Here is a 72089-nt window from a genome sequence, read left to right on the forward strand (position 1 = left end):
TGGGGGGGGGGGGGTGCTAATTCCCTGCAGCTCTGATCGATTACCCTGCTCGCTCTCCAGTACAAGCTGAAGATCATCCAGCTGCTGCTCCAGATTCCTGACATGGTCTTCAAGGAGCAGCAGCTGGATGCACTTCATGCAGATGTAGTTCTCTGGGTCTCCCAAGGCTCCAACATTTGGCTTGAAGAAGACACAACAGCCAGTTACTACACTAAGTGCAGCAGGAGGGAAAAAAGGAATGTAACAGAAGCTTACCCAGAGCCAACACCTGACACTCCTACACTCATCACCGGCCTACTCCCAACAATGGCCACCCCCTTGTCCCTTTTAGCCCTCCATGTAAGAAAGAAAATCCAATTTTAAAGCACTTACCTTTAATATTCATGTGCCCTCTGCCGTTGGTTCCCTTTTAACACTGGTAAATGTCCTATTAACAACACAATATTTCCATGTATAGTAAATAAGCCAAAATCAGAAATGGGGTGACTGAGATATCTTATTTTACAAGCCATAAAACTACAAGATGTAATATTTGATAAAAAGAGAACCAATGACATAACTGTAGAACCACATGAGTGTGGTAAGGCTGAAGGTACGTATCTCCCATTAATAATGAAATCTGGACTGTTACTTCTGCTTCCCAAAATCTAGTCACACCTTCTACAATCTTGACCTAGAAATTCAATGTAGATGTTCTCCACTGTATAGACAGAATGTGATCCCTGTACATGCTTCTTCAAGCAAGAATTTATAAACTGAGTCAAGCAGTCCTGCTGAAGGGTCTTGGCCCGAAATGTCGACTGTTTACTCTTTTCCATTGATGCTGCCCGGCCTGCTGAGTTCCTCCTGCATTTTATGTGTGTTACTTTTAAAATGAGGATATGCTCTCAATTAGTTTCAGTTTAAAAAAGTCAGATTGTGTGTTTTGAAGCTCACAAAACTGTGTCAAAGGAACCAAAAGAATTAAAAATATACATCAGAATCAGAATCAGGTTTATTATCACTGGCATGTGATGTGAAATTTGTTCACTTAGCAGCAAAAGTTCAATGAAATACATAATCTAGCAAGAGAAAGAGAAAAAGTAAAATAAAATAAAACATAATAATAAATAAACAAGTAAATCAATTATGTATATTGAATAGTCCAGTAATTGCATCCACCTCCCCCTACCAACACCACCACCATTCTCTCATTCATGGTTTCCTCATTCACTTTATCTCCTTACCTGCCCATCACCTTCCTCTGGTGCTCCTCCCCTTCCCTTTCTTCCATGGTCTCCTATCCTCTCCGATCAGATTCCCCCTTCTCCAACCCTTCACTAATCAGCTTCCCAGCTCTGTACTTCATCCCCTCACTCTCTCCCGGTTTCACCTGTCACCTACTACTTTATACTTCTTCCTTTCTTCCCCACCACCCCCCCCACCTTCTTGCTCTGACTTCTCATCTTCTTTTCCAGTCCTGATGAAAGGTCTCAGCCCGAAACATCAAGTGTTTATCTTTTCCATAGATGCTGCCTGGTCTGCTGAGTTCCTCCAACTCAATTCCTCCACAACAGTGCGTGTTGCAAAGACATACATATGTCTGAAACAATTAAATATAATTTTATTAGGAAGTAAAATTTCAACTAAGTCACTCTTTCAGGGGAACACACAAGTGATCCTGCTGAGTCCTTACGGTGTGAATATGGAGAGGAAATGTCCTCTTCTCAGACAATCTAGAACTTAAAGTAACAGGTCTTCAGTTCGAAGTAGAGATGAGGCAAAGGTTTTTCTCTCAGAGGGGTGTGAATCTGTGAAATTCTTTTCAGACAGATGCCTGAAATGGGAATGGCAGGGAATTCAGGGATATGGACCATGAGGTTCGTTTAGATTAGCATAATGGTCAGCGCAGACGCTGTGCGCAGAAAGCCTTTCTCCTGTGCTGTATGATCTAACCTCTGCAATGGTGAGACCGGTGAATTGGCACAGATGGAATTGGCTATGTTTATGCTGAGCAATCTTCTTATGGTGGCTAATGAATGTGTGGACTGCCTGTTTGATTTGATTTAATGAAGTTGCTCCACAGCAAAACAAAGCCATCGTTCATCATGTTACCATAGACAGAACTGGGCACTGCTGAAGTCATCGTCTTTAATAGTGACAATCACCTTCACGATTGTAGCAGAACTTCTCTGAATGTCTTTGTGCAGCAGTTGTGGTGGAGTAGTTCCTCTTATCATTGCTTGCTTACCAAGAAACCTTGTCTCATTATTTCATTAAACAGCCTCATTTTTCGATTTGATAGTGACAGCTGTCACTTACACCTTGACAGGTTAAAGAATCAGCAGAAATAGAAAACACTTTGGAGTCTGGTATTGCTATTCACTAATACTATTTATTAGTAAATACACAATACAGTAATATAAATTCAGATATATCAAACAGGTTAACAAAGATTATATGTATATAAGTGTGGAAATATAGAAACCAAGCTTCTTCAAGCGTAGGGGTAAATGGATACAGTCTTACGGTGATGAATAAAGTCCAGTTTAGTTCGTGGTATTCAGTTGAGTAGTGATGGAGAGAGAGAGAGATATTTGTAATCCAGGGTAAATGTCAAGAGAAGGCAATTACATTGATATTCCACAGATTCCACGACAGCAATACAAGATAGTAGCAGGTTTTATCTCCAAAGTTGTTCCACTCCACATACGAAATATCACCGACAGTGATCTTCAACGAATATCCTTTCAACACAAGTGGTACCACACCTGAATTCAGCTACGAGACATCTCAAAGTGGTGGCCACAGGATACTCCAACAGAATCCACGTATGGATTATCTCCAACAGTAGCTTATCACTGAGGTACTGTCTTCAAGTGGTAAAGCTTGCAACCCAGGTAAGGATTATCACACACAGGTAGTTTCCACAAGGTTACCCCAAACACACAACTGTGATAGCCACTTATCCAGTTCCACGACATACGAAATAACTCCAATGGTGATTTGCCACAGGGGTGTCTTTCTTCAGTGAATTACCACACCCCGACAAGGGTAAATACACATGTGGTATTCACAAAGGTACTCCCATCACTAGAGACCCATTTCTGTGGATTAACTACGTGACAATCACACTTTCATAGTCGAATGGAACTCAAACTCACCCTCACGGGCTACTTAGGAGAGAGTCCAAACAGTGACCTCTTTGTCACTAGGTTTCTTCTGTTTCAAACCTATCTCTCCTCTCTTCTTTTCCTGCGAACTTGTTCTAGTTGCAGAACACTTGTGAGAGTCATTTATCAGTACTCAGGATCGATCTCAACTCACCCCTTTTGGGCTACTGAAAGTTTAAACCAGGACCTCACTCACTGGTGTCTTTCATTGACCGAATCCATCTTGACTCTAACTGTGTGTGTCTGCGTGTCCTTGTATATTCAAAACAAGCTGCAGGGAAACCATAACATCGATTGTCCATCAAATAACTCCACCTCTCTCTCTTTCCATGGCAACCCAAAGGCTGCCAGCAGTTGCCAGTGTCCTTGTAACAGTGTAAACACGCTGCAGAGAAACCATAATGTCATCTCCAAGCAGGCTTCGTCCCTCTCTCTCTCTCTCTGTAATAACTCAAACAGTGTCCAAAAGTCAATTGCATTCCTCCCAACATTATGAAGTGACAGTCCACAGAAAATATAACCCTAGGGGTACATAACATAGCACCTTAGGGACTGAATGAGGCAGCAGTAGAGATTATGGAGGCATTAGTAATGATCTTTCAAAATCATTGGACATGATGCTAGAGGACTCGAAAATTGCAAATATCACTCCAGTCTTTAAGAAAGGGGGAAAGCAACAGAAAGGAAATTATAGACCAGTTAGTTTAACCTCAGTGGTTGGGAAGATGTTGGAGTCAATTATTACGGATAAGGTTATGGAGTAATTGGAAACACGGGACAAGATAGGACAAAGTCAGCATGATTTACTTAAAGGAAAACCTTGCCTGACAAATCTGTTGGAATTTTTTAAGGAGATTACCCATAGGATAGCTAAAGGTGATGCAGTGTATGTTGTATATTTGGACTTTCAGAAGGCCTTCGACAAGGTGCCACACATGAGTCTACTTACCAAGTTAAGAACCCATGGTATTACAGGAAAGTTACTGGCATGGTTAGAGCATTGGATGATTGGTAGGAGGCAATGAGTGGGAATAAAAGGATCCTTTACTGGTTGGCTGCCAGTGACTAGCGGTGTTCCACAGGGGTCGGTGTTGGGACCACTTCTTTTTATGTTGTATATCAATGATCCAGATGATGCAATAGATGGCTTTGTTGCCAAGTTTGCAGATGATACCATTGGTGGAGGGGCAGGTAGTGTTGAGGAAACAGGTAGGATGCAGAGGAACAGATTAGGACAATGGGCAAGGAAGTGGCAAATGAAATACAATGTTGGAAAGTGCATGGTCATGCACTTTGGTAGTAGAAATAACTGTGCAGACTATTTTCTAAACAGGGAGAAAATCCAAATATCTGAGATGCAAAGGGACTTAGGAGTCCTTGTGCAGAACACCCTAAAGGTTAACTTGCAGGTACTCTCAGTAGTAAGGAAGAAAAACGCAAATGCAATGTTAGTATTCATTTCAAGAGATCTAGAATATAAGAACGGGGATGTGATACTGAGGCTTTATAAGGAACTGCTGAGGTCTCATCTTGAGTACTGTGAACAGTTTTGGGCTCCTCATCTAAAAAAAGATGTGTTGGCATTGGAGAGGGTCCAGAGGAGGTTCACAAGGATGATTTCAGGAATGAAAGGGTTATCATCGGAGGAATGTTTGATAGCTCTGTGTCTGTACTCACTGGAATTTAAAAGAATGAAGGGGGATCTCATTGAAGCTTTTCAAATGTTGAAAGGACTAGACAGAGTAGATGTGAAAAGAATGTTTCCCATGGTGGGGAAGTCTAGGACAAGAGGGCACAGCCTCAGGATAAAGGAATGTCCATCTAAAACGGAGGTGTGGAGAAATTTCTTTATTCAGAGCGTGGTGAACTTGTGGAATTTATTACCACAGGCAACAGTGGAGGCCAGGTCATTGGGTGTATTTAATGCAGAGCTTGACAGGTTCTTGATTGGACACAGCATCAAAGGTTACAGGGCAAAGGTCGGGGAGTAGGGCGGAGGAAAGGAAGAAAGGATCAGCCATGATTGAATGGCAGAGCAGACTCGATGGGCCAGATGGCCTAATTCTGCTCCTATCTCTTATGGTCTTATGGTCATCTTGGATATCTTATTGTGCCTCCTTCAACCTTCCTGAATGGTGTGTTTGTCATTGTTGTTCAACGCTGAAATAACGTGCTTCATTGCCAGCTGTAGCTGGTAAACTTTGAACGTAGTGGTGAAAGCTAGTAAAAAATGCTGCCCAGATGTTATCAACCATGTCCATAAGATAATACAACTATAAGGCAGAGGAGCAGAATTGGGCTATTCAGCCTATTGAGTCTACTCCGCCATTCCATCATGGCTGATTTATTAGCCTTCACAATCCATTCTCTTGCCTTCTCCCTGTAACATTTGACACCCTGACTAATCAAGAACCTATCAACCACTTTAAATATACCCAATGACTTGGCTTCCACAGCTGTCTGTGGCAATGAATTCCACAGTTCCACGACCCTCTAGTTGAAGAAATTCCTCCAAATCTCTGTTCTAAATGGACGTCCCTCTAAATGGACTGTGCCCTCTGGTCCTGGACTTCCCCACTACAGTAAGCATCCTTTCCACATCCACTCTATCCAGGTTTTTCAATATTCAGTAGGTTTAAATGAGATCCCTCCTCATTTTTCTAAACTCCAGCAACTCTAGAGCCATTAAACGCTCCTCATACATTAACTGTTTCATTCCCAGTATCATTCTCACGAATCTCCTATGGACTTTCTTCAAAGCTATCACACCTTTTCTAAGATAAGGATCCCAAGACTGCTCACAATACTCCATGTGGTCTGACCAATGCCTTACAAAGCCACAGTGTTACTTTCTTACTTTTATTCCAGTCCTTTCAAAATGAATGCTAATATTGCATTTGCCTTCCTTACCACCAAATCAACCTATAAGTTAACCTTCAGGGAATCCTGCATGAGGACTACCCTTTGTACCCCTGGTTTCCAAATTTTCTCCCTGCTTAAAAAATAGTCTATAGCTTTATTCCTTCTGCTAAAGTGCATGAACATATACTCCTATCTGCCACTTTTTTGCCCATTTTCCCAGTCCGTCTAGGTCCTTCTGCAGACTCCCTGCTTCCTCAACACTACCTGTTCCACCATCTATCTTTGATTCGTCCACAAATTTGGTCACAAAATCATCAATTCTGTCATCCAAATCATTGACATAAAGCGTTAAAAGAAGCAGTCCCAACACCAACCCCTGTGGAATACCACCAGCAGCCAAGGAGATGCCCCCTTTATTCCCACTCTTTGCCTCCTGCCAGTCAGCCAATCTTCTATCCATGCCGGTATCCTTCCTGTAATCTTTGACATTTGTTAAGGAGCCTCATGTGCAGCACCTTGTCAAAAGCCTTCAGAAAATCCAAGTAAATAACATCCACTGACTCTCCTTTGTATATCCTGATTGTTAGTTCCTCAAAGAATTCAACAGATTTGTCAGGCAAAACGTCCCCTTAAGGAAATCTTGCTGATTTTGCCCTGCTTTATCATGTGCTTCTATGAAACTTCATCCTTAATAACGGACACCAATATCATTTCAAACACTGAAGTCAGGCTATCTGGCCTATAATTTCCTCTCTTCTGCCTCCATACCCTTTTAAAGAGTGGAGATGGTGCCAGCAAACAATGTTACCTCCGGTGACATCTTCCAGATAACCCACAAACCTGTTTCTTTACACTTCTTGTGGCGGTTTGCGTGAGGGGGTTATGATGTTCTTGTGACTGTGTGTGTGGGGGGTGGGTTATGATGTTCTTGTTGCCGTTTACGTGAGGGGGTTATGATTTTCTTGTGACTGTGTGTGTGGGGGGGGGTTATGATGTTCTTGTTGCCATCTGCACAATTTATTTTTTCTGTGTGGGGTGGGGCTGATTTTTTCTTTGAACGTCTTTCATGGTTTTCTTCGTTTCATGGCTAATTAATTTTGCTGACAACACTACATTGATTGGCCTAATCTCAAATAATATTGAGGCAGCCAACAGAGAAGAAGTCATCACCCTGACACAGTGGTGTCAGGAAATAACCTCTCCATCAACGTCGCAAGAACAAAGGAGCTGGTTGTGGATTACAGGAGGAATGGAGACAGGCTAACCCCTATTGACATCAATGGATCTGGGGTTGAGCTTTAAGCTCCTCAGCATAAATATTACCACGAACCTCATGTGGTCTGTACGTACTGGTTGTGTGGTGAAACAGACACAACAGTGCTATTCATGCTGACGCAACTGTATTTCTATGTTGTACTGACTATGCTGTTGTACATTATATTTATTATAAATTTCTATAGATTGTACATTGCACATTTAGACGGAGACTAATGTAAAGATTTTTACCCCTCATGTATATGAAGGATGTAATTAATAAAGTCAATTCAACCTGCAGAAGATGAATGTCAGAGTTGTACACTGCGTACTTTGATCATAAATGTATTTTGAACCTTGAAACTCGTGACATTTGCAATTTTCTAGTCCTCTGCAACCATGCCAGGATCCAGTGATTCTTCAAAGATCATTACTCATGCTGCCTCAATCTCTTCCAGCGACCTCCATCACAACCCAGGGGTGTAGTCCATCTGGTCCAGGTAATTTTTCTACTTCAATACCTTTCATCTTCCCAGCATCTTCTCCTTAGAAATAGGAATGACACTTATTTCTGCCCCTGACTCTCTCGAGTTTCTGGCATACTCTTAAGGTCTTCCACAGTGAAGACTGACACAAAATGTTTATTAAGTTTGTCCCCATTCCTACCTCTCCAGCATTATTTTCCTATGGCCCTATATATACTCTCGCCTCTCTTTAACTCTTTATATATCCAAAAATTCTTTTGGTATCCTCTCTTATATTATTGGTTAATGTAGCTTTATATTTCATCTTTCCTCTCCTTATGGGATTTTTAGTTTCCTTTTGTTGGTTTCTAAAAGCTTCCCAATCCTATAATTTCCCTCTAATTTTTGCTATATTATACATTGTCTCTTTTGCTTTTATGCTGTCTTTGACTTCCCTTGGTTGCATCATCCTCCCTTAAGAACACATCTTCATCTTTGGGATGCATCTAGCTTGCACCTTCCAGATTGCTCCCATAAACTCCAGCCACTGCTGATCTGCTGTTATCCTTGCAGACTTTATCTTCTCCCTTTCAAATTGCCCAGTAAATTCTATCATATTATGGTCACTGTCTCTTTAGAGTTCCTTTACCAGAAGCTCCCTGATGAAATCTGATTGCACAATACGCAATCCAGAATTGCCTTTCCCGGAGTGGACTCAACCACAAGCTGGTCTGAAAAGGTATCTTGTCGGCATTCTACAAGTTCCCTCTCTTAGATCCAGAACGAACCTAATTTTCCCAATCTAACTGCATATTGAAATCCCCCATGACTATTGCAACGTCGCCCTTTTTGCCTTTCCTGTGTCTCATTGTAATTCATAGCCCACATCCTGGCTACTGTTCGGACCCTGTTTATAACTCCCATCGAGGTAATTTTACCCTTGCAGTTTCTTAGCTCTACCCACAAGGATTCTATTTATTCTGATCCTATGTCTCCTCTTTCTAAGGGTTTGATTTCATTTTTTATCAATAGAGCCATCCCACCCCCTGTGCCTACCTGTCTGTCCATTTGATACATCCTTGGATGTTTTAAGCTCCCAGCTATGATCTTCTTTCAGCAACAACTCAATGATGCCAATAACGTCATACCTGCCAATCGTTGGCTGTGCTGTAAAATCCACTTTATTCCATAACACCTTGCATTGAAATATAACATCGTCAGTTTTCAATTTCTCCCCCATGTTACATTTCAGTTAATCTCACTGACTGCAATTTTGCCCTGTCAGCTGCCTGTCCTTCCTCACAGTCTCACTACACACTGCATCAACTTGTATACCAACTGCCCCATCCTCAGCCCTATCACTCTGGCTCCCATCCCCTGTCAGATTAATTTAAACACTTCCCAACAACTTTAACAAACTTACCCGCAAGGATATTTGTCCCGCTCAGGTTCAGGTGTAATCCATCCTTTTTATACAGTTCAGTTCATACCTTCTCCAGAAGAGATCCCAATGATCCAGAAATCTGACAACGAAGGCTAATGGGTGCTCAGCGCCGTCTACCAGCCTCTCACTCACTGCAGCCAGAGGAAGATGCCTGCATGTGACGGTCTCTCTCTGTCCATTGTGTCGGAGACTGGTGCCGGAGTTCTGGGTCTTGGGCACAGTTTAATCGATGTGGATTGTGGAGTGGACGCTGTAGTTCATGTTATGATGTGTTTCTTGTTCACGGTCACTCCTTTTTTTGTTGCTATTTTGAGTGACTTTTAATCGGGGTAGTCTGCAGGTATGAATGCGCTGAGCTAAATTGAATATGCCTGGACTCATTTATTTTTGTGTCTTATATCCTGTGCTTTTCACTGTTTTTTTTTGTGGCCGGTTGTGTGGTTTGTTTTTGTTTTGCATGTGATGGGGGGGGGGGGTTGCTATTTTCTTTCGATGGTTTCCATGGTTTTCCTTGTTCCATAGCTGTCTGTGGGGAAGATAAATCTCAGGGTTGTATACAGCACATATACTTTGATGATATATGTACTTTGAACCTGCACCAATTCCTCGGTCATGTATGCATCCTATTCTTACCCTCACTAGCACGTGGCACAGGCAGGCATTCTAGAGGTTAGACACTGGAGGTCTGCTTTCCAGTTTTCTTCCTAACAAACCATATTCCCTCTTAGGGCCTCCTCCCTTTTCTTACCTATGTCATTGGTATCAATCAGTACCACAACTTCCAGCTGTTCACACTCCACCTTTAGAATCTCCTTGGTGTTAACAGGATATTTCTTCTGAAAGATTTTATCAAATGCCATTGTTCGTAACATTAATTTACATCTCTCTGTCTAGGACTTCAACTAATCTCTTAATATTATAGTCATAGAGTCATTGAGCACTGCAGCACAGAAACAGGCCCTTCAGCCCATTTAGTCTGTGCTTCCCTGCTATTCTGCCTAGTCATTTAGACCTGCATATAGCCCATAGCCCATGTACAATACTTATCGAAATGTCTCTTAAATGTTACAATTGAACTCACACCTACCATTTCCGCTGGCAGCTCATTCCACATTCACACCACCCTCTGAATAAACAAATTCCATCTCTATATATTGGTAAAAAAAACTTTCCTGAACACGTTTAGATTGCTGTTAGCACAACTCTACTGTAGCTCAGGGTGTCAGAGTTTGGAATTTAACTCTGACGTCCTCTGTAAGGAATCTATGCTTGCATGCAGTGCATGGGTTTTCTCTGGGTGCTCCGGTTTCCTCCCACAGTCCAAAGACATACTGGTTAGTAGGTTAATTGTCCAGTCATTATGCTAGGTTTAAATTGGGGGCTGCTGAGCGGTGTGGCTGAAATAGCTGGAAGGGCTGATTCTGCACTGGATCTCTGAATAAATGAATAAATGACTTCTATCTCATCAAATCCTTTTATAGTCCTTTCATTGACTGGGAGTCCCAGTCAATATGTGGATGGTTAAAATCATCTACTATCATAGCCTTATTTTTCTTGCAACTAAATACCATCTCTACATATTTTCCAATAATAAATCCCATTAACTATGAGGAGGTCTATAATATAACCACATTAACATGGTCATTCCTTTCTGATTCCTCATTTCTACACATATAATCTCAGTAGAGGAGCCCTACACTCTGTCCTGTCTGTATACTGCTGTGCCATTTTCCCTGATGAGTAATGATATCCCTCCCCCATTACTGCCTCCCCCTCTAGCATGTCTAGATCAAAGGAACCCCGGAACACTGAGCCGCCAGTCCTGTCCCTGCTGCAACCAAGTCTCATTAATGGCTACAATATCATAATACTACATGCTGAACCATGTCCTGAGCTCATCTGCCTTAACTGCAATACTCTTGCATTGAACGTTAGTCCCACCATGCTCAACGTCTCAGTTCCTGTCTTTGTACGTAGGCTTAACATCATCTTTCCCTGGCACACCTGGTTCCCATCCTCCTGCTGAACAGCACTAGCAAACTCTTCTACAAAGATATTGATCTCCCCTCCTGTTCAGGTGCAAACTGTCCTTCAGTACAGGTCCCACTTTCCCTGGAAGAGGGCTCAATGATCCAAGTATCTGAAGCCCTCCCTCCCAGAGCACCTCCTTAGCCACGTATTAAACTGTAATATATTCCTATTTCTTGCCTCACTAGCACATGGAATGGGTAGCAATCCTGAGATTACTACTACCCTGGAGGTCCTGTTATTTAACTGAGCTCCTAACTTGCTGAACTCACTTTACCCTTCCTGCGTATGTCATTGGTTCAGACGTGGGCCACTACCTCTGGCGGCTCCCCCTCCCCCTTAGGAATGCCATGGATTCGATCTGGGATGTCCCTGACTCTGGCACCTGGGAAGCAACAAAGCATTCAGGAAACTCTTTATCATCCACAAAACCTCCTGTCTGTTCTCCTAACCATTGAATCTCCTATCAATACTGCTCTCCTTTTCAACCCGTTTCTCTTCTCAGTCAAAGTCAGTCTCAGTACCAGAAACTTTATCACTGTGGCTTTCCTCTCCTGGAACATTCCCCCCCCCCACCCCCGCCAAAAAGTATCCAAAACAACATACAGGACTGCAAACATCTAACGCACATATACAGTACGTATATACGTATATAGCAAGGGTGCCTGAGACTTTTGCACAGTGCTGTAGTAATATATGTACTGCAAAAGTTCACTGTACTGCTGCTGCAAAAAGAGACAAATCTCTTGACATATGTGAGTGATAATAAATCTGATTCTGATATGGGTCTCTATCATGGACTGAGAGTGGAAAAGGCAAGGGAGAGAGGAGGGAGTGGGAATCACCAGAGGGACATTCTACAATGATCAATAAACCAACTGTCTGGAATCAAATTACCTCGCCTGGCATTTCAGGGCTAGGTGTGTCTGCACCAGCCTCCCACCCTATTCCTCTCTGCCACCTGCCCAAGACCCCCCACCTACCGCAGCGCTCCACCTTTGCCATTCCCAACATCCTTTTGCTCCCCCCGGATTTGCAGACTCAATCTCTGCTCAACATTGACAAACACAGTATTGTACAAAAGTCTTAGGCACTCTAGCTATATACAGTATATGTGCTTAAGACTTTTGCACAGTACTGTATTAGGTATCTCCTGTACATTTGAATCTTTTGACCGTGTCTGCATGCTCTTATCTAGTGAGTTGCTGCCACATGTTTGCATTAACAAGTGGATATAGAGGTGTACTTAATAAAATGGCCACTGAGAGAACTTACTATCGAGGGGAACTGCCATAGGGGTACCCTGTACTTGCTACCTATCTCTTCTCCCCCTGCTGCCAGTCAGTCAATCAGTGTGTCCCTGTCAGTCAATCACTTCATCTCTCGAATGAGCTGAGGACAACACAGCTCCAGCTCGGTTTCCTTATGCAGTCTGTAAGAAGCTGACGCTGGATGAACTTCTCGCAAGTGTAGCTGTCAGAGATCCTGGAGGTCTCTCTGTCTTCCCACATCCCACACGAGGAGCACACCACTGTCCGGATTGTCATTCCTACCGTTCTAACAGGAAGGAAGGAGGGAAGGAAGAAGAGAAGGAGGAAGAAAGGAAAGAAACAAGGAAGGAAGGACAAGCGAATATACTTGTGGAAGGTCATGTCTAACCAGCCTTATAGAGTATTTTTGAGAAGGTTATAATGAAGGTTGATGTAAGAAAAATGGTGGACATTGTCAACATGTACGTTAGCAAGCTCTTTGACAAAGTCCTGCATGGAAGGCTGCTCCAAAAGACTCAGTCGCTCGGCATTCAGAATGAAGTAGTAAATTGGCTTAGCACAAAATGCCAGTGAGTGGTAATAGATGGTTGTCTCCGGAGGCCTGTGACTAGTGGTGTGCTATAGGGATTGGTGCTGGGACTGTTGTTGCTTATAATCTAGATTAATGATTTGGATGATAACATGGTAGCTGCTTCATCAAGTTTGCAAATGACACCAAGTGTGAGGGTATAATGGACAGCGAGGAAGGCTAACGAAATTTGCAGTTGGAGAAATGGCAGATGGAATTTAATACAGACAAATATGAGGACAAAGTAGGGTAGGACTTGCATATTAAATAGTAAAGCATGAGGTGTTCAGTATTATAAAGAGATCTGGGTACTGATCCATAATTTCTTGAAAGTGCATTACAGTTAGATAGAACATAAAGAGAGCTTTTGGCACATGTACCTTTATAAATCAGAGTAGTGAGTACCGGAGTTGGGATGTTAATACTGAAGTTGTATAAGATGTTGTTGATGTTGAATTTGGAGTATTGTGTGGAATTCTTGTCACCTAACTACAAGAAACAAGTTTAAAAGAGTGAAGAGAAAATTAACAAGGATGTTACTGAGACAAGGACCTAAGTTATAGGAGAAGTTTGAATAGGTTAGGATTTTATTTCCTGGAGCATCGGAGAATGAGAGCATTCAAAATTACGTCCAGCTTCATCCTGCAGTCAGGCACCTTTGGGGTCTGTGTGGCCTTGTGGACACAAGTTTTTGCTGGAGTCACAATACTGAACCATAGCAGGAGGCGGACCATCGAAGACAGTGAGAGTAGCTGTCGGAACGGCTCTGTACTCAGTAATCGATTTGCCGATTCTCAAGTCAGGGAACTGGAAATAAAAAAAGCAATGCTTTAGACTGACTGTAACATCAAAATAGTAACTGTTGTCTCCCTGTCACTGTGGAAGGAGTGATATCTGTCTCTCCCTTGTTACTGAGAAAGAGTGCCTGTGTGATGTCGAAATGTTGGAGTGAACAGTTAGTTTTTGACGTTCTGTAGTCCATGGTCTTTCTTTGGGGGCTTTGCTTTTGCTTCCATAGTGGGTGTTGGGAACGCTGGTGCTTTATGCTAGAGTAAGTGAGGGAGGGCAAGGGTTGATGCTGCTTGTGTGGGGGCAGGGGGCTTTGGGGTTCTTAGGTTTTTTCTGTCATTCATTCTTTGGGGATTTTTTCTTATCTTTCCAGGATGTCTGCAGGGAGTAAGAATTTCAGGTTGTATGTTGTATACATTCTCTGATATTAAATGGAACTATTGAACTATGGAGTAATTCTGATGAACAACAGATTGTAGTAGACCTATTATTCCAGGAAAACTCTGCCCTTATGTTTTACACCCAAAAAGAGATCAAATGCAAATGTTTTCTGTGCATTTCCGAAACTGAATATTATTTCATACTGTTCAGTATTTTTTTGAAAACTGAAATGAATAGTTTACAAACATGCAAGTAGTGAACGTTATCCTATATAAAAACAGCTGTCATTGTATATTTTTTCAGTATGTGTTCTGCAAGTAAGCCATGTGAGTTAAAGGCATTTAATGTGGTTAGCACTCAGTTAGATAGACACGGGCTTGTTCAGCTAACTGCGGATGTCTTGAGCTGTATGTTTCCGCTGTGGTGAAGTAAAGGCTAAGAATGATCTTTTATCCTCACCTCTTTGAAATCCAAGACATACTTACTGTGAAGCAAATTTGAGCAAGAGACATCATATTAAAACAATTGGACAGATTAATTCTGCAGATCAGAGTATGCCCTGCAGATTTTTAATCTGCACTGCCATCAGCTCTGGTATGCAACTCATTCCAACATATTAAATTACCTCCAATTTTTTAAAGCAATCCTTTGGTTTTACACATGATTGCAGAAAAAGGTCAACCTGGAATCAATTATTCAGTACAAAAGGAAAATGTGTGTGAATTAAAATTTGACTGCTTCTGGAAGGACATGTTGAACTCACCAGTATTATAAACATATGTACATATGCAAATAATTTAACCTGCTTAATGATGCCCAATCTCGCCACCCCACTGCCAACTCTGTACACGTGAAATATAATATCACAGTAATGGGTGAAGCAGCATTATCTAAATTTGTTGCAATTTAGCCTCCGTTGTTGGCAATTGACAACAACCTTTCTGAAATCAACCCTGTGCATCCTGAGATAAAGGTCAGGCATCTGCCATTTGTAGAGAGATGTGGCTGGGGTTGCACTGCCAATTCTTTGCCTCTCAGGAAGCTTAACTCGAAGGGCTGCAAATGTAGGATATTCTGCAAGTCGTTTATTGCTTTCTCTTTCGCTCGTTCACAATTAAACTGCTATCAGTATGCAGTGACAGTTATGTCATTTTGTGGGAACATGATGAGTTTTAGTTTACATAGTTCATACACTGACGTGGGCTGTTTCTGTTTTAGCCTGTTTCCCTGTTATACTGTTCTTTATTCTATGTTCTACATTCAACACAATGATAAGAATCACACAAGTTACTAATTTTACAAATAATTAAAAACCATTTGAAAATGAAGTATTAAATACAACAAAACATCAAAAACCGGAAGTTTTGAATATAATATTATGATTAGATTTATTGGTTTTAACGTGCATTACTTTTTGGTCAACGTTTGCCAGCTTTGTTAGGTTCTGCAACTCCTGCACAGGTATAGGGGGAGCTGTTAAACTATTGAGTTAAAGGGTAAGATTTTTCATTGTTGTCCAATACTCTTATTATAAATTTGCTAAAATATTTTGCATTTATATTGAAACCGATTGTACTCTACCTCTGCAGTGAAATTCTAATGCACACGATAACAAGTAACTTATTTTTACAGGAGTGAAATAGGCAGTTACATTTTATAAGCTGCAACATGAAACTGAAGATCATGACATTACAGTGTGATCTCTGGAGACAAACTGTCAATCAACACCTTTTATAAACCTACTGATTTCCATGGTTATCTTGACTATACTTCTTCCCACTCTTATCTGCTGTAAAAATGCTATTCCCCTTTCTCAGTTCCTTCACCTCTGTCGCATCTGTTCCCAGGACACAGCTCTCCATTCCAGGACATCAGAGACGTCCTCCGTCTTCAAACAACAGGATTTCCCTCCCTCTGCTATTGATGCTGCCCTCACCCACGTCTCTTCCATTTCCCCGACACCTGCACTCACGCCATCTTCCCGCCGCCTCAACACTGATAGTTTCTCTTGTGCTTACCTATCACCCCATCAGTCTGCACATCCAACACATCATCCTCCAGAACTCCTGCCAAATCCAAAGGGATCCCACCACCAAAGATATTTTCCCCCCTGCCACCCCACCCCGCTTTCTGCAGGGATCACTCCCTCCATGATTCCCTTGTCCATTCATCCCTCCCTACCAATCTCCCTCCCAGCACTTTGCCCTGTGAGTGGCTTAAGTGCTTAACCTGCCCTTTCACCTTCTCCCTCACCTCCGTTCAAGGCCCCAAACTGTCCTTCGAGGTAAGGCAACACTTCACCTGCAAATCTGCTGGGGTCTTCCAATTGGGCTGCTCCCAATGTAACCTCCACCTCATTGGTGAGACTCACTGTTAATTGGGGGACCGCTTCATCAAGCACATCCGCTCCATCTGCCGCAAGTGAAGCTTCGCAGTGGCCAAACATTTTAATTCCGATTCCCATTCCCATTCTGACATGTCAGTCCATGTTGAGCCAAGATGAGGCCACCCTCAGGGTCGAGGAGCAACGCCCCTACATCTGTCTGGGCAGCCTCCAACCTGATGGCATGAATATTGATTTCTCCTTCTAGTAAACAAATCCCCCCCCCCACTCTGACCTTTTACCTCTTCTCGACGATCTAACACTTCCCCCTGGGGCCCCTCCTTCCTCCCTTTCTCCCATGGTCCACTCCCATCTCCTAACAGATTGCTTCTTCTCTAGCCCTCGACCTTTCCCACCCACTTGGCATCACCTATCACCTTCCAGCTAGCCTCCTTCCCCTCCCCCCCCCAACCTTTTTATTCTGGCATCTTCCCCCTTCCTTCTCAGTCCTGAAGAAGGATTTGGCCTGAAATGTCGACTTTCATTCTTCTCTACAGATGCTGCCTGATCTGCCGAGTTTCTCCAGCATTTTGTGTGTGTACTGGTTGAGATTTCCAACATCTGCAGACTTTCTTATGTTTGTCATTGCATTAATTCTGTTTTCATTCCACCGTTGCTGTCTGACCTGGTGATTACTTACAGCATTTTCTAATGTTGTTTCAGAGTTCCAACACCCAAGGTGTTTGATTTGAGTCTACCCGTTTCTCTGAATATACTAATACCTCTCTGTTGTTCCTTCACATTTCTTCTCTTGGGGAGGTCAGTCTCAGCCTTGAGTTTATTTAAGCTGTCCACTGTGGCTGTTCTCTTTCACAAGTGCTTCCTCTGAATTCATTACAACATGGAATAATTTTCATTCTTGCTGTACCTTGTTTCTTATTTGTTTCCATGTTACATGTTCTATACCTGAACTGTAATTCTGTTCTATTTAATTTAAATCATTACTTTCCTGTTGTTGTGTTTTTTGCCAGTGGTCTTTCTAGTTGGCATTACGTTGGGATGGGTGGCTAGGTGGAGATGCATCTTTACTGAAAGAGGCGTAAGGCGTTACTTCCCTCTGCTCAGCCCCCCACCCCAGATCAGGGTCATGTGAAGCCATGGGAGCAGGTGGTAGATGGTCGTATGAGCAGCTAATGCATATCACAAGTCTTGGTTATGCGATGACTGACACCAGGGAGACAATTTCTCAAGAGTATTGACAATGGCTGGTGTCACTTGTCTCGTAAAGACACTGCCCAGAAGAAGGCAATGGCAAACCACTTCTGTACAAAAATTTGCCAAGAACAATCATGGTCATGGATAGAGAAATGAGTAAGAATAACAGCATGAAGTCGGTTTTTCCTACAGGCAGATTAAAAACAGATCGAAGACCGTGATGGCCCACATCATATGACTCAGCACAAAATGATAATGATGATGATCATGTTGGAAGAGCAACCTAAAGGACAGGGAGCATCATATCTCTATAGGTCAGGAAAGCACCTAATAATTGCCAAAAATGAATTGCACAAGAAGATCAGAAAAGTATCTTATGATCTATAAAATGCAACTGTATTACCAATCACGTGTTAGAAGATAAGTGACATAGTTCAGCTTCACATGGTATCTGTAGGGGTTTGGTTTTATTTTTAGCCGTGAAAATTGGCAGAGTTGTGGATAAAGAGGGAGGTTGTCAATGTATATGGCAGGATATATGTTAGGACGACACAATGATACAAGTGACAGACAACCAAGTTCAAACTAGACCTCAGATGCAGTCTGTGTGAAGTTTGTGCATTCACCCTGTGACAGTCCGGATTTCCCCCGGACATTTTGGTTTTATCCTACAGGTTAAAAGACCTGCAGGTTGTAGGTTCTCTAGCTGCTGTAAAGTGAAGGGTAGAATCTGGGGAGAGTTGTTGAGAATGTGGGAAGAATACAAAAAAGGATGTGTGGGAAGGGCAAAGGATTGGTTGATAGTTATTGTGGGCACGTTAGATCAAAGGTCCTGTTTCTGTGCCACGCGTCTCTATGAAACTTTCCACCTACTCGAGGTCCTTTGGAAACTGGAGGTGGGTTGAGAGAAATGGCGGATGGAATATAATTGAAACAAGTGCGAGGTGTTGCATTTTAGGAGATTAAGTTCAAGAGGAAAATATGAATGGTAAGTCCCTTAAGAGCACTGATATACAGTGGGATCTTTGGGTGCAAAAGAGTGAAAGAAGCATCAGAAGTAGATGGAATGGTCAAGGTATACGGCATCCCTACCTTCACTGATCAGGGCACCGAGCAGAAATGTTGAGAAATCATGCTGCAGCTGCATAAAGCTTTGTTTAGGTCAGATTTGGAGTACTGGTCATTGCACCACAGATACGAAATAGAATGTTTCCTAGATGGTGTAGAAGATGTTCACTGGTATGTTGCCTGGATTGGAGTGTATTAGTTATAAGAAGCTGGACAAACTTCACCGATTGGATGGTTTTCTCCTGAGCACTGGAAGCTGAGGGAAATCCTGACATAAGTATATAAAATTATGATAGGGTAGGTAGTCAGAGTCTTTTTCTCAGAATGGAAACGTTAAATAATGGAGGGTATAGGTTCAAAATTCAAAAAAGTTCAAAGTAAATTTATTATCAAAGTACATATATGTCACCATATACAACCCTAAGAGTAATTTTCTTATGGCATATTCAATAAAGCTATAGAATAATAATCATTACAGAATCAATGTAAAACTGCCCAACTTGCGCATTCAACCAGAATGCTGATAACAACAATCTATAAAAAGTAGGAAATAACAGGAATAAATAAATAAACAATAAGTATCATGAACATGAGTTGAAGAGTCCATGAAAGTCAGTCGTTTGGTTGTGAGAACATTTCAATGATGGGGCAAGTGAAGTTGAGTGGGGTTAAGTCACAAACAAGAGAAAATCTGCAGATGCTGGAAATCCAAGCAACAAACTCAAAATGCTGGAGGAACTCAGCAGGCCGGGGAGCATTTATGGAAAAGAGTACAGTTGTCATTTCCAGCGGAGATCCCTCATCAGAACTGGAGAATAAAAAGATGAGGACAGAGTAAGAAAGTGGGGGGAGGAGAGGAAGAACAACAAGATGATAGGTGAAACCAGGAGGGGTGAAGTAAAGAGCTGGGAAGTTGATTGGTGAAAGAGATGCAGGGCTGGAGAAGGGGGAATCTGATAGGAGAGGACAGGAGGCTATGGAAGAAAGAAAAGATGGAAGGGCACCAGAGGGAGGGAGGTGATAGACTGGTAAGGAGATATGGTGAGAGTGAAAGTGGAGAATGGGGAAGGGGGTGGGGGGCATTACCGGAAGTTCAAGAAATCGATGTTCATGCCAGCAGGTTGAAGGCTACCCATTCAGAATACAAGGTGTTGCTCTTCCAACCTGACTGTGGCATCATTGCGACAGTAGAGGAGGCCATGGACTGACATGTCGGAATGTGAATGGGAAATGAAATGGAAATGGGTGACTGCCAGGAGATCCCGATTTTTCTGGCGGACAGAGCATAGGTGTTTGGCGAAGCAGTCTCCCAGACGTTATCGGGTCTCACCGTTATACAAGAGGCCATACCCGGGGCACCAGACAGAGTAGATGACTGCAACAGACTCACAAGTGAAATGTCGCCTCACCTGGAAGGACTGTTTAGGGTCCTGAATGGTAGTGAGGGAAAAGGTGTAGGGGCAGGTGTAGCACTTGTTCAGCTTGCAAGGGTAAGTCCCAGCTATACCTGCTTTATATAGTTTGTCAGCTACGTGGAACAGTCTATCTTCCAAGCCTACACTGGTATCACAAAGACGAGAAAATCTGCAGATGCTGGCAATTCAAGCAACACACACAAAATGCTGGTGAACTCAGCGGGCCAGGCAACATCTATAGGAAGAAGCATAGTCGGCGTTTTGGGCCGAGACCCTTCATCAGGACTGCTGCGTTCCACCAGCTTTTTGTGTGTGTTACTGGTATCACACCCCAACTTTTCCAATGCTACATCAACAGCTGCATTGGTGCTGCTTCCTGCACCCATGCAGAGCTCATTGACTTCACCAACTTGCCTCCAACTTCCACCCTGCCCTCAAATTTACCTGGTCCATTTCCGACATGTCCCTCCTCTTTCCCGATCTTTTTGTCTCTACCTCTAGGCACAACTTATCTACTAATGTCTATTGTAAATCCTCTGACTCTCATTGCTTCCTGGACTATACCTCTTCCTATCTTATTACTTGTAAAAACGGCATCACCTTCTCTCAACTTCTCCATCTCCGCTGCATCTGCCCTCAGGATGAGGCTTTTCATTCCAGAATGAAGGATATATCCTACTTTTTCAATGAACGGGGCTTCCCTTGCTCAGCCATCAAAGCTGCCCTCAAATGCATCTCTTCCATTTTGTGCTCATCTGCCCTCACTCCATCCACCTGCCACTCCACCAGGGACAGGGTTCTTCTTGTCCTCACTTACCACTCCACCAGCCTCTACTTCTAACACTTAATTCTCCATAACTTCTGCCACCTCCAGCGAGATCCCACCACCAAGTGCATCTTTCCCTCCCCCCTCCCCCACTTCCTGCTTTCCACAGGGATCACTCCCTATGCAATTCCCTTGTCCATTCATCCCTCCCCATTGATCTCCCTCCTGGCACTTATCCTTGCAATGGGAGCAAGTGCTCCAAAATATCCGAGAAATTTAAATTTGATGACCCTCTCCCCTCTGATCCTCCAATCAGGACTATGGCTTCCTTCTCCTGGTCAATAATCAGCTCCTTGGTCTTGCTGACATTGAGAAGAGGTTGTTGCTATGGCACCCCTTGGCCAGATTTTCAATCTCCTTCCTATATGCAGATTCATCACAATCTTTGATTTGGCCTATGACAGTGGTATCATCAGCAAACAAATATGGCTTTGGAGCTCTGCTTAACCACACTGTCAGATGTAAATGTAAAGCTAGTAGAACAGTACACAGCCTTGTGGTGCACCTGTGCTGATGGAAATCATGGAGGAGATGTTGCTGCCAATCTGAACTGACTATGGCCTGCAAGTGAGGAAATCAGGGGGATATTGCACAAGGAGATATTGAGGCCAAGGTCTTGGAGCTTATTGATTAGCTTTGAGGGGATGATGGTACTGAATGTTGAGCTGTAGTCGATAAAGAGCATCCTGATGTATGCATCTATGCTGTCCAGATGTTCCAGGGGTGAGTGAACAGCCAATGAGATGGCATCTGCTATTTAAGGTAAGAGAAAAATTTAAAGGAAGTGTGGAAGATAAGAATTTTTACATAGACAGTGCGGGGTGCCTGAAACTTCCTGCCACGTGAAATGATAGAAGTAGGGAACAGAAATGTGTAAATAGCATTTGGACACACACATATTATTTCTTCAGCAGTTTGAACGGGGCACAACTACGCAAGCACATGGAGGTCGGCCAGTGAGAACAGCGGGAAGAGTTTAAAAGCAAGCGGAGTTGCAAAGGTGACAGTTATTTCTTCAGCAGTTTGAACAGGGCACGACTGCGTAAGCGCGTGGAAGTCGGCCAGTGAGAACAGTGGGGAGAGTTTTAAAGGGGACAGCTTTACAGAGCGGGTGTAAAAGTAGTGGGAGACAGAATAGGAAGACTTTGGCTCAATGGGGCTTCGGCGATAATGGGTCAAAGCGAGGTAGGTTAACTGTTTAGAATGCAGACAGAAAGAATGTGTGTGAGGCCGTTTTTCTGTGCTCAGTGTCAGATGTGGGATGTCCGGGAGACTCCCAGCCTCCTGGACGGCCACATCTGCACCAGGTGCGTCAAACTGCAGCTCCTTAGGGACCACGTTAGGGAACTGGAGATGCAGCTCAATGACCTTCGTCTGGTTAGGGAGAGTGAGGAGGTGATAGAGGGGAGCAATAGGCAAGTAGTCACTCTGGGGCCTTGGGAGACAGATAAGTGGGTAACAGTCAGGAGAGGAAAGGTCAAGAGCAGATACTAGAGAATACTCCTGTGGCTGAACACCTTGACAATAAGTACTCCTGCTTGAGTACTGTTGAGGAGATGGCCTACCTGGGAGAAGCAACAGTGGTCACGCCTCTGGCACAGAGTCTGGCCCTGTGGCTCAGAAGGGTAGGGAAAGGAAGAGGATGACAGCAGTGATAGGGGACTCTATAGTTAGGGGGTCAGACAGGTGATTCTGTGGACGCAGGAAAGAAACACAACAGGTAGTTTGCCGCCTAGATGCCATGGTCTGTGATGTTTCTGATCACGTCCACGATATCTTGAAGTGGGAAGGAGAACAGCCAGAGGTCGTGGTACATATTGGTACCAATGACATAGGTTGGAAAAGGGAGTAGTTCCTGGAAGCAGACTACAGGGAGTTAGGAAGGAAGTTGAGAAGCAGGACCTCAAAGGTAGTGATTTCGGGATTACAGCCTGTGTCACGTGACAGTGAGTATGGGAATAGAATGAGGTGGAGGATAAATGCATGGCTGAGGGATTGGAGCGGGGGGTAGGGATTTCGATTTCTGGATCATTGGGACCTTTTTTGGGGCAGGGTGACCTGTACAAAAAGGATGGGTTGCACTTGAATCTGAGGGGAACCAATATCCTGGCAGGGAGGTTTGCTAAGGCGACTGTGGAGAATTTAAACTAGAAATGCTGGGGGTGGGAACAGAACTGAAGTGACGGAGGAAAGAGAGGTTGGCTCACAAATAGAGAAAGCTTGGAGACAGTGTGAAAGGGAGGATAAGTAGGTGATAGAGAAGGGACACACTCAGACCGATGGTTTGAGATGTGTCTATTTTAATACAAGGAGTATTATGAATAAAACGGATGAGCTTAGAGCATGGATCAATACTTGGAACTATGATATTGTGGCCATTACAGAGACTTGGATGGTGCAGGGGCTGGAATGGCTACTTCAAGTGCCAGGCTATAGATGTTTCAGAAAGGACAGGAAGAGAGGCAAAAGAGGTGGGGGCGTGGCACTGTTGATCAGAGATCGTGTCACGGCTGCAGAAAAGGAGGAAGTCATGGAGAAGTTGTCTACGGAGTCTCTGTGGGTGAGGGTTTGGAATAGGAAGGGGTTAATAATTCTACTGGGTGTTTTTTACCCAGTAGTAACAGGGACATCGAGGAGCAGATAGGGAGAGAGATTCTGGAAAGGAATAATAATAACAGGGTTGTTGTGGTGGGAGATATTAATTTCCCAAAAGTTGATTGGCATTTCCCTAGAGTGAGGGGTTTAAATGGGGTAAAGGTTGTTAGGTGTGTTCAGGAAGGTTTCTTGACACAATATGTAGATAAGCCTACAAGAGGAGAGGCTGTACTTGATCTGGTATTGGGAAATGAACCTGGTCACGTGTCAGGTCTCTCAGTGAGAAAGCATTTTGGAGATAGTGATCACAATTCTATCTCCTTTACCACAGCATTGGAGAGGGATGGGAGCAGACAAATTAGGGAAACATTTAGTTGGAGTAAGGGGAAATATGAGGCTATCAGGCAGGACCTTGGAAGCATAAATTGGAAATAGATGCTCTCAGGGAAACATACAGAAGAAATGTGGCAAATGTTCAGGGGATATTTGCGTGGAGTTTTGCATAGATATGTTCCAAAGAGTCAGGGAAAGGATGGTAGGGTACAGAAACCGTGGTGTGCAAAGGCTGTTGTAAATCTAGTCAAGAAGAAGAGCTTACAAAAGGTTCAAAAAACTATTTAATGATAGAGATCTAGAAGATTATAAGGCTAGCAGGAAGGAGCTTAAGAATGAAATTGGGAGTGCCAGAAAGGGCCATGAGAAGGCCTTGGCGGACAGGTTTAAGGAAAACCCCAAGGCATTCCACAAGTATGTGAAGAGCAAGGGGATAAGATGTGACAGAATAAGACCAATCAGGTGTGACAGTAGAAAAGTGTGTATGGAACCAGAGGAGATGGCAGAGGTACTTAATGAATACTTTGCTTCAGTATTCACTACGGAAAAGGATCTTAGAGATTGTAGGGATGACTTGCAGCAGACTGAAAAGCTTGAGCATGTAGATATTAAGGAAGAGGATGTGCTGAAGCTTTTGGAAGGCATCTAGTTGGATAGGTCACCAGGGCCAGACGGGATGTACCCCAGGCTACTGTGGGAAGCGAGGGAGGAGATTGCTGAGCCTCTGGCGATGATCTTTGCATCACCAATGAGGACGGGAGAGGTTCTGGAGGATTGGACATTTGCGGATGTTGTTCTCTTATTCAAGAAAGGGAGTAGGGATAGCCCAGGAAATTATAGACCAGTGAGTCTTACTTCAGTGGTTGGTAAATTAATGGAGAAGATCCTGAGAGGCAGGATTTATGAACATTTGGAGAGGCATAATATGATTAGGAATAGTCAGCATGGCTTTGTCAAGGGCAGGTTGTGCCTTACGAGCCTGATTGAATTTTTTGAGGATGTGACTAAACACATTGATGAAGGTAGAGCCGTAGGTGTAGTGTATATGGATTTTAGCAAGGCATTTGATAAGGTACTGCATGCAAGGCTTATTGAGAAAGTAAGTAAGCATGGGATCCAAGGGGATATTTCTTTGTGGTTCCAGAAATGGCTTGCCTACAGAAGGCAATGAGTGGTTGTAAACCGGTCATATTCTGCATGGAGGTCGGTGACCAGTGGTGTGCCTCAGGGATCTGTTCAGGGACCCCTACTCTTTGTGATTTTTATAAATGACCTAGATGAGGAAGTGGAGGGATGGGTTAGTAAATCTGCTGATGACACCAAGGTTGGGGGTGTTGTGGATAATGTGGAGGGCTGTCAGAGGTTACAGCGGGACATTGATAGGATGCAAAACTGTGCTGAGGAGTGGCAGATGAAGTTTAACCCAGATAAGTGTGAGGTGGTTCATTTTGGTAGGTCAAAAATAATGGCAGAATATAGCATTAATGGTAAGACTCTTGGCAGTGTGGAGGATCAGAGGGATCTTGGGGTCCGAGTCCATAGGACACTCAAAGCTGCTACGCAGGTTGCCTCTGTGGTTAAGAAGGCATACTGTGCATTGTCCTTCTTCAATCGTGGGATTGAGTTTAAGAGCCGAGAGGTAATGTTGCAGCTATATAAGACCCTGGTCAGACCCCTCTTGGAATACTGTGCTCAGTTCTGGTCACCTCACTACAGAAAGGACATGGAAACCATAGAAAGGTGCAGAGAAGATTTACAAGGATGTTGCCTGGACTGGGGAGCATGACTTATGAGAATAGGTTGAGTGAACTCGGCCTTTTCTCCTTGGAGCGACGGAAGATGAGAGGTGACCCGATAGAGTTGTACAAGATAATGAGAGGTAGTGATCATGTGGATAGTCAGAGGTTTTTTCCTAGGGCTGAAATGGCTAGCACGAGAGGGCAAATTTTTAAGGTGCTTGGAAGCAGGTACAGAGGAGATGTCAGGGGTAAGTTTTTTTTACGCAGAGAGTGGTGAGTGCATGGAATGGGCTGCCGGCAATGGTGGTGGAGGCCGAAAGATAGGGTCTTTTAAGAGGCTCCTGGATAGGTACATGGGGCTTAGAAAAATAGAGGGCTATGGGTAAGCCTAGGTAGTTCTAAGGTAAGGACATGTTCAGCACAGGGCCTGTATTGTGCTGCAGGGCTTCTATGTTTCTATGCCTCAGCAAGAAATAGAGAGATACAGATCATGTACAGAAAAATGGGTATCATTTCATTTGATATCATGGTTGATGTAGACATAGTGTACAGAAGGTCTCGTTTCTCTACCATGCTTTTCTGTGTTTTTAGCTATAGTTTTCTGTGCTTCCATTATAATAGAACAATCCTTTTCATGCTGGTTGAGGAAGGATTTGAGCAACACCATAATAGGAAGCTGTTTCTCCACTCACAGTCCTTGATGAGGGCCAATACTGGAGATTAGTACCAAAGTGCAGCTGGTAGCTCTGCTACCTCATGGCTATAGAAACCTAGATTCAACCCTGGCTTCAGGATTCTGTCTGTGTGCAGATGGCACATTCTCTCCCAAATGGTGGCTTCATTTTCCTCTGACATCCCAAAAAATTGGGTTGGTGTCCTCACTGGCCACTGGAAGTTGCTCCTGGCACGTAGATGAGTCGTAGAACCTGGAGATTAATTTTCTTGTGGGCATATTCAATAAAGTCAATAACCATAATGGGACCAATGAAAAACCACACCAACAGGGCAGGCAACTAGTGTGCAAAACTCAACAAACTGTACAAATACAAAGAGAAAGAACAAAAGAAATAATAATAAGTAAATAAGCAATAAATATCGAGAACATGAGATGAAGAGTCCTTGAAAGTGAGTCCATAGGTTGTGAAAACTGTTCAGTGATGGGGCAAGTGAAGTTATCCCCTTTGGTTCAAGAGCTTGATGATTGAGGGGTATAATTGTCCCTGAACCTGGTGCTCTGAGTCCTAAGGCTCCTGTACCTTCTTCCTGATGGCAGCAGCAAGAATAGAGCATCACCCTGATGGTGGGGTTCTCTGATGATGGATGCTGCTTTCCTGCAACAGTGCTCCATGTAGATGTCCTCAATGGTGGGGAGAGCTTTACCTGTGATGGACTGGGCTGTATCCACGACTTTTGGTAGGATTTTCCATTCAAGGGATTTGGTGTTTCCATACCAGGTAGTGATTCAGCCAGTCAATATACTCACCACCACACGTCTACAGAAATTTGTCAAAGATTTAGATGTCATGTCGAATCTTCACAAACTTCAAAGGAAGTGGAGGCCTGGCTTGTAATTGCACTGACCTACTGGACCCAGGGCAGGTCCTCTGAAATATTAACACCAAGGAATTTAAAGTTGCTGACCCTCTCCACCTCTGATCCTCCAATGAGGACTGGCTCATGGACCTCCAGCTTCCTCCTCCTGAGGCCAATAAACAGCTCCTTGGTCTTGCTGACCTTAGGTAAGAGGTTGTTGTTGTGACATCAGGCAGCCAGATTTTCAATCTTTCTCCTATGTGTTGATTCATCTTGACTTATGATTAAGCCTCTGACAGTGACGTCATCAGGAAATTTAGATATGGCATTAGAGCTATGTTTACCGGCAAAGTTATAAGTACAAAGCAAGTGGAGCAGAAAGCTAAGCATGCACACAGCCTCGTGGTGCACCTGTGCCGATAGAGATTGTGGAAGAGATGTTATTGCCAATCCAGTCTGACTGGGGTCTGCAAGCAAGGAAGGAAATCAAAGATCAATTTGCACGAGGAGATATTGAAACCAAGGTCATGAAACTTACTGATGTTATTGACGCACGAAAATTATTCACTAAGAAAATTCAAACCCCTCCTTCATCACAAAAGTGGAAAGAATTACTCAGTTTACAGTCAATTTGAAGTGTTTAGATTTATTTATACAGATGCAGTATCTTTTGTCCTTCAAAGAAAACTAATGTGTACATGAAATGGCCATGTATTGTTCCTTTCATGATCTTAGGGTGACTCAAAAGTGCTTCATAAATCCTTTTGATGCTTTATCATTGTACAGAAATATGATCACTAGTTTGCTAACAGTAAGGTCCCTCAAAATGCAAGGAAATAGATGATAACTTCTTTCTTTCATTGGAGTGATTATAGCAGACAATTCTAACCAAAACAATTGCTGTTCTGATTAACCCCACATACTTGTATGACGTGCCCTCCAATCACTCTAATGATGATTGCACCAAAGTCAAAGATATGTATATGATCCTTTATTAGCAATTAACAAACATACAATTTTAAAGTGATGAAATTTAACCATACTTGAGTTTAAATAAGCATAAATTAAGTTGTAACTAAGCATTCAACGAAAAGAAGACATCTGTTGGCCCTCAGCTCCAAACTGTCTCAAACAAACCAAGTATGTCACTTATTCACTTTGCTTTAACTATGCCCTCACTCATGTGACTAGTTACCATAAATAAACATGCAACACCGAATACAATGCAGATGGAGAACAGATGCATGGCACCAACAGTGGTAATTATTTGTGAGAATATTTTTGTGCTATTTAGCACCAGTAGAATTAAAAATCACTATTAATGTTCAAGAGCTGAACTGATATGGCCCATAATCCAACATTATTGAAAGCTGAAGATCTAGAATTTTAACATATCTTTATTAATATGGAGAAAGTGATGCCTATTATCACATTGCATGAAGCAACACCCCCCACCACCCACCCCTGTTGCTAAATTCTGTTGGCAAAAACCTGAAGGCACTGTGCACTATAGGGAAGGTCTTGCAGGTCTACATCTGCACAAGACTTTCCTCTCCTGAGTATACAACTACTAGGTAAGTGCGAGAAGTTGCATTGATCCAGGATAACTGGAGCAGTGAGGTGGTGGACCTGGGGTATGCATTGTGCAGTGCGAAGGATCGGGTTTTCAGTTTGTCGGAGGCATCAAGACATTGAGGGGAATCAGGGTGGGGAGTGTTGAAATGTAGAGCGATATTAGAAGAGGTGGCAGTGGGTGGGGGGGGGGGAGTAGTGAGGAAGGAAAAGAGGATTTGCTTAAAATAAAATATCTGTGATCAATCTCCAACTCAGAAAATCCAAGACACCTCTAATGTTCTTCACCACGTTAACAGGTTTTCTCTGTCCTGGACAATAACAGATCATTCTCACCATAAATATCCAATCCTTCTATCCCTCCTTTCTACACCAGGACAGCTTGGTTTCCCTGCTTCTTTTCGGAAGAGGCCCACCCTGTCCCCCTCAACCACCATCCTCCTTTGCCTGGCTGAACTCTTTCTCACATTGAACAAATTCTCTTTAACTCCACTCACTTTCACCAAATCAAATGTGTGACAACAGGGAGTTTTGTAACTCCAGATTATTCCTGTTTGTGTGCAAAATACATGGAACAGTCCTTGTTTCAGTCCTACTCTGTCTCCTGCATCTTAGCTTCCTCCAGTACATTGATAACTGCATTGCTGCTCCTTCTTATTCTTATGCTGAGCTCAAAGCTTTCAGTAACTTTGCTGACAACTTCTACTCTCATCTCACTTTCTTCTGGTTCACTCCTGACACTTCCCTTTTCCATCATGATATCATTATTCATGTCTTAGGTTGTAGGATTAATAACCAATATTCACAACAAGCTGCAAAAACCAGCATCCATCTCAACTAAATTTCTTCCCTGTTTATGAAATTCTTCCATTTCACTCTTCCAGTTTCTCCATCACCATCCTCCCTGTTCTGATTATAACACTTACCACAACAGTGGTTCTGGGATACCTTTCTCCTTGACTGTTTTTTCTCTCAAGACTCTCAACTCCCCTGTTCAATTACTTACATTTTTTGTTTCATCTCCTAACCTCCCTTACTGAGCAAGGATGGTGTTCTCCTTCTCCTAACCTTCCAATTCACCTGCCCCCACATTCAACAGATCATCTTCCATAACCTCCACTTACTTAACCAGTGACTTATCCTCTCCTCCACTCTCAGCATACCAAATGCACTGTCCCCACAGTTACTCCATGGTTCACTCTTCATCTTCCTTATCAACGGCAGAAAATAGAAAAGCCAGCTTTTTACCTCTTCCTACCATCCAGCGATCAGCACTTCTTCCAGGTTAAGCAGAGGTTTACTTGAATGTCCAATTTATGGTACTGCACAATGTAATCTTCTCATTGGAAAATCCAAACACAGATTGAATGACTTTTTGTCAAAACACCTCAAGCACTTTATGATTTTATTTAAAATATTTTAATCTGTTTTTAGTTACTAATAAAAATATAGTGGATTCTGGTTAATTGGGACTCATTGGGACCAACATATTTTAACCCAATTAAGCGGCTGGCCAATTAGCAGAAGTTTCATGGAAATAGTTAAAAATGTATCAAAAAGACAAATTACCATTTAACTGAGTAACAAATTATGTATTTAAATAAAATACAGAGCAATTAAGAACACTAACAATACTACAGTACTAGCAAACTGTAGTTCATAATAGTTATTGATGGAGGAATTCATTCATTGTGTATGCTGCCATGTTCTTTTCATTGACTGTAAATGAACAAAATCATCACAGACACCTAGTGGAGATAATGCACTGCCTTCATATAATGCTTTCAAAATTTGCATCCTACAAATCTTCACTTTCGTTATAACATTCAAGATGATTGTCGATATCTTCTAGTTCGTCATAGTTCCTAATTTGTTGAAGTTGTAAAATCATTTCATTTTCACTCCTAGCTGTTTCTGGCATCTCCAACCCTGAATGTTTGAAACCTCAGAGCAAAAGAGATCTGAATTGTCTTGCTGCTTATTTCTCACCAACTATTGGTGACAAAAATCACTGCTTTTTGACATAAACACAAGCAACTGATGCTATTTAAAAATTGTTCACTCTAAGCACGGTGTAGTGTTTAATAGTCACACAGGTGCAATGCAGCTGGCTGTAGTTAGAAACTTCAGCAGCAGTTTCCTGTCCCACTTAGGTGACATAATGACTCAAATAAACATAGGAAGTCCTGGCTATTTCTCGATTAGCGTTTATAATTTAAGTGTTGGCCAAAATAAGTGGCTGTCCCCATTGACCAATGGCACAATTAACCAGAATCTAGACAAAATATATAAAAATATAAAATGTATACAAAATGAACTTAATAACAAATTATAACAATTACTGCAAGAACAAAACCCTTATCATTTATATTTCTGTAAACTGAGTAAAAAATGTCTTAAAGTTTGAAAGCCAGTTATAAAATTACTATTGAAAATTTAGATCTTTCACATGTGACCTACAGAAAATTTCAGTCATTGTAGAAGTAAACCCAAAGACCATGTGCTGAATTTGAAGAGACAATAATTTTGATTGTATATATTTTCAATAGAAAAAAATATTTTTGAAGCAACTATTTTTTTAGCCAAAATTGATGGCTCATTGAGGTGGGATAGGCAGTGGCCCTCTCCCTCCTCTTCGTTCAAGAGTTTCGTTTCTTGGTGCTCTTCCTCCTCTCTGTGCTGTCCCTCCCTGATATGCCTTTTCTCTTGGTGCTATCCCTGCCTTTGGGCTCCTATCTTCTCTCAGGCCCCTCCTGCCTCCATCTGTTCTTTCTGCTCTACGTGCTCTCTGTTTTTCATCCATTCTTTCTCCAAATTCCTGGGCTGGTCGGGATTTTGTTTGTGGATATGGTTTGCTATTTTCCGGGTGCTCTCTTGCAGGTATTGTTGGCGGCATTGATTGATTCACAAAATTTGATTCTGTAATTTCTTTCCGTTCTCCTTGGGATGGAAGTGGCTTTGCTAGATGGGGGAGAAAAGGTCATTAATTTCACATTTATATGTAAAAATGTATTTTAAAAAAATGAATCTAGGTTAGTCACTGCAAACCAGCACATGTATTAAGTTATACAGTACAGAAACAGGCCCTTCAGCCCAAAATGCCCATGCCAACCTTCTTGAGCTAGTCCCATTTCCCTGCATTTGGCACATGTCCCTCTAAACCTTGTGTCCATGTACCAGTCTCATTGTCTTTTAAATGTTACAACTGTACCTGCCTCTACCATGTCCTGTAGCAGCTCATTCCATATACACTGCACCGTTTGTGAAAAAAATTGCTCCTTGTGTCTCCTTTAGATCTTTCCTCTCTCACCTTGAACCCAAGCACTCTAGTTTTAGTCTTTTTCCCCCAGGGTAGTTGAGTCTAAGTATTCACTTCATCTGTGCACTTCATGATTTTATAAACTGCTGTAGGGTCACCTCCTGTGCACCAGGGGAAAAAGTCCCAGCCTATCCACTTTCACTTTGTCACTCAAACCCACCAGTGCAGTAACATCACAGAGTATTGAACAGTACAGCATGGAAACAGGCTCTTCAGTCTATACAGATTGTCGCAAACCATGGTACCAAGTGAAACAAACCCATCACCTGCACAGGATCCACATCCCCCAATGCCATCTATTTACCCAAATACCTCTAAAAGATGCAACTATCATGTCTGCTTCCAGCACCACACCTGGCGGTGCATTCCAGACACTTACCAATTTCTTAATAACAACTTTCCCCTTCTCACTTTAAAGCTATTCACCCCAGTATCTGACATCTCTACCCCAAGAAAGATGCTCCATCTTCTATATAACGCTCTCAATCCAGGCAGCATCCTGGTGAACATACTTGGCACTCTCTACAAAGCCTCCATATCCTTCATGTAATGGGCAGACCAGACCTAAACACAATGCTCCAAATGTGGCCAAAACAATGTTTTATACTGCTGCAATGTGATTCCCTGACTCTTGTATACAATGGCTCAACCAACAAAGGCAAGCACGTTTTACCACCCTGTCTACCTTTGTTGCCATTTTTAGGGAGCTATGGACTTGGATCCCAAAATCCCTCTGTACATCGGTACTGCTCAGGTCCCGCCATTTTCTGTTTCAAGTTCCCCTTACATTTGACGTCCCAAAGTGCAACATTTCACATATATTCACTGCTTACACAGTGCCTCCAGCATTGCCAAGGACCCGTCATCCTTCCCACAGTCTTTTTCCATCATGCAGAAGGTACCACAGCATTTGAACCAGAACTGTCCAACTCCTTCCTCCAGACTGTTAGACTAACACCCTGCTGCCACCCGACACATATGTACACCCTGTTTGAATGCTCTAACACCCTCCCTCCCCCCACCTTGCAGACACACGCTCACCCCGCATTTGTCACTTTTCATCTTTCATTGCTGCTACTTGTATTTACTGGGCGGTGGGGGTGGACATACATCTCTACCAAAGGAGATGTAAGGTGCTCCTTCCCTCTGCTAGCCTGCAGGTCACCCTGGGGCAATGTGTAGCACCTGCTTAGCTCCCAAATCAGGGTCACATGAAGCCATGCGAGAAGGTGGTGGGTAAATGTATGTGCAGTTGTTTATGTGACCACTGACACCAGGCATGCAGTCTCTGAAGAGTATTGATAATGGCTGGGGGTCACCCATCGCGTAAAGACACTGCCCAGGAGAAGGCAATGGCAATCCATTTCTGTAGAAAAATTTGCCAAGAGCAATCATGGTCAGTGACCATGACCACCCACATCATGAAACGCAGCACATAATGATGACGATGATTCATATATTTATACTACTGCCTGTTTTATTATAGTAATGCTGGTAACTTTACACTGTCTTACAGAAATATGCACCTTGCACTTCACTTCAACCTGTCAATTTTCAAGCCATGCCAATCAGGGACATGTGTTCATATTATCTTGTGACTGTATATGCTGGATTGTAACTATATGTGCCATGTACCATGTTTTGCAAATTGGCCCAAGAGGAATGATGTTTTGTTTAGCTGTAAACATGTGTATGGTTGAATGACAATGAACTTGAATTTGGTTGGATTAAGCCACTTGCCACTTCTCCACCTATATCTGCTAATGGTCGATATCCTGCTACATCCTTTAACAGCCTATTTCACTATCCACAGCTAAACTAATTTTGTGTCATTGGAAAAATTACTATTCAGCCCATCTACATTTTTGTCCATGTCATTTACATATAACATAAATGGGGGTCCCACCACTCATATCAGTGGACCACCACTAATTACAGACCTCCAATCAGAATAACAACTTTCCATCACTATCTTCTAGCCAGTTTTGAATCCGATCAACGGAGTCACTGTGGATCCCACCCACTCTTTATTCTCTTACATATCCCTATCATGAGGGTCCTTATCAAAATGCTTAACTAATATCCTCTGTCCTACCTCAATCATCTTCATCACCTCTTCAAACATTCCTCCACATTTGTGAAATATGATTGTCCATATACAAAGCCACACTGTTTTTCCCCAATCAGTCTTCACCTTTCCAAATGTTGGTAGATGCTCACCCTCAGAGTCCCCACCTATAATGTTCTCACCACCGTTAGGCTCATAAGCCTGTAGTTCCCTCGTTGGTCCTTTCAGTCTTTCTTCAATAAAGGCACTAGGTTAGGTTTCCTTCCATCTTCTGCTGCCTCACCCATGGCTAAGGGAAAGATACAAGTATCTCTACTAGGGCCTCTGCAATTTCTTCCCTAGTTTCCTACAAGATCTGAAGATACACTTAGACAGGTCCCATTGCAAGGGTGTGGCTGGAGACAAACCCGAGTGCAGGACACAGATGCTGAGGCAGAGTCGTTAGGCGTAGCCCCACCGCGAACGGGGAGCTGATATCCAGGAGACGATGCGAAGCTTAGAACTAACAGTTCTCAGGTATAGGAAACAAGGTTTACTCTCACAAGAGTCAACCAGCGAACTGACGGCTTCGTGCTGTGGTCACAGGGTTTTTATCCTGCCATTTGATGGGAAACAGGTGCGTGTAGTTAGTGGAACCTGGGAATGACTGGAATCTAAATGAGGTGATTGAGGCCCAATTCTTGAGGCAAATGGTAAGGTGGGGGATTGCCAGACGGGACCATGACAGTACCCCTCCTCAATGGGAGCCTCCAGGCGATCCTCCAGGCCTGTCTGGATGGTCCTGATGAAAATCCTGGATGAGGGAAGGGTCTAGGATGAAGGAGCGGGGGACCCAGGAACACTCTTCTGGACCGCACCCTTCCCAGTCCACCAGGTATTGGAGACCCCTGCCCCGACAGCGCACATCTAGTAGTCGTCGGACGGTGTATGCTGGATGGTTGTTGATGATACGGGCAGGTGGGGAAGTCTTGGCAGGGGGACACAGAGGGCTGATGGAAACTGGCTTTAACTGAGACACATGAAAGGTTGGGTGGATGCGCACGGATCTTGGCAGCTTTAGGCGGACCACTGTGGGGTTGATAACCCTGTCAACCTTGAATGGTCCCAGGAAGCGAGGGGGCGAGTTTCCTATGTTCGTTCTTGAGTGGGATGTCCTTGGAGGCCAGCCACACCATCTGCCCAGGTTGGTACTCCGGCGCCGGGATGCGGTGTCGGTCGACTGTCTTCTTATTTCGATTTGTTGATCTGAGTAGGGCCGTACGTGTCTCCTCCCAAATCTTAAGGCACCAATTAATGTGGTCTTGAACCGACGGTACTGCAATCTCTTCTTCTTGTGTGGGGAACAGCGGGGATTGGTACCCAAGGGAGCACTCGAATGGAGACCTTCCAAGGGCAGAGCTCACCAGAGAGTTGTGGGCGTACTCAACCCATGGGAGGTGGTCGCTCCAGGTTGATGGGTTGTTTGCCGTTACCCAACATAGCGTCACCTCCAGGTCTTGGTTTGCCCGCTCCGTCTGCCCGTTCGTCTGGGGGTGGAAGCCGGAAGACAGGCTGACTGATGCGCCCAAGGCTTGACAGAAGGCCTTACATACTTGCCAGACAAACTGGGAACCTCGATCAGAGACGATGTCCGCGAGGATTCCGTGGAGGTGGAAGACGTAGTGGATGAGAAGATCTGCAGTTTCCTGAGGGGAAGGAGATTTAGGGAAGGCCACAAAGTGCACTGCCTTGGAGAATCGGTCTACCACGGTGAGGACAGTGGTGTTTCCGCGGGAAGGGGGTAGACCAGTGACGAAGTCTAAAGTGATGTGTGACCAGGGATGACCAGGGACAGGTAGAGGATGAAGTAGTCCCGCAGGTGGTCGATGAGAGACCTTTCCCCAAGAACAGATGGAACAAGCTGAGACATAAGAATGGGTGTCCCCCTCCATGGACGGCTACCAAAAGTGCTTCCTTAGGAGAGCCAGGGTCTGATCACTCCCGGGATAGCAGGTGAACCGGGATGTGTGCCCCCATTGGAGAACCTGAGACTTGACAGAAACGGGCACGTACAGGTGATTTCCGGGTCCATTGCCCAGGTCGGGGTCATCCCGCTGAGCGTCCTTTACTTTAGTCTCGATCTCCCAAGTGAGGGTGGCAACCATGCAGGATGGTGGGAGGACAGTCTCGGGACTGGAGGTGTCATCCTTGGAGTCATGCTGGCGGGATAGCGCGTCCGGCTTCCATACTTGGATCCTGGATGGTACGTGAGGGTAAACTTGAACCGACCAAAAAACAATGCCCAACGTGCCTGGCGGGAGTTCAATCGTTTGGCAGACTGAACATACCCCAGGTTCTTATGATCAGTCCACACCACAAATGGGGGTTCTGCCCCCCCCCGACCAGTGCCTCCATTCTTCCAGTGCTAGCTTGACTGCCAGCAGTTCCCAATTGCCCACGTCGTAATTCCGCTAGGCGGGGGACAGTCGGCGAGAGTAGAAGGCGCAGGGGTGAAGCTTTTCATCCGACCCTGACTGTTGGGATAGGACCGCTCCTACCCCGGAGTCAGAGGCATCCACCTCAATGATAAATTGACGTGATGGGTCCGGATGGACCAGGATGGGAGCGGTGGTGAAACGCCTCTTCAGGTCGATGAATGCTGAGTCCGCTTCGGAGTCCCAGCAAAACAGTGTGGTAGGTGAGGTAAGCCGGGTAAGGGGGGGCCACCACTCGACTGTAGTCTCTGATGAATCTATGATAGAAGTTTGCAAAGCCCAGGAATCGTTGAAGTTGTTTACGTGTCGTGGGTTGAGGCCATTCTTCCACTGCCCAGATCTTCTCGGGGTCTGCTTTTACCTGCCCGCTTTCAATGATATACCCTAGGAAGCTGACCGAAGGAACGTGGAACTCGCATTTCTCTGCCTTTGCAAATAACTGGTTTTCCCACAGTCTCTGGAGGACTTGACGGACATGGCATACATGTTCTTGGGGGCTGCTAGAAAATATCAGGATGTCATCAAGGTAAACAAAGATGAATCGATTGATGAAGTCCCTCAGTACATCATTGATCAGGGTTTGGAAAACAGCGGGAGAATTAGTGAGGCCAAAGGGCATGACCAAATATTCAAAGTGGCCCAGAGGTGTATTAAAGGCCGTCTTCCATTCGTCCCCCTCCCTCATCCTGACTAAATGGTAGGCATTGCGAAGGTCCAGCTTTGAGAAGATGGTGGCTCCATGCAGTGGCTCAAAAGCCAAACTAATGAGTGGTAGAGGGTACTTGTTCTTAACTGTTATGTTATTTAAGCCTCGGTAGTCAATACAAGGGCGAAGTGTCCCATCCTTCTTTTCCAAAAAAGAAACCAGCGCCTACCGGGGAGGATGAAGGCCTGATAATGCCCGCCGCGAGGGACTCGCTTATGTATTTCTCCGTTGCCTCTCTCTCCGGTCGGGATAGGTTAAAAGGGCAACTAGCGGGTAGCAGGGCCCCAGGGAGAAGGTCAATGGCACAATCATATGGGCAGTGCGGAGGCAGGGAAAGGGCCCTGTCCCAAGTCATGGTACTCTGTGGGGACACAGGACAGGTCGAGGGGTTCCAACACAGGCGGGGTCGTGGTAGCCTCTCTGGGGGATAGGGCCGACTGCAGACAGTTGGCATGGCAAGATGGGCTCCATTTTACTATCCTCCCAATAGACCAGTCGATATGGGGATTGTGTTGGGTCAGCCATGGATATCCTAGAACTACCGGAGCTTGAGGTGAATGAATGAGGCTGAATCGTACCTCCTCCCAATGGTTGCCGGATAGGATCGAGGTCAGGGGCGGCATTCAGTGGGTCACCTGAACCAGCACTTTTCTGTCCAAGGCTCGGGCCTCCAGGGGGGTGGTTAGCGGCTCACAAGGTATTCCAGCCTGGGCGGCTATCTCTTCATCCAGCAGATTTTCCTCAGCACCGGAATCCACCAAAGCGGATAGGGACAGGGACAGGGACAGTTGTTGGTAATTCACGGTTGCCGGGATCTACATCCGAGTCTGGGTTGCTGAAGGGAGGGTCGTTTGATTCACCAGGACAGTAGGAGTGGGAGCTCTGCGAGGAACAGGGGGAAGAGAGAGGTTAGTGCTGATAGAAGATGGTAAGGTGAGACGTGGGCTGATCCGAGGAGGGGGCCGACTGGCCTTTTCTCTCAGACGTTCCTGAAGTCGGTAATCTAATCAAGTGGCTAGCGATATGAATGAGTCCAGACCGTCTGTGTCATCCCTCGCAGCCAACTCATCCTTTATCTTGTCCGAGAGGCCCTGTCGGAACACCTCCCGTAGGGCCTCGTCATTCCACCCGGAGTCTGCGGCTAAGGTCCAGAACTCAATGGCATAGTTGGCCACACTTCACGAAGCTTGACGAGGAGTAAGCAACCATTTCGCGGCATCCTTTCCCCAAATGGATTGCTCGAATACTTTCCTCATTTCAGTTCTCAGGAATAGGAAACAACATTTACTCTCACAAGAGTCAACCAACAAACTGGCAGCTTCCTGCTGTGGTCACAGGGTTTTTATCCTGCCGTTTCTGTTGGGAAGCAGGTGCGTGTAGTTAGTGGAACCTGGGAATGACTGGAATCTAAATGAGGTGATTGAGGCCCAATTCTTGAGGCAAATGGCAAGGTGGGGGATTGCCAGACAGGACCATGACAGGTCCTGCACCTCAATATGTTTTAAGACCCTCAGTGCTTCCCCTTTTGTTATGTGGATTATGTTTCAATACATGACCATTCATATCCTTTAATTCCTTAACTTGCATGATCTTCCTCATAACAGGTATGGAAGTATTAATTTAAGATCCCACACATCTCATTGATTTCATTCTCTTTCTAGCTACTCTTTTGCTCATAATACTTTTCTAAAATCTTTTAGGATATTCCTCTAATTTATCTGCCAGACCTGTCACATGTACTGTACTTATAAGAATGATGGTGATATTTTGGGAGGTTATATTTACTGGCAGAACCTCCAAAAAACATCATCATTTTCTATCAGCCGCTTCCATTTCCCACAAAGTTATTGGTATGCGGAAAGATTCTGCAAAAAAAAACAGCCATATAAGAACCCACAGAAATGTGGAATCAGGTCCTCCTCACCTCTGCTGGATTGATTCAGATGAAATAAGCAGTGCTTTTGTTAGTGGAGTGAACGGAATCATCTGAAGCAGGAATTGTCCACTGCCTTTGCACCAATGGTACGGGAGTTTCTCAATTCTATTAGTTTGCCTCCACTATATATTCCATTGCTTCCTATTTCTAGCCCGTGATAACTATCTTTAGTTTTTGTCAAAGCCTCTGTGACTTTGATCATAGAACTACTGTTAATGTGTGAGCTTAAAGAATGAATATTCTTAAACTACCCGGTCACACAAAGTTCACAGCCAGGCATAATTTGTTTGCATAATCCCAAAATGACACCAGATAAACTGGCATAACTGCATCAACACTAAATATGTGCAGTCTCACTCCCTCACCCCTACTCATAACTCTGCAACTTCCTTAGCCAGCTCCACTTTGAATTTACATTTCAATCTGTCTCAACTACAAACTCTGGCAGTGCAATGCACACTGCAAAGAAGCTCTGTGTTCAAACCTTTTCCTTCACTTTAATTTCTTCTGCTACTTACCTTCCTTCGATGCACCACAGATTCTCACATCATCCAACAATAACAGTTCTCCTCTGCTTTGTTCAATCCCTTCACAATCTTAAAGTCTCTATCAAATCTCCTTGCAACCTCCTCTGTTCTACCAACCAGATTCTCAATATTTTGACAAGATAAGTTCCTCATCCCTGAAATAATTTCCGGTCCTTAAGGCACCCTCACCAAAGTCTTGACATCTTTCTTAAAATGTGGCATAAGTTCAACACAAAACATAGTGGAGGAACTCAACAGGACAGGCAGAACCTATGGAGAGAAACTGAATTCCTCCAGCATTGTGTGTGTTGCTCCCGATTCCAGCTCCTTCAGTCTCTCTCATCTTTTTATAAAAGTGGACTTTAAATTTCTTCTTCTGATACTATATGCCTCCATTGTTAACCACATTCAATGAACTACACACTCTGCTCTCTGCTGCACTACTTTCAGAATGTGCCTCTAGTTTGCATTGTCTTTCTCATTCTTTCAACTTGTATTTCTTAACAAGAAATTTAATCTGTCACCTCCCTGCCAGCCTGCCCACATTTTCAAGCTTATTACCGTCCCCCTCACTGTTCCTCTTAAGTTTCTATTTACCTAGAGTCACCAGAACACACAATCGATGACAATCAGAAACAGAAACCCCCGGTTAATTTTCCATGTGGAAACCCAGAAATGCTAATTGTTAAATTCAGCAGATTGTATATCTAATCAAGCACTTTTCTTAAATTTGATAATAACCTTGTTTAATTACCAGTGCCCTGTTGGGTCTTTATAATAGAAATTCATGTAGTATTACAGTAAATCCAGGTAACAAGTTCATCAAAAGCTTTTGTGAATTAAGAAGATAATCAAAACTCATAGATTGGTATTCATTGTTTTATTAAGTAATAAGTTTTTTTATGTTTTAATACTGAACTAGTGGTCACTCTAAGCACACCACCAACAAACATTCCCAAAACCTGGTTCAGGCTCACAAAGCCATTCAGTATCGGCACTGAATATACAGAATTATATATTAACACAAACATTATGGATAGATTAATCAGCATTACATTAAAGTTTGTGAAACATCCTGAGGCTGTGAAGGATGTTATTTAATATAAGTATTTCTTTATTAAAACTAAAATATACAGTTATTGATGTCAATTAGAAACAGTAGAGATTCTTTCTGTGAATTCTAATATAACACTACAGCTCAGTTTTCTCAAGTTAACCAAGAGGACTGATCAGCCAGGATCTTCCATACTGTCTCCAGGTAATACAATCCATTTTATATGGAACTGAAATAGGTCAAATTGTTGCCTTTAGGCCTGCATTTATTCTGCCTGGGTAGAATTAAGTTATTTAACTTCTTCTCATATGTTATAGACTAACCTTTCCCACTTTGTTCACTTATTCTGCTCCCTCATTTCATTAAATTGACTTCTTAAAAATACCATCTAGTCATGGGCATCTCTATATCAAAGCAGTTATATTTTATTATATTGTGGTCACTGTCCCAACATTACAATAATTTCCTTTGTGTTTAGATGATTCAAGAGATTTATAGTCCATTTGACCACTGGCTGTCAACAATTCTTTGTCCTATTGGTTTGCTCATTGCAATAACTAACTTTGAATGTAAATCTAAACAGATCCTTTCCTGTTCCTGGTTGTGAATTTTAGAAACTCTGATACTCTTCTCTAGAGTTTACTGACATCTACTTAAGGGCTACCACATGCGCTTTAGCTGAAAGGGAGTTCCAATGTCTGGATACACTATGGGAGAAGGCGTAGTGGGCAATAAATGTGGGAATGCAGATAAACCACATGCAAGAGAAAATCTATAGATGCTGGAAATCCAAGCAACACACACAAAATGCTGGAGGAACTCAGCAGGTCTGGCAGCATCTATGGAAAAGAGTATAGATGATGTTTCAGGCCAAGACACTTCAGCAGGACTAGAGAAAAAAAGCTGAGGTGTCAGAGTTAGAAGGTGGCGGAGGGGATGGAGAAACTCGAGGTGATAGGTGAAACCGGGAGGGGGCAGGGGGACGGGTGAAGTAAAAAGCTGGTAAGTTCATTGGTGAAAAAGATACGGGGCTGAAGAAAGGGGAATCTAATAGGAAAGGACAGAAGGCCATAGAAGAAAGACAAGAGGTAGGTGATGACTAGATAAGGAGATAAGTCAAAAGAGGGAAAAGGGAATGGGGAATGTTGAAGGTGGAGGAGCCATTACTGGAAGTTCAAGAAATTAATGTTCATGCTGTCAGGTTGCAGGCTACCCAAATGGAATTCAAGATGTTGCTCCTCCAATCTGAGTGTGGCTTTATCGCAACAGTTGAGGAGTCCATGGACGGACATGTCAGAAAGGAATGGGAAGTGGAAGTAAAACGGGTGGCCACTGGGAGAACCCGCTTCTTCCGGCAGGATTTTAATTCCACTTCCCATTCGCCAGAAAAAGCAGGATCTTCCAGCGACCGCCCCCCCATTTTAATTCCACTTCCCATTTCCATTCCGACATGTCAACCCATGGCCTCCTCTACTATTGTGATGAGGCCACACTCAGGTTGGAGGAGCAATACCCTATATTCTGTCTCCAACCCTGCGGCATGAACATCGATTTCTCGAACTTCCAGTAATGCCCCACCCCCCACTCTCCTTCACCGTTCCTCATTTCCATTTTCCTCTCTCATCTTGTCTCCTTACCTGCCCATCACCGACCTCTGGTGCTCCTTCCCCCTTGTCTTTCTTCCATAGCCTTCTGTCCTCTCCAATCAGATTTCCCCTTCTCCAGTCCTGCATCTCTTTCACCAATCAACTTCCCAGCTCTTTACCTCACTCTTGCCCTCCCTCCCCCAGTTTCACCTATCACCTTGTGCTTCATCCTCCCCTCCCCCCACCTTCTAACTTTGACATCTTTTATTCTGCAGTCCTGCTGAAGGGTCTCGGCCCGAAACGTCGACTGTACTCTTTTCCATAGATGCTGCCTGGCCTGCTGAGTTCCTCCAGCATTTTGTGTGTGTTGAATGCAGAACAATATTTCCTTTATTTTTGTTTTGCAGCTGTGCAGTCCATTGCTGTTAACAGGAATTTTTTTTAAAAACATAGCCTGACAACACTGCGGCACTTTAATAAAGCTTTAATATAAATGAAGGTTCCAGCTGCAAGACAACGAAGGCTATGGGGGCAAACAACAGGAATTCTGCAGATGCTGGAAATTCAAGCAACACATCAAAGTTGCTGGTGAATGCAGCAGGCCAGGCAGCATCTCTAGGAAGAGGTGCAGTCGACGTTTCAGGCCGAGACCCTTCGTCAGCACTAACTGAAGGAAGAGTTAGTAAGAGGTTTGAAAGTGGGAGGGGGAGGGAGAGATCCAAAATTATAGGAGAAGACAGGAGGGGGAGGGATGGAGCCAAGAGCTGGACAGGTGATTGGCAAAAGGGATACGAGAGGATCATGGGACAGGATGTCCGGGAAGAAAGACTGGGGGGGGGGGGGACCCAGAGGATGGGCAAGGGGTATATTCAGAGGGACAGAGGGAGACAAAGGAGAGTGAGAGAAAGAATGTGTGTATAAAAATAAATAACAGATGGGGTACAAGGGGGAGGTGGGGCATTAGCGGAAGTTAGAAAAGTCGATGTTCATGCCATCAGGTTGGAGGCTACCCAGATGGAATATAAGGTGTTGTTCCTCCAACCTGAGTGTGGCTTCATCTTTACAGTAGAGGAGGCCATGAATAGACATGCCAGAATGGGAATGAGATGTGGAATTAAAATGTGTGGCCACTGGGAGATCCTGCTTTCTCTGGTGGACAGAGCATAGGTGTTCAGCAAAGCGGTCTCCCAGTCTGCGTCGGGTCTCGCCAACATATAAAAGGCCACATCAGGAGCACCGGACGCAGTATATCACCCCAGCCGACTCACAGGTGAAGTGTCGCCTCAGCTGGAAGGACTGTCTGGGGCCCTGAATGGTGGTAAGGGAGGAAGTGTAAGGGCATGTGTAGCACTTGTTCCGCTTACAAGGACAAGTGCCAGGAGGAGATCAGTGGGGAGGGATGGGGGAGACGAATGGACAAGGAAGTCGTGTAGGGAGCGATCCCTGTGGAAAGCAGAGAGAGGTGGGGAGGGAAAGATGTGCTTAGTGGTGGGATCCTGTTGGAGGTGGTGGAAGTTAAGGAGAATAATATGTTGGACCCGGAGGCTGGTGGGGTGGTAGGTGAGGACCAGGGGAACTAGGTGAGGACCAGGGGAACCCTATTCCTAGTGGGGTGGCGGGAGGATGGAGTGAGAGCAGATGTATGTGAAATGGGGGAGATGCGTTTAAGAGCAGAGTTGATAGTGGAGGAAGGGAAGCCCCTTTCTTTAAAAAAGGAAGACATCTCCCTCATGCTGGAATGAAAAGCCTCATCCTGAGAGCAGATGCAGTGGAGACAAAGGAATTGTGAGAAGGGGATGGCATTTTTGCAAGAGACAGGGTGAGAAGAGGAATAGTCCAGATAGCTGTGAGAGTCAGTAGGCTTATAGTAGACATCAGTGGATAAGCTGTCTCCAGAGACAGAGACAGAAAGATCTAGAAAGGGGAGGGAGGTGTCTGAAATGGACCAGGTAAACTTGAGAGCAGGGTGAAAGTTGGAGGCAAAGTTAATAAAGTCAACGAGCTCAGCATGCGTGCAGGAAGCAGCGCCAATGCAGTCATCGACGTAGCGAAGGAAAAGTGGGGGACAGATACCAGAATAGGCATGGAACATAGATTGTTCCACAAAGCCAACAAAAAGGCAGGCATAGCTCGGACCCATACGGGTGCCCATAGCTACACCTTTAGTTTGGAGGGAGTGGGAGGAGCCAAAGGAGAAATTATTAAGAGTAAGGACTAATTCCGCTAGACGGAGCAGAGTGGTGGTAGAGGGGAACTGATTGGGTCTATGGGGGACAGCATTTCAGTCACTCGTAGTCATCCACTTGCACAGTTTAAAGGAAAGAGTGGTGGAGAAACTCCACAAGAGGACAGTGCTGGCAGAGCTCAGCCAATCACACTAATGACAATAGCTGTGACCAGGCAGATGGCTGAACATCAGCGTCAATTGACCAAAATAAGATAGGCAAGTTCAAAAGCAGAAGACAACCCTAACTCAAATTGTACACGACAAAATAGAAAGCAGTTGTGAGTGTTGGAAGTCAATCATTACAGACCTTCAGCATTGATGTAAAGTTTGTCAGGGCAGAGGCTGCGAGTTGTGAGGCGCATGACCTTAGGACCTCTCCATAGAATACTTAGTCAAGAATGCAACTGAATAACTAATAGTTTATTAATGCATGGAATCAAGTCTCACATCTCATACACTACATTTATATTGCCATTTTTGATCAGTTGCACTATTTTAATTACTGATATTGCCAGTTTTCTAGATATTACATATATGATTGGTATCTACCAGAAGCCAGATTACTTACCTCTTTGTCCTTGTCTTCGCGATCGACAACTTTTCCAAATTAAACAAAGCAGAACAAATGATATGATCATTGCCCCTGCTATTATTCCTGCTATTAACAGAATTTTAATATAACTATTTGGTGTTCCATTATCTGTGAAACAGAAATAAATGAAAATATGAATAATACCAACAAAATCAGCACAGTATGAATTTGCCAATATGTATTCAAACAGAAAATATTAAGATATGAAATAATCTGCATGTCAGACCATAAGACATAGGAGCAGAATTATGCCATCTGCCCCATCGAGTCTGCTCTACCATTCAATCGTGGCTGATCCTCTTTTCTATCTCCTCCTGAACCCCAGTTCCTGGCCTTCTCCCCGTAAACAACAGGAATTCTGCAGATGCTGGAAATTCAAGCAACACACATCAAAGTTGCTGGTGAACGCAGCAGGCCAGGCAGCATCTGTAGGAAGAGTTTCAGTCGACGTTTCAGGCCGAGACCCTTCGTCAGGCTTAGTCCTGACGAAGGGTCTCGGCCTGAAACGTCGACTGCACCTCTTCCGACAGATGCTGCCTGGCCTGCTGCGTTCACCAGCAACTTTGATGTGTGTTGCTTCTCCCTGTAACCTTTGCTGCCATGTCCAATCAAGAACCTATCAGTCTCTGCCTTAAATACACCCAAAGACCTGGGCTCCACAGCTGCATGTGGCAACAAATTCCACAAATTCACCACCCTTTGGCGAAAGAAATTTCTCCGCGTCTGTTTTGAAAGGGCGCCCTTCTTTCCTGATGCTGTGCCCTCTTGTCCTAGACTCTCCCATCATGGGAAACATCCTTATCACATCTACTCTGTCTAGGCCTTTCAATATTCGAAAGGTTTCAGTGAGATCCCCCCTCATCCTTCTGAATTCCAGCAAGTAGATAACGGTTTCATTCCTAGACAATAGTGTATAATCACTATTTAAATTCCTATTAAATTATTTATCTATTCCGTTCATTACAAATGGGACTAAGCAGCATCCATCAGGGACCCCCACCACCCAGGGCATGATCTCTTCTTGCTACTGCAATCAGGAAGAAGATAAAAGAGCCTCAGGACTCACACCACCAAGCTCAGGAATAGTTATTACCCCTCATCCATCAGGCTCTTAAATCAAAGGAGATAACTTCACTCAACCTCAGTTACCCCATCATTGAAATGTTCCCACAACCTATGGCATTTCTTTCAAGGACTCTTTATTACATATTCTGAATACTTATGGCTGATCTAGTTATTATTTCTTTCTTTTTGTATATGCACAGTTTGTTGACTTTTGCACACTGGTTGAATGCCAAAGTTGGCTGTGGTCTGTCATTGATTATATTATGGTTATTATTCTATTACGGATTTATTGAGTATGTCTGCAAGGAAATGAAACTCAGGGTTGTATATGGTGACATACATGTACTTTGATAATAAATTTACTTTGAACTTTAATTTTCTACTTAATGACAATCAGAATTGTTAGGACCTAAAACTAACACTACCTAAAGCCAGCCCAAGTATCTCAGCAAAGTGTTACTGGGATCCTTCGGAACTCAAGCTGACCTGGGGGAACGGTGAAGAACATATGTCTCAAGGTTTTCTGCAGCTGCACTGGATCTTTGGTAGAGAAGGTGGAATACTGCTTTATCCAAAGGGGCAAGAAAGCTGTAAGAAATGGTATCAAACCTTGAAACCAACGTGTCAGGTTCTGAATGCTGCAAGAAGCCAAGGATACTTCATGCACATCGTCAAGGTCAGTGAACCTGTATTTAATATGTTCAATCAAATGCACCATTGGTTCCCTACATTGATCAATGAACCTCAGATCTACTGACAGTCTCTAATGGCCAGGATCCGCAGCTGACACTTCCAGCCGCACTGCAGGGTTTTCACACATTCGTAACCCTTAACTATTCAACAATGACACATCAACCAAACAAATGGTGCTGCAGTCTCTGACACAGTTTCTGATCTCATGCTGGATGTAGCTGCGTGCAGCTGAAAGCAGCAACAGTGAAGCTGCAGGTCACGTCCTTATGGTGAAAACAGAGTTCACCATTGCTGGACTGGCAATTATTGAGATTTGGCCACTGCTGGGATCACAATTATACGTTTGTATATTAAAAAAGCTTCTCATACCTAATCCTCCCTACATCTCCCGTGAATTTCCTTACTTCAAAAGGTTTGGACAATACAAGCGCACATAGCTTATTCTCTACACCCTTCACTTCACCTCAGCTCTGTTCTTGGTTTCATTTCCAGTTTAAGTACTGAAACCTGGGCAGACCGAGGTAGAGAGTAAAGTGTCAGTGATAATGAAGAGATTACAAACCTCAAATGCACACTCACAGTCATGGCAGCGAGGGAATTTTATGGAATAGCTTAGAGACAGAATATGCACATGTTGACAAGATAAATTCTGGTGATCTTCATCCTGTACAGGAGGGGATGAACAGAGGCATGGCCAGTTTCATGGAACTCCATTAGAGTTCTGCTGCAGAGGACTCAAAGAGGATACCGAAGCTACTTTTAAAGATATATAAAGAGCAAAAGCGAGGCATCAGTAAATATTAGACTGCTAGAAAATGATGTTAGAGAGGTAGCAATGGGGAAGAAGGAAATGGTGGATGAACTGAATAAGTATTTTGCATCAGTCTTCACTATGGAAGACATTAGTAGTATGCTGAAAGTTTGAAAGTGTCAGGGGCAGAAGTGAGTGCAGTTCCAATTAGTAGGGAGAAGTTGGGAATTAGTTGGGAAGCTGAAAGGTCTGAAGGTAGATAAGTCACCTGGACCAGATGGACTACACCTCAGGGTCTGAAAGAGGTGGCTGAAGAAATCATGGATGTATTAATGACTTTTCAAGAATCACTAGGTTCTGGAATGGTTTCAGAGGACTGGAAAACTGCAAATGTCACTCCACTCATCAAGGAGGGGGAGGGGGAGAAAGAATAGTAATTATAGGCCAGGTAGCCTGACTTCAGTGATTGGGAACACTTTGGAGTTGATTGTTAAGGATGTGGCCTCAAGGTACTTGGAGACACATGATAAAATAAGCCAAAGTCAGCACAGTTTCCTTAAGGGGAATTTCCTTTTTCGTTATATGTCAATGATCTGCGTGGTGAAAACGATGACTTGGGGCCAAGTCTGCGGGCGATACAAAAATAGATGGAGAGGCTTATAGTGTTGAGGAAGCAGGGAAACTGCAGAAGGACTTAGAGAGGTTAGGAGAATGGGCAAAGAAGTGTCAGATGGAATACAGTGTCAGGAAGTTTATGGTCATACACTTTGGAATAAGGATTAAAAGTATAGTCTACTTTCTAAAAGGGGAGAAAATTCAAAGATCCAAGGTGCAATGGGAATTGGGGGTCCTCATGTAGGACCCCCTAAGGTTAACTTGCAGGTTGAGTCAGTGGTGAGGTAGGCAAATGTAATGTTCACATTAATTTCAAGAGGACTAGAACATAAAGGCAAGGTTATAATGTTGAGTCTTTATAAGATGCTGTTGAGGCCTCACTGGAGTATTGTGAGCAGTTTTTGGGCCCCTTATCTAAGAAAGGATGTACTGACGTTGGAGTGGGTTCAGAGGAGTTTCACGAAAATGATTCCCAGAATGAAAAGGTTATTATACGAGGAGTGTTTGATAGCTCTGAGCCTGTACTTGCTGCAATTTAGAAGAATGAGAGGGGATATTATTGAAATCTACCGAATATTGAAAGGCTTGGTAGAATGGATGTGGAGGGGATGTTTCCTATAGTCTGGGAGTCTAGGACCAGATGGCACAGGTTCAGAAGAGGAGGAGGAATTTCCTTAGCCACAGGGTGGTGAATCTGTGGAATTTGTTGCTACAGTTGGCTTTGGAGGCCAAGTCATTGGGTGTATTTAAGGCAGAGGTTAATAGCTCTTAACTAGTCAGGACATGAAAGGTTATGGGGAGAAGGCAGGAGAATGGGATTAAGAGGGAAATGGATCAGCATGATGAAATGGCGGAACATTCTCGATCGGCCGAATGAACCAATTCTGCTCCCTTGTCTTTTGGTCTTAGTATATCAGCAAACACATCAATTACCTGCACAATGATTCACTTTTACGGTCTGAGCTTCACTAATTTTATTTTTAGCAATGCAGATATAGGTCTTGTTTCCTGTCTTTTTAAAGGAAAATCTTCTCTCTAAATGATGGCCTTGAACTGTTTCAGTTAGTGAGTCACTGTGTAATGTTATGTTGATTTTTGTTCCGTTCTCCACACTGCAGGTTATATTGATTTCTTCTGGAGAATTACAGCTGATGTTCAAGACAGGGTCTGAGACTTTCTCTGAAATAAAAAGAATTACATTTTATGAATACATTTGACAATGGGAACAGCATTCACTTTCATTTGAATGTATGTATATGGCGACACATATATAATACATTCACTTTGAACTCTTTCTTTCATTTCAATTATTTTCAACAGTGGACGATGAGAATATTCAGAAGACCATTTGACATTATTGGAGGCTGAAACACACCAATGTTTCTGGTTAATGGCCTTTCATCAGAGCAAATCTGAGTTTGAGAGAAGAACTTCACTCCCCTGTAAGGAAGAGAGTTCAAATGATTCAAGGCCTTGAAGAAAGAAAACAAACTTCCTGTTGTATCTGAAATGAGTGACTTTATAATTTTAAACAGTAGCTCTTGTTCTGAATTCTCCCAAAAGAGGAAATACCTTCTCCATATCCACCCTGTCAAAATTCCTCAGGAGTGCATATCTTTCATTAAAGTCCCTTTCACAGTTCTAAACTCCTACAGAGGCAGGAAATTATTGGAAACATTCTGAGAGAGAAGATAAAGATCACTTGGAAAGGTGGGGACTGATCAGAAATGGCCAACACAGCTTTATCAAGAACAGATCTTATCTGATTGAATATTCTGGGGAGGGAACAAAGTTTATTGGTGAGGATGGTGCAGTGGTTATATTCACGTGGACTTCAGAAATGCCTTTGACAAGGCATGAATGGTCCAAAAGATTAGGGTCTATAGGATTTAGGACAAGTTGGAAAATTGGATCCAAAGTTGGCTGGGCATTAGTAGACAGAAGCTGATATTAGAGGGTTTTTTTATGATATGCCTGTGACCTGTGGTGTTCCCCAGGATTCATCCCTCATTGTATGTACATTTGGACGTGGATGGAGAAGGCATGAGCAGTCAATTTGCTGATGGTATGAAGATTGGTTTAGTTGTTGACAGCGTGAAGGGAAGGTAATATGCTAATATTGAAATGTTATTGTAATGGCAGGTAAAATCTAATCCTGATAAATACGAGACATTGAAGCACTAATGAAGCCAGAAAGTATGTCATGAATGGTAAGGTCCCAGGGAGTACTGAGTAATAGTAATTGTACAAGTCCAAAGATCCTTGAAAATGGCAGCACACGTGGATGTCATGGCTTAGAAGGCATATGGAATACTGGCCTTCGTTATTTGGGACTTTGAATACAAGAGCTGGAAGTTTATGTTCCAACTTCAATAAACATTGGTCAGACCTCAGCTGGAGTACTACATGCTGTTCTATAGAAAAGATATTGGCAAGAGTACGGAAGAGATTCATCCAAGTATTGACTGCAGTGGAACATTTCAATTAGAAGATGAGAATAGAGAGGTGAGGATAATTCTCTCTTTTGAGCACAGAAGGTTAAGAGGGGACATGGCTGAGGTACATAACATTGAGAGAGACATAGATAGATCATGTTTTCCCTTATCAGAGGTGAATAAAACTAGAGGACATAGACAATCAGTAAGGGATAAGTGATTTAAAAGATATGTAAGGGGGATCCTTATCACCAAAACAGTAGCCTGCACTCGAATGCACCATTTGAGAAAGAGGCAGAGGCTGACAAAATTTCAGTGCCTAGATAAGCACTGAAATATAGAAAGTTGCAGGCCTAGTGCTGAAAGATGGATTAATACAGATGGGTGGTTACTGGTTGGTGTGAACATGGTGGCAAATAGTCTGTTTTCATTGCGTATAGCTCTATAATTTAAGGAGATGCACGTGCACTACTAAACTCGCCAAGCACCTCCAGCTCTAGCATCTGCAGTCTCTTTGGTTTCAATTCTAGGAGCAGGGTATCATACTGCTGTTGTGCTGAACTTGGTGAGACCACATCATCTTGCCTACTTACCCAAGAAAGTCTGTGTTTGCCATGGAGAGAAAGAAAGCAGCACTAATTCACCAGGAGTCATTTCACACCTGGTGTATTCGACATGAGATAAGATTGAACAGATTGGAACTGTAATCTCCAAAGTTTAGCTGAAAGAATGAAGATCTAACTGAAACATAGATTCTGGGAGGGTTTAACACGTTTCCCTACCCAAGACATCTAGGACCAGGAGACATAGATTCAGAGTAGGGGATAAGGTGTTTAACACTTAGATAGGGAGACATTTCTTCACTAAGATGGTAGTGGGACTTCAATCATTGTGTTATCACAGAATCCTGGACAACAACGCAAACAGGTTATGTGGGGATAATGCTGAGACAGAAGTTCAGCCACGATCTTAATGAATGGCACAGGAGTACCAAAGGTCTTGATGGCCTGCTGCTGTTCTTCTCGCCAATGGAAACTCAAAAGAAAAAATGAAAAAAAAAAAAGTGATTTTTCTTTTGAACTTCCTCTTTTATTATTCACTCTGCTGGTATACTAATTCTTTCCCCTCTTTGCATTTCTCTATCTGTGCCTGACATCAAATATAGTATGTACTTTCTGCTCAATCCTCAAGCTGAATTCCATAATCATTTTATGTATATGGTTATATACCCATTTATTCAAGTCCAGATAACAAGCTTCCCTCAATGCATATTTTCCATAATTTGGAGTGTAGGATATGCTTTAGTTAAATTCGCAGAAGCAAAAACAAAACTGATTGACTCGTAAGACTTACTTACTAATTAGTGTAAGTGATGCAAGAATTAACAAAACTGATGCTGTTAAACATAGTGATAACAAGATCATCATGTTGATTCCATTGTTTTTACCACAATGGAACAAGTTATTGAATCTTGCACTCAGCTCTTTGCCAAACACCTTGCACCAGAATTTTTTTTAAGTGCATGTTATTCAGGGTGATGAAAATATATCTAAATTTCATTGTACTTCATAATCAGCAGCTTTGCACAGTTCAAAATGGAGTTACAGATATGGTGCAATGTAGCAAAGACAAACTTTATTCACTCCATCGTGTAGAACTTGGGGAAGTAGAAATTTAGGTCAGAGATCAGAGGAAGATTCTATTAAGCAGAATCTTGTGAAAATGCAGATACTGATGGAAGGAAAAATAATGTTATAATTTAAGAATATGTTAGGTAGGTTGTGTAAAGGAAAACTGAGTGAAAGAAACTGCTGCTAATTTGAAGGTTACGCTTTGGTATAGGATTGGTCGTATTGAATGTTAAGTTTTCAATGGCATGTAACTCTAAATATTGTCCCTTTCTTCTACAGAATATTATTAACTGTTTAGTATGTAGATTAGTTTAATGAGTGATTATTTTGCAATTAATGCTTATCATTAGAAGTTTATATCTGCAATAGTAATCTGTATAATAAGTCTTTCCAGATACTTTTAATTGAATGAGCTGGCAATGGAAAAGATTTTGCTCATTTATTTACATCCTACTAAGCTGATTTGGGTAACTAACTCAGCTGCAATTAAAATAAAATTGATTAACAGATTAGTACATCTTCCAATATACAAGTCTGGTAATACATATGATTCAGCAGCTTAATTCAATGTTTAAGTGTAATTCCATCTGAAAACCTCCACAGTAGAAGGTGTCACAAAATGAAAACTTTACAAAATGGAAAGACATCATTAGCTGCAGTTAGAATAGTCAACGAAATATTACACTTTACACCATATCAAAAATCGCCAATAGAGAAAGCTTTTAGAAGCGTTTATCATAACAGTTAGAAGGCAAGGGAACAGGGATTCAATGAAGGAAAATCATATTTAACAAGTTTGATAGATTTTTTTTTGATGAGCTAACAGACAGAACTGATGAGAGCAATGTGGTGTACCTGGACTGCCAGATGGCTGTTCATTGGATGCCACATATCCACACAGTTAAAGTGCATGGCTTAAATAGAACATTAACACAAAGATGTTGAAACAACAAAAAACAGGGTTATGGTGAATGATCGTCCACCAATCTTGAGAAGAGTGAATAGTGGAATTCACCAAGGTTGACGTTTGTTTTGGCCAGTTTTTAATGATCTACACTTGTAGTGCTCGTCACTATTTCTACATTTCTGGATGACTCAAACTTGACCAGTATTGTGAATTGTGAGGATAATAGTGATAAATCGCAGCAGGATATAAGCAGGCTGATGGAATGAGCAGACACGTTGTTTAATGCTGAGATGTGTGAGAAGGTACATTCTTCCAGGAAAAATTAGTAGAGGCAACACATACAAAATTCTAGATGAACTCAGCAGGTCAGACAGCTGCTATGGAAATCAATAAACAGTTAACACTTCGGGCTGACACCCTTCTTCAGGACCGGAAAGGAAGGGTGAAGATGCCAGAATAAAAAGATAGGGGGGAGGGGAAGAAGGACTAGCTAGAAGATGATAGGTGAAGCCAAGTAGGTAGGAAAGATAAAGAGCTGGAGAAGAAGGAAGAGGAGAGGAGAATGGACCATGGGAGAAAGGGAAGAAGGAGGGGCACAAGAGGGAGGTGATAGGCAGGCGAGAACAGATAAGAGGCCGGAGTAGAAAATAGCGGGAGGGGAGGAAAGGAAGAAATCGATGTTCATGCTATCAGGTTGGAGGCTACCCAGACAGAATATGTGTTGTTGCTCCTCTATCCTGACAGTGTCCTCATTGTGGTAAAAGAGGAGACCATGGACCAACATGTTGAGAGGGGAATAGGAGACAGGGTATAGAACTTAAAATGGGGATATGAATTAAAATGGTTGGCCACTGGAAAATACTGCTCTTGGCAGATGGAGCAGATGTGCTCGACAAAGCAGTCCCCCAATATACATTAGGTTTCACCAATGCAGAAGAATCTGTGTTAGCAGCACCAGATACAGCAGACAACCCCAAAAAGATTTGCAGATGAAGTGTTGCCTCACCTAAAAGGACTGTTTGAGACCCTGAATGGAGGAGGTTAATGGGCAGGTGTAACACTTCAGTCTCTTGCAGGGGTGTGTGCCACAAGGGAGATTAGTGGAGAGGGACAAATGGACAAGGGAATCACACAGGGAGCAATCCTAGTGGAAAGCATATAGTGGACGGGAAGTAAAGATGTTTTGATGGTAGGATCCCATTGAGGATGGCCGGAGTTGCGGGGAATGATGTATTGAATACGAAGGCTCATGGGGTGGTAGGTGAGGATGAGACGAATTCTATCCCTATTGAGGCAGCGGAAAGATGGGGAAGAGACCTTTCTGCCAACTTCCACCCTGCCCTTAAATTCACTTGGTCTATTTCCAACACCTCCCTCCACTTGTTCGATCCCTCTGCCTCTATCTTTGGAAACAATCTGTCCAGTGACATCTTATATAAACCTACCAATTTCCATGGCTATCTTATCTATACCCCTTCTTAACCTGTCTCCTGTAAATATACTATTCACTTTACTCAAGTCCTTCGTCTCCACCGCATCTGTTCCCAGGTTAAGACTCTCCTTTCCAGGACACCAGAGATGTCCTTTTCCTTCAAAGAAATGGGTTTCCCTTCCTCTGCCATTGATGCTGCTCTCACCCGCATTGCCTCCATTTCCCAGACATCCATACTCACCCCCTGCAAGATGGCTTTTTAGAATAGCTTGTGGTTGAACCCAACAGAGGAAAGACAATTCTGGACTGGGTGTTGTGTAATGTACACAGTATAATCTAGATATGGTTGTTTCATGCATTTCAGACTTCCATTTTAGCATTTTGTAATTTTGTTTCCATCACAACAATCTTTGCAGGTGCTAGGGCTCACCCACACAATTGACATCAGGGGTCTGCAATGTATGCACGTGTCAACCACCTATGACCTAGATGCTACACTTGAGACTGGGTCATGCAAAATTACTCTGAAATCACACATCATCGCTGCCAAATCTACACCATGAAATCAAATGCCATTATTTGCCCAAGAGAAGCTCGTACCAGTTCACAGAATAAATGAAAGAGGACGGAAGAACTCCATCAAGATAAATTTAGATTCAATAGAGCCAAAAATATATATCCTATCAATCATTCTGGAAATATTACAAATATATGTTTTCTTGGCAGTTTTTCATGTTTTTTTTTCGAACTTAACTGGGACAATTGATTGAGGCAATGTTACAAACATGTTTACTTAAAAATTGTACTGTTCAGAAACAAAATATTTGGTACAATACACTAGTATATTCCAGTAAGAAATGGAATGATATTCCCTAATGAATTAATACTGACAGTCTATTGTTATCTGTTATAGATGAGTATTGATTTGGGAGCTAATGCTTCAGCTTTTATTGTAAATTATGGGTCAGAGTGGCTTGGTATTGGCTCTTGCTGTTGCTGATGGTACAGCTCAAACACCATCTATAAATTTGCCTATGACATCACTATCACTGGCAGAAACTCCAATTGGGACAAGGAGTCATACAGTGGCAAGATAGATCAGCCGGTTGAGTGGTGTTGTATCAACAATCCTGCAGTCAATGTCAGCAAGACCAAGGCATTTACTGTGGACTTTCAGGAAGGCTCAGTCAGGAAAGTACACACCAGTCCTCATTGAGGCTTCAGTGGTGGAAAGAGTGAGCAGCTTCAATTCCTGGGCCCAATCATTGATGGGGTCAAGAAGGCGGCATGCTAGTGGCTATAATTCATTAAGAGTTTGAGGAAATTTGACACGTCACCGAAGGCTAGCAAATTTCTACAGATGTACAATGGATAGCATCCTGAGTGGTGCATCACTGCCTGTTATGGAAGCTCCAATGCACAGAATCAAAAACTGCTGCAGAGGGTCATAGACTCAGCAAACTCCATCGGGAGCACACGCTACCCACCATTGAGGACATCTTCAAGGGTGGCACCTCAAGAAGGCGCTTCCATCATTAAGGACCTTCACCATTCAGAACATGCCCTCTTCTCATTACTACCATTACGGAGGAGGTACAGGGACCTGAAGACCCACAGCTTCTTCCCCTCTGCAGTCAGATTTCTGAATGGTCCATGAACACTACCTCACTATTCCTCCTTTACACTATGTCAATGTTTCCTCTAATTTGTGTTTTTTTTTTAACAGCTGCACAGACCAACCATTGCTCTGAGCAGGAAACTTCTACGTGGCCTGAAGACTGTATGGCACATTACATAAAAGAAAATTCCAGCTACACAGTAGCAAAGGCTATGTGAACAGGAGCATTTTGGTTACTGCGTGGCCACACACACACGCAGTTTGGAAGGAACAGTGGCCTATATATTTATATGTAACCTATTAGTCTTGCACTGTACTGCTGCAACAAAACAACTAATATCATGACATAGTGCATGTTAGTGATAATAGATCGGGCTCTGATTCTGATTAGCACCGCCTAATCGCTAGCTATTCATTGGGTATGACTCATCTTTAAATTTTTGTTCTTGTTTGCCTCGAAACCTGTTAATGTCAGCAGATTTTGGATCTGATATCCTATAACTTGCAGCCTTAGGATACAGTGAATAGTGCACTGGTGTGCACTTTAGTTTAGCTTTTAAGATACACTAAAATGGGCAGTGTGGTAGTGTAATGGTTAGCATTATACTGTCACAGCACCAGTGACCTGGGTTCAGTTCCGCCACTGTCTGTACAGATTTTGTATGTTCTCCCCGTGACTGTATGGATTTCCTCCGGCTGCTCCAGTTTCCTCCCACATTCCAAAGACAAGGTTAGAGAGTTAATTGGTCACATGGTTGTAACTGGGAGGCAAGGGATCAGGGCTGGAAGGGCCTGTTACTGTACTGTCTCATAGCAGTGTCAATTAATTTAAAACCACTTGCTACAAATTCTCAAGCGTTCATGCAGCACCACCCAAATATAGCAGCACCAGACAATAACTGACCTATCAACACACATAAAAGTTGCTGGTGAACGCAGCAGGCCAGGCAGCATCTCTAGGAAGAGGTGCAGTCAACGTTTCAGGCCGAGACTCTTCGGCTTGAAACGTCGACTGCACCTCTTCCTAGAGATGCTGCCTGGCCTGCTGCGTTCACCAGCAACTTTTATGTGTGCTGCTTGAATTTCCAGCATCTGCAGAATTCCTGTTGTTTGCGTTTTAAAATAACTGACCTATAGCAGGACACTGAGAATTCCACCAATCATAATGCAAAAAATAACAATGCTAAAAATACTTAACAGGTCGGGCAACATCTGCGGAAGGAAAACCAGAATTAACATTTCTGGTTGAAGATCCTTCATTCGAACATGAGTTTTTGACCTTAATTGTTAATCTAATTCACTGAGGGGCAATGAACATAAATAAACCCACTCACTGTGGTATTATGAAAGATAAATCATGCTTGATAAAACCTGTTTGAATTCTCTAATCATGAGTCAGCGAGAACCGATCGAGGGAAACCTGTAGATATATTTAGATTCCAAGGAAGGCATTTGATAAGGTGCCACATAAGAGGCTGGTGCATAAATTAAGATTCTAAGATGTTGGAGGATGTGTGTGAGTATGGGTTCAAAGTTTGTTATCACATAGAATACAACAAGTTGGAATAAATGGGTCATTTTCAGGAAGGGCATTACCAGTGGGGCTTTGTTATAGCTGTACAGATAATGAGTGAAAGCATAGCTGAACAACTGTGCACAGGTCAATCACCTTACTTGAAAAAGGATATAGTAACATTGGAACCTGTCCAGGTTAACTGACCCACCAAGAGATTAGATAGATTGGGTCGGTATTCCTTGGAATTTAGAAAAATGAGGGATGACCTTAATTCATACACGTAAGGAGCTCCTGGATAGGTACATGGAGCTTAGAAAAATAGAGGGCTATGGGTAACCCTAGGTAATTTCTAAAGTAAGTATATGCTCGGCACAGCAATGTGGGCAGAAGGGCCTGTATGGTGCTGTAGGTTTTCTACGTTTCTGAGATCCCCAGTGGGTTTGACAAGGCAGATGCTGAGATGTTTCCACCAGTAGGAAAGGTATGAACAAGGGCATAGAGCTACAGAGTGAAGGGTCAATCATTTAAAACCAAACTGCTATTCCCTTAGTCCTATTTTATTGTGCATTTGTGATCTACATTTTCCAGCATTTTCTGTTTTTGTTTCAGGTTACCAGTATCCATAGTGTTGGTTTTTAACCTATAAAATTAACCTGCAGTGGTACTCCTATGAATTTTGGATGTTTTTAGAGCAGGGCCAATATCAAATGTTTATAGCAGAGCGGTAACAGGCATTTGCAATGCCAGATCAGTATCACATTAACACCAAAATCTGCATTAGTGTCATAGCCAGAGTGTTGAACAGAATTAAGCAGATCAGTTTTACTACTAATTTGGCTGAGATAGACCAGGGTCATTACACTCTCCCTTTCTTCAAGTCTTGAGACACCAAACATGTCCCCCTTAGGTATGAGCACAGAGTTGTTCATGAAAAAGATGGTTAACTCTCCACAAATACGGGTTAATAGGCTAATGTTACAAATCATGTAGCATTATACAACATAATATAACAACTACGTTACAAATAATGCTTTGGAACTCCAACCAAACTCTGATCATGTTTTAAAAGAAATTGTAAGAGTATAAACTTACCAAGTAAAGACAATTTAAATGTGCAGCCATCTTGTTTGAGTCCCTGCTCATTAAATATTTCGCAGCTGTATGTTGCTTCATCACTGCTTGTTGTGGTGATAAATTTCAGGGTGCCATTTAAGAGGACTTCTACCCTTCCCAGAAAATTTCCGTACGCTTTAGAGCCGTTTTTATACCGTGCAACAAGTATGTTTCCTTTGTTCCATCGAACCTCATTTGCTTTGAGGGAAATTAGATCCGGTGATTGTAAAAATGCTGATTTCCCAAGTTCGCTGTAAACAATCTCCGCATTTTCGTTACTTGCTGTAGGAAATACTCCTGCGGGTTTTTTTAAAAAAGCAAATGTTTTGAGTGTATTTGATAAAAATGATCTCTGAAATATACATAAATAACATTTTGATCTCCAAAGCAAGGTACTAAGGAGGTGTTTTTTGATGAACTGTTATATAAAGAGCAGTTCTATTCTGCGGGATGAATTGCCGATCCGCTGTGATAATGTGGCTAATATTCAAGCCAGGCAAAACTTATCACCCTGCTTCTAAGATTTCAGCATTATTTGTTGAAAGGTTTACTTTACTTTCCTCGGAGAATGTATCATAATTCATAACAAAAAAGACTTTAAAAAAAAAACTAGAAATGAAAGGTTTGCAAGAGCCAACAGTATTATAAATAGGGAGCCACACACATAAAAGTTGCTGGTGAACGCAGCATCCCTAGGAAGAGGTACAGTCGACGTTTCGGGCCGAGAGAGACCCTTCGTCACTTTTAGGTGTGTTGCTTGAAATTCCAGCATCTGCAGATTTCCTTGTGTTTGCGTTTATAAATAGGGAGGACATTTTCTAGTTATTCACGCTGACAAGTACAAATTGTAATCACGAGGAATCTCCTGTTAGGAGTAGTTTTTTTTGTGTGTAGAGCTTATTAGTGCGCGCAAGTGTTCAAACTCAGTATTTTATGTAAATAGAGTGAACGGAGTTCGATACCGTAAAGCAGTTAAATCCTAACTATCAGCGATACAACCGATGTGTTTCAGTACATTCAATTACAAGTGTACAGTCGGAAAACCGCGTTGAATTATCCTTCTTTCCCAAGTGTTTTTACAATGAATTATCTGGCCAAATATTTTATATTTGGCATTAAACAGGCAACATCGGAAGAGCAGCCAACTAGAAGGGAAGGAAAGCAAAGGATTGCAACTTTACGGGCTATACAGATTTCACTCGTTTTATATCATTGTAAAAATTACATTTACTCCGTACAATTTAAGGCACAACAATTAACCGCAATTGTCTATCCTTACCTGACGCAGCTAGTAGAAAAAATAGGTTCAGCTGCCTTAAATACTTTCGATACCAAATCATATTGACTGATTTGTGATTGCTTATTCAGAATTGAGAGCAAATTTATTAGAGATTGTTGCAGCCTGACGAAAACATCTCGGTTCTGGGCGAAACAGAAAGAGGAAGGGTTTGAAATGGAGCTATAGCGAAGGGAGTGATTGGCAGGACAAGCTCTGAGCAACAGAGGAAACAGCGATAATGATCGGTGAGGTGAGTGACAGCTTTCAACGGAAGATGGATGTGCCAGGTACCTGTGTCTAGAATTTCTCCAGGAGGCAGTCCAGAGTGGGAAGAAAGAGTTATGAAGTACTGAGAGATGGAATATAAACAGAAATGCTGGAAGTACTCAGCAGGTCTGAAATTCTCCATCAGAACGACTCTGATGAAGGGTCCCGCGCTCGAAACGTTTCTGCTTTCCACATGTATTGCCTGACCTGCTGATTGCTCCAGCGAGTTCGTTTTCTTTATTTCAGCATCTGCAGTTGTTTGATTATTTAAAATATACTAAGTGGTGGGGAGTTGAGGGGAACAGAAGAACTGAACCTCCAGCTTCAGTGGGAATAGAGGTGATCTCCACACACCCACCTTCCCCGAAATCCTTTCACATTAGGCCACGCCGGAACTGGATTGTGAAATGATAAGAAGGAAATGCCAGTATGTTGAGAGTTCTTTTTTTTAAAAAAAACCTCTACCTTGGGGTGGAAACGCCACGACCTCGGGTCGTTTGTAGAATATTCCTGAGGGCTCCGATTTTTTTTTTTTGCGTTTTTTTTTGTCTGCATTTCAGTAATTACTAGACCCGTTGGGGCACCCTTTGAGAGAAGGGTAGTGCAGTCTGATGTGACCAGAATGAACATTAAATTTTCCTGAACGCTATTGGTATCGCTTTGCTTTGGAAACTGAAGTAGAAAACCTCAGCTTATTAAAGAAGAACGACGCGTAGCAAAGCAAATATAGCTCCTCCTCGTCTAACGAAGAACACTTTTGATAGCATCAATTCTGGTTTATCTGCTACCCTTGTGTCTCTCGTTGTCATTCTGCAGACGTGCAGCCCTTTCATCCCGGTCTCTTCATCTCTTCTGCTGTTTGTTCTTTGTCTCTGATCCTTTCTTTCAATGTACCAGCTGAAATTCACAACCTTTTTGACGAGCTATTGCAATGCTATTCTGTATTATATGACATACTAGAATGTTGCCTTCCATGTAATTTAAACCACTAAGAGAAATGTTTTCTCATGGTCATCACCTACGGGGCTCCATTCCTGTGAACTTTTTGTAACCCAAACAGTTTGCAAATTAGAAATGTGGCTGTTAACCAAGTTTACACATGACCTGCAGCCAGCTAATCTGTACTCGCATTCCCTCAAATGCTCATTCATATGTTTGGGTTGGTTTCAAGTCAGACATTTGTAGGCTGGGGAGGACCTATATTGAGAAAGGTTCCACAAAATAGCTAATATCATGTACGAATCCCTCTCCCCAGTCCAGTCTGTACAATTGGAAGAACTTCTGCATCAAAATCCCTGGGTGTGTCTTCTGCTACCACCAGGGCAGATCCACTAGAGGAGGTGACAGTCCTTCCCAGAGGTGGGAAGGACTAACCATAGGTCCTCAACATTGATTCCAAACACTGGAGATTTATGGTCAATGTAGGCATATAAACTATTTACCATGAGCTTTTCTTAGGTAATGAATCTCCTTCCAATCTACTCCTCAGCAATTTTTTCTCCAATCCTGCCTAAGGGTTTCTGCCCGAAACTTTGCCTGTGCCTTTTTCCATAGATGCTGCCCAGCCTGCTGAGTTCCTCCAGCATTTTGTGTGTGTTACCAAGAATAAAATGTTACCCCTAGAACGTTGAATAAATTGGCCCTTTCAAGCACAGATAACAGGTCACTTTGGTGCTTCACCAGGTATGACAGCATTAGGATCCTATGCCATTTAATAAATGTATTTGAATTTCATTCTGTTTAGGTGCAGATAATATAAAATAGTAAAATGAAATGATTGAAGAGATCCAACACAATTGGTGCAGGAATAATGAAATGTGTTGAATAAGGAAATTTATGGAAAGGAGGGGAGAATTAAAAAATGGGAAGATTATGTACGATTAGGAGATTGCACCTGTCTGTACATGGAGTAACAGCAGTTTTGTGCTGCTCTTAGTTTTGTTCCTTTCCTCCTAGTTTAAACTCCGAATTTAAAATTTCTATTTGCTGATTCTTGAGGGGGAACAATATGTCTATGTCTACGAGGAGTGGGAAGAACTTGTTTGAACCTAGTGACAAAGGTGATGGGAAAGGAAAGATCTGATGAAATGCCACCATGGACTGAAGATATGGTTCGGACACTGAATTCAATTAAAGATCAGAATGTGTCAATTAAAGACCAACTGGAAAAGAATAGTAATGAAATGAAGTCATTTCTGGGCAAACTTAAAGACTTGGAAACTCAAGTTATTACACACGAAGAGGAAATGAAGATAACTAAGGAAAAATTGTTTGAAGCTACAACTCATTTAGAAAGATATCAAAATAAGATTATAGACCTGGAAACTAGGTCTCGCCGAAGGAATATATGAATTGTTGGGCTGCAAGAAGGAGCTGAAGATGGAGATTTAACTGCTTACTTTGGTAAGCTTGTTCATACCTTGTTACCTACCATATTATCACAGCTGCCTACTATAGAAAGAGCACACAGAGTTTTTACTTTGAAATCTAAAGATCCAAATAAACCAAGGTATATTTTGGTTTGTTTTCATCACTTTAAAATTACAGATCAAATAATGTGACGGGCAAGAAAACAGAGAGTTTTATTATTAATTGGTATTTTCGAAAATTTAGTTGGGTTAAATATGCTATAAACTTTTTTTCTGCTTTATTATAGCATCTTATGACAGAATTTAAAGCTTTTAGGGTTTGAATGTTAAATTTTAAAATGGTGCTGGTTTTTCTTTTTAAGAGATACCATTATTTTGGTTCTTGTTTAAAAAAAAGATTAAATATGAACATGGGATAGTTTGTAGATGCTGGAATGTAAACACTTTTCTTTCTTGAGACTTCATCATTCCTCTTACAAGGTCAGAGTTTTTTTTAACTAGGGGGAGGGAGAGAGAATCTTTCTACATTTTTTGTGTACAGACAGAGCAGCCCCTGGCTTTGAATTCTATCATAGGGTGCCTGCTTTTTCTTGGACTATGGGGCGAGGGGGGTGGGGTTAGGGTTCGGGGCTTTTTTCCCATTGGGTGGTTCCGGAGCACACGTGTTTTCTATGTGGTTGTATTCTTCATCACTGCCATTTTTGATAATCCCGTATTGGTATGTGCTCTGCACATGTGTAAAGTAGAATAAAATTATAGTATGGTATTTAAACGGATTAATGTAATAAGTTGGAATGTACGCGGTTGGAATCATTCTATCAAACAAAAAAAGACTTTTAAAATCATTAACCAATTCCAGCCTGATATAATTTTCGTCCAAGAGACACATATCAGGGCGGGAGATCAAAATAGATCTTTTGGATGGTGGAGGAGTTTGCAGTTTCACTCCACTTCTCAGAGTAAAACTAAGGGCGTGTCCATCTTTATTAAATCCAATATATTTACTCAAGAGGATATTGAGTCAGATTTTAATGGTAGAGTTTTAGTTGTTAAAGGAGTAATCTGTAACAGAAAAGTTGTTTTGGTCAATTTGTACGGTCCTAACTTAGATGATGCTTTTTTTAAAAAAGGTATTTGCTTTACTGCCTGATTTAAATGAATATATGTTGATAATGGCTGGGGATTTTAACTGTTGGTTAAATCCTTTGATTTACAAGAGCTCAACCAATCAGCGACTTCCAAATCGCTCTCGCATCACTTATAAACTCCTTTCTGACAGATTTTTGGATTGATTGAATTATGGAGATATCTACACCCTGATAACAGAGAATATTCTTTCTTTTCACATGCTTATAAAAAATACTCGAGGATCAATTATATTATAATCGATTCTCACTTCCTGCCTAGTGTTAAAGATTGTAAATACGACGCTATTGCTATATTTGATCATGCGCCTTTGAGTTTGTCTTTCGAATTTGATGATGTCATTCTTGCCCGCCCACCATGGCGCATGCCTCAGACATTATTGCAAAACTCTGACTTTGTCAGTTTCATTGAAACCCAGATAAAAGAATTTTTTCTTTTTAATGATATAGGGGGTACGTCTCAATTAATCCTATGGGATACATTTAAAGCATTTTTATGTGGTCAGATCATTTCTTATTCAGCTAAGCTTAAAAAACAGACTAAAGTAGAATTAGATAAGATTTCAAAACAAATTAAAGACTTAGATAATATTCATGCAATTTCCCCTAATACAGATTTATTCAAACAAAGGGTGGAACTTCAATCACAATATAACCTATTATTAACTCATCCTATTGAAGGCTATTTGCTTAAGTTAAAGAGCCAATTTTATATGTTCGGAGATAAAAATAATAAACTGCTCGCATCTCAAATAAAAACAGCTAGAGCCAAAAGGCAAATTTTGAAAATCCGTAGTGTAACGAACCCCGTGACGGGTTGAAAAGGACCAGCAGAAATGGAACACACCTGGAGTCTGGTTTACTATAAATTAAGACTATATTTATTACTACTTCGAATTAATATCATTAAACTGGATAATACGATACAGGTTATAAACTATTAAAAATATAATAATATGATATATAATAATAGTGGATACAAAAATAAATAATAGTCCAGGAGGTATATATCAGTTTTACGGTGTCAGGTAAGTTTAAGCAGCTCAGTTCACTTTGTGTTGCATCGAGTTGAATTGACGGAGAGAGAGGGTTAATTGAGTTGATGTTCAAGTTGGCAGCTTTAGTTCTTCTTGCTTCCGAAGTCTTCAGAGTCACTTGGTGTGACCCCAACACAGACACAGATGGACAGAGCCCCTTCTAGGAAACGGTCTACTAACCCACGGCACGGGTTCACCACCAGCAGACCCCCACAGGCAAGCTCTTAGCCGCACTGGTAATCACGGGTCGAAATTAATCGGTCCATGGCCTCCACCCTCATGGTGGTCTTAAACTCCACCAGTGGTTTCTCAGGTAGCTTCCGCAGTTCTCCCGTGTCGTGTCTCCTCTGCCTTATCAGACAAAAGGATCAACTTTTATAATCCATCTGAAATTCCAACTGTCCGTTAGCTCAACTGCTCTGAGCTGTTACCATGGTGACGTCCCAGCTCGTGTCTCAGCTGGCGCCGTACTCTCTCTCTCTCTCTCTCTCTCTCAAGGTCACAATTAAAAGTGTTATCAAAGCAAAGTCAGAGTCCTCTCTGTCTTTTAATTGCCTCCTTGTTCAGTAGACTGCTGAATTTTCTAGCAGTTTCTCACCTGTGTGACAGTAGGAAAGAAGGTACCCTGGCTTGGGAATATGAAGAAATTAATAAGATTTTTCAAGATTTTTATACTGAACTTTATAAATCTCAATGTCCAGTAGATTTTTCTAAAATGAATGCTTTCTTACAAAAGATTACTTTTCCTAAAATTTCTGTTGAGGATCAAAAAACTTTTGATGCCCAAATTACTGAAGCTGAAATTTATAAGCTATTTTTTCAATGCAATCTGGTAAGGCCCCTGGACTTGATGGCTATCCTGCAGAATTTTATAAAAAATTTGGAAAGTTGCTTTCTCCATATATGTTGGAAATGTTTAAGGATTCTTTTGTGAAAGGTGATTTACCCTCTACTTTCTATGAGGCTTCTATTTATTTAATTCTTAAAAAGGATAAAGATCCTACTGATTGTGCCTCATATAGACCTATTTCATTATTGAATGTCGATGCTAAGATTCTGTCAAAGATAATGACCAATTGGTTGGAGAATATCTTGGGTAAAATTATTTTTAAAGATCAAACAGGCTTTATAAAGGGTTGTTATTCTTTTTCAAATGTTCGGAGATTATTTAACATTATATATTCATCCTCTTTTAAAACTCCACAATGCGTAGTCTCTTTGGATACTGAAAAAGCATTCGATCGAGTCAAATGGAAATATTTATTTAATGTTTTAGAGAAATTTGGCTTTGGTGTTAATTTTAATAATTGGATTGGAATGATATATAAAACTCCTATTGCTACTGTTATTACTAATAACTGTAGGTCTCCTTTTTTTTAGCTTTCACGGGCGACAAGACAAAGTTGTCCATTAAGTCCTTTGTTATTTAATTTAATATTAGAACCCCTTGCTATTGCTCTTCGTGAAGCTAAGGATATTTATTGGATTTTTGTGAATGAGACCATTCATAAGATTTCTCTTTATGCTGACGATTTATTGATTTATAAATCTAATTCCAAGGAATCTATTCCTGCCTTGCTAAAATTATTTAATGAATTTGGAGATTTTTCAGGATATCAAATAAATTTTAGTAAAAGTGAATTGTTTCCTTTAAATGAATCTGTTTCTATATTTGATAATACTCCTTTCAAAGTCACAGATTCTTTTAGATATTTAAGTGTTATAATCTCTAAAAAATATAAGGATCTTTATAAAGCCAATTTTGTTCCCATGGTAGATTCTATGAAGTATTTATTTAGTAGATGGAGTCTACTTACATTTTCACTTGTTGGTCGCGTCCATATAGTCAAAATGATGATTTTACCAAAATTTTTATATTTATTTCAGAATATCCCTGTTTTTTGACTAAGAAGGTTTTTGATCGGATTGATTCTATTATTTTATCTTTTATTTGGAATAACAAAAGACCAAGAATTAGTAAATGTCACTTACAAAAGTTGAAAAAGGATGGAGGTCTTGCTTTGCCTAATTTAAGAATGTATTATTGGGCTGTTAATGTACAATACATGTCCTTTTAGTTACATTGGGTTGATAAGAACGATTTGAGTAGACTTGGAATTGAAAGTTATGAAACAGTTTTATTTAACCTCTTTATTGGGAGCTGCTTTACCTATGCAGTTAGCTAAAGTTGCTAATTTAAACTTATACCCTGTGATTAAGCATTCTTTACAAACTTGTCTCCAGTTCCGCAATTTTTTTAATCTTAAAAAATGTAAACTTTGTAGTTTAATTTATCGAAATTACTTTTTTAAGCCACCTTTGAGTGATCTAATTTTTTTACTTTGGAAAAATAAAGATATTAATTCTTTTTTGGATTTATTTAAAAAAAGATAGACTGATGTGTTTTGAACAATTAATTGATAGATATTCTCTTTCATACACCTTTTACAATACCTTCAAGTTAGACATTTCTTACAAAAATACTTAAGTAATCTTCCTTGCATATTGGATGCTGACCTGTTAGATACTATTATGAGTATGAACCCTTCGATGAAGAGTTCCATTGGAAGAATTTATAATTTACTATTACAATGGGATAAGTGTCCTTTACTTAAGATTAAACAAGACTGGGAAAAGGAACTCAATTTGACTTTTATGATGGAGGATTGGACGTGGATTCTGAAGCTGGTTAACTCTTCTTCGATCTGTGCTAGTCATTCACTGATTCAATTTAAAATTGTACATTGTTACCATTTGACGAAGGAGAGACTGTCTAAAATATTCCCTAATGTTGATAGTTATTGTGATAGATGTAACACTGAGACAGCTACACTGACACACATGTTTTGGTCCTGTTCTATACTGGAACAGTTCTGGAAGTCAGTTTTTTCGACAATTTCTAAAGCACTTAAAATTAATTTACAACCTAACAAATTAATTGTGCTTTTTGGAATAATTTCTCAAAATATTCATGGTATTTCTGTGTCTGACTAACATGTTATTGCATTTGTTACATTGATAGCTAGGAGGGCCATTTTGTCGAAGTGGAAGGATACATCGGCTCCCACTTTGTCACAATGGTTTTCTCAAGTGATGCTATGTCTTAGTTTGGAGAAAATTAGAAGTCGAACCTTTGAACCTATGTTTGATTTTGAGAAAAGATGGGGTTCATTTGCTGGTTATTATCATTTGAGTTCATTGATAGATTTCCTCCACGATCTAATTGTAAATTCTTGGTACATTTTTTTTTCTTGCTGGCGGTTTGATGTTTATCTTTAGAAGCTTTTTGCATGATGCATGGCTCTGCGGTTGAACACCAAATGGGGTTATATTTCTCATTTTTTCTTTCTTATGGTTTTTTTCCTCTTATCACCAAAATTTTTTCAATCTTTAAAATAATGTGTTTTTTTTTGAGATATTGTAAGTGTTTCTTACTTCGATGTACTCGTGTTAATTTTGGATAATAATAATAAAAAGGTTTGAAAAGAAAGATTATGTATGATTAGTGAATCAAGTGGTTGACTGTCAGTGTAGTCTCGATGGACTGAAGAACTACCTGTCGTCTGCTAACAATGAGACCCTTCAGAGGACTGCAGGAAGGGATGGATTAACGGACTACATTAGGAGACCTGGTCAGGCAGTCGATCAGGGTGGAGTGTGAGGATTTGCCAGATCAATGAGGACAATGTTTGGCAGGTCATCTGCCTGAGTATGACCCTGGGGATAACCCAAATAAGACTTCAGAAGGGTAGAGCTCTCACAAGCACCTGCAGTTTGAGAAACTGCAATGTTTAGTTATATGTTAGCCATGGGTACCAAAGACCTGTTTGAATCGACAGTATGCCAGTTTGTTTCCAGACTGATTACTGTTCTAGGACACATGCAGCTGACACTGAATGAAGTGACTGAAGGGAATATCCAATCTTTGTTGCAGACCTCCCCATCTCTGAAAGCTTACTTGTTATATAAATTAGAGACATGACAAACCCAACTGTATTAACTGTATTGTGTACAGAATATATTATTGGGCATTGTCTGGTAAGTGAAAAATAGTTGTGTTGCATGATCAGCATGTAAGAGCCGGACATGTAACTTTCTTGCGCAATAATGGGATGAGCAAAGTGTGTGAGTCACCAAAGGAGAGACTCTCGTACTCAGACAGATGAGGCATTGCCAAGTGGCATGTTAAAGGAATGTGTTGCATGGCAGTTTCGATATTTTGGTCCAATATCTAAGAAAGATGGATTGCTGCAAAATCGTTCAGACACCGGCTTAGAATGTACCTGTGAAAAGAACACTGATCCACTGTCAGTGTTTGAAGATTTGTATACAAAATAGATATCTGTTGAGGATTTTATGCCTCCAGATATTCAAATGTCACCTTGCATGTGTTTACATGAAGGGTTATTATATCTTACAACTTTTCATACCGCTTTTGGAAGACGTTGCTAGAAACATAGCTGATTTGGGAGTACTTTTACTGCACCAGATTTCCAAAGAGAAACGCACAAGTTTAGAATTGTAGAGCAAGACGGCCTTTGGCCTAATGAGTCCATGCTGGCCTTGGTGCCCACCTAACCAGTCCCAGTTTCCTGTATTTGGCCCATATCCCTCCAAGCCATGCCCCTCCATGTTCCTATCCAAGATCTCCTTAAATGATACTTGTGTACCTGCCTTAGCTACTTCTGGCAGCTTGTTCCACATACCCACCATCCTCTGGGAAGAAATGTTGCACCCCAGGTGCCTCTTTACATTTTTCTCCACTTCCCCTAAATCTGTGTCCCTAGTTTTGGACTTCCTTACCTGGGGGGAAAAATGCTATCATTCACTTTCAATATGCCTCCTATAATTCTAGATATTTTTATAACATTGCCCTTCATTCTCCTGCATTCAAAGACCTAACCTGGCCAGTTCCTCTCTATAAAATAGGCCCTCTAGTACTGGAAACTCACTTAAATCTTTCCTATAACAGGGTGATCAAAACTGCATGTAGTACTCCAAGTGAGACTCTACCAATAACTTGTACAACTACAATTAAATATCCCAACTACTATACTCATTGCCTTGACTGTTGAAGGCATGCATGCTAAAATCCTTCATCACAACCCTGTCTATCGGTGATACCACTTTCTATGAACTATGCAGTTGTACTTCTTGGTCCCTCTTTTTCATTACACTCCCAAGTGCCCTACTATTCATAGTACAAGTGCTGCACTGAATTGAATTTCCAAAATGCAACACCTTGTATGTATCTCTTTTGAAATCCATTTGTCACTGCTCTGTACACTTCCCTAACTGATCAAGATCTACTTGTGATCTATGACTTTCTTCACTATCAGCAAGAAATGTCATGTCATCTGCAAACCTACAGATTAACTCTTGTACATCCTCATCCAAACCACTTATATACAGTGCCTATTTTTTTAAAAAAAGTATTCAACCCACTTTGAAGTTTTCATGTTTTACTGTTTTACAACATTGAATCACAGTGGATTTAATTTGACTTTTTTGACACTGATCAACAGAAAGGACACTTTCATGTCAAAATAAAAACAAATTTCTACAATGTATTACAATTCTTAAACACAAAATAATTGATTACATAATTACTCACCCCCTTCAAGTCATTGGACTAGCGACCTGAAGGTCGTGAGTTCGAGCCCCAGCCGAGGCAACATGTGTTGTGTCCTTGAGCAAGGCACTTAATCACACATTGCTCTGCGACAACACCGGTGCCAAGCTGTATGGGTCCTAATGCCCTTCCCTTGGACAACATTGGTGTCATGGAGAGGGGAGACTTGCAGCATGGGCAACTGCTGGTCTTCCATACAACCTTGCCCAGGACTGCGCCCTGGAGAGTGAAGACTTTCCAGGCGCAGATCCATGGTCTCGCAAGACTAACGGATGCCGTTACCTTTATCAAGTCAGTAATTAGTAGATGCACCTTTGGTAACAATTATAGCCTTGAGTCTGTGTGGACAGGTCTCTATCAGTTTTGCATATCCGGACACTGCAATTTTTGTCCATTCTTCTTTACAAAACTGCTCAAGCTCTGTCAGATTGCATGGGGATTGTGAGTGAACAGCCCTTTCCAAATCCAGCCACAAATTCTCAATTGGATTGAGGTCTGGACTCTGACTTGGCCACACCCGGATATTAACTTTGTTGTTTTTAAGCCCATTTCTGTATAGCTTTGGCTTTATGCTTGAGGCCATTGCCTTTCTGGGAAAAAAAAATCTTCTCCCAGACTGCATCAGGTTTTCCTGCAGGATTTCCCTGTTTTTTACTCTTTACATTCACAAGCCTTCCAGGGCATCCCCACAGCATGATGCAGCCACCACCATGCTTCACGGTAGGGATGGTGTGTTTTTGATGAGCGGTGTTTGGCTTACACCAAACATAGCGTTTAGTCTGTTGGCAAAAAAGCTCAACTTTCGTTTCATCAGACAATAGAACCTCCTTCCAGCTGACTTCAGAATCTCCCACATGCCTTCTGACAAACTCTAATTGAGATTTCATGTGTGATTTTTTTTTTTGCAGTGACTTTCTCCTTGCCACTCTCCCATTAAGCTATGATTGGTGAAGCACCCAGGCAACACGGTTTCTCCCATCTCAGCCCGCAACTCCTCTGGTTGTCATGGGTCTCCTAGTGGCCTCCCTCACTGGTCCCCTTGCACAATCACTCAGTTTTTGAAGGTGCTGTAGATAACTGTGCCATAACTGATACAACTGTGCAATATTCTTTCCACTTCTTGACAATTGACTTGATTACTCCAAGTAATATTCAATGAATTGGAAATTTTCTTGTATCCATCTCCTGACTTGTGTTTTTCAATAACCCTTTTGTGGAGTTGCTTGAAGTGTTTTTTTCCTTCACGGTGTAGCTTTTGCCAAG

General features: G+C 42.1%; 1 protein-coding gene across 1 annotated transcript; it reads right to left on the reverse strand.

Annotated features, from left to right (window-relative positions):
- Positions 1-27941: 27941 nt before the first annotated feature.
- LOC140199770 (T-cell surface antigen CD2-like) lies at positions 27942-60704 on the reverse strand. Its single transcript, XM_072262257.1, has 5 exons — positions 60377-60704; positions 59077-59394; positions 49379-49624; positions 45298-45429; positions 27942-31793 (listed from the first exon to the last, which is right to left on the reverse strand). The coding sequence occupies exons 1-5, from the start codon at positions 60435-60437 to the stop codon at positions 31429-31431; spliced, it is 1122 nt and encodes a 373-aa protein (XP_072118358.1). The 5' UTR covers positions 60438-60704; the 3' UTR covers positions 27942-31428.
- Positions 60705-72089: the final 11385 nt, after the last annotated feature.

Source organism: Mobula birostris, chromosome 6 (assembly GCF_030028105.1).
Source record: "Mobula birostris isolate sMobBir1 chromosome 6, sMobBir1.hap1, whole genome shotgun sequence".
Classification (NCBI taxonomy): domain Eukaryota; kingdom Metazoa; phylum Chordata; class Chondrichthyes; order Myliobatiformes; family Myliobatidae; genus Mobula; species Mobula birostris.

Bases quoted from the DNA above. Each gene is read 5' to 3' on its own strand.
- LOC140199770 (XM_072262257.1), bottom strand. From the start codon at position 60,437: ATGATTTGGTATCGAAAGTATTTAAGGCAGCTGAACCTATTTTTTCTA. The intron at 49,625-59,076 runs GTAAGTTTATAC...TTTTTATTTCAG, and splicing joins ATTTAAATTGTCTTTACTTG to AGAAAGTCTCAGACCCTGTC. The intron at 31,794-45,297 runs GTAAGTAATCTG...TCCCCCATCTAG, and splicing joins GCGAAGACAAGGACAAAGAG to CAAAGCCACTTCCATCCCAA.